Source organism: Ursus arctos, unplaced genomic scaffold (genome assembly GCF_023065955.2).
Source record: "Ursus arctos isolate Adak ecotype North America unplaced genomic scaffold, UrsArc2.0 scaffold_32, whole genome shotgun sequence".
Classification (NCBI taxonomy): domain Eukaryota; kingdom Metazoa; phylum Chordata; class Mammalia; order Carnivora; family Ursidae; genus Ursus; species Ursus arctos.
In genome coordinates this window covers 33,381,322-33,442,570 of record NW_026623008.1, presented here as the reverse complement: position 1 = coordinate 33,442,570, position 61,249 = coordinate 33,381,322, and the positions used below count along the sequence as shown (strand labels likewise).

Genomic DNA, 61,249 nt, shown 5'->3' with positions numbered 1-61,249 from the left:
CTTTCATCCTTAAAGTGGAAATACCTAATGGGTCCTAAGTAAATGTCCTTTCTAGTGCTAACGAATGAACACACAAAATCAAGGGCACATGGTCCAAACCGAGAGAGATCTGAAATGCTGATTGGAAACCAAGTCTAGAATCCTCACTGGGCTTTGATCTGAGATGGGAGAAGGATCGGAACTTAGGCGGATCCCCAGCTCTGCCTGCAGGTCCTGCCTGGCCCAGACACTAACCCAGAGCAGGGTTGAGTTCAAGGTGTCCTGACAGGGCAGAATTCTCCACCTTCTAGATCAGGGCTCTCTGATAAAAACCTAATGCAAGACACAGACATGGTTTCATGTTTTCTAATAAGCACACTGGAAACAAGAGAAATGAAAATGGTGAAGTAAATGTAAATGATGTTTTGGGTTTGGTTTTGTTTTTTAAGGAGGCTCCTGCCCAGTGTGGAGCCCAAGGCAGAGATTGAACACACAACCATCAAGACCTGAGCTGAGATCAAGAGATGGCATTTTAACCAACTGAGCCACACAGGCACACTAAACAATGTATTTTTAATTCACTATCCCCCAAATGTTCACATTTCCACATGTGACACAAGAAAGGTGGCCACATTTCAAGGGCTCAAGAGCCACTCCGAGCTGGTGCTACCATATTGGACAGGGCAGACAGAGATCGTTTACATCATGGAATCCTATCGGCCAGTGCTGTTCAGGCTCCCTCAGGCTATACTGCACTTTGATTTATGAACATCCTGAAATAATCCACTTCTTCAGACTGAGTACTGAGACTCACATCTGTGCCAGGGATTCTCAAACCCAGAGTCAATGTGGGACAAAATTACGTACATGTTGCCAGGCATGGGTGGTAGTGGCTCAGTAACGGTTTAATCAACCTCGTCTAAACTCTCCATCTTGCTCTCTCCTCAGCCACCCTCTGGAGAATGTGAGAAACTCATGAATGGAATGAATGATTATCAATCATTTTAATGAATGAAAATAAATTAATGTAGGGCTCCTCTCTACTCGCCTTGACTCCTGTTCTCCAGGCATTTACACGGTGATGAGGCTTCCATTGGCGTTCTCGCTCTCCCTGTATTTACATTCCGTCAATGTCTCTTCGGTCTGAGATTATTTTTACTCCATTAAGGGGTACATAATAGAATATTATACCCAGAGGGTGTATCTTCCCAGTTCTCTGGACACATTCTATTGGCTTCCAGTGGTCCCCAAGCAGGGAGTGCTTTGGACCCCAGGGAACACTCGGCAATGTCTGGGTACATTGAAGGTTCCCAACTGTGGGGCGGGTGCTACTGGCATTTGGTGGGTAGAGGCCAGGGATGCTGCTCCACACGCTACCAGGCTCCCTGCAGCTCCCACAAGAGTTCCCTTGCCCCAAATGTCAACAGAGCCAAGGTTGAGAAGCCCTGTCTTAAGCCATGTCTGCTAACCCTCTTTAAGAAAAATGGGGGTTCCTAAGGGAGCCCCGCATTGGGCTCTGCATTCAACATGGAATCTGCTTGAGATTCTCCCTCTCCCTCTGCTCCTCCAACTCACGCTGTCTCTCTCTCTCTAAAATATACAAATAAATCATTTTTAAAAAAATAATGAAAAATGGGGATTCCTCCTGATCTCTTTTAACCCAATATTAAATGGTCTATATCTATCTCTATGGAATTAGTCACAGACCCCACTGATGTAAAAAGGAATACACCTATTCTTATATTTCAATTTTTTCAAAGTAGCAAAAGTGTTTTGGGAAGTGTTCTCTCAAAGCTCACTCTCTGGACCCAGTCATTTCTCCCCAACTGTTTTTCTCCATGATTGCAAATATGTATTTTCAAACATTGTTAGACAAACTGGAACGGGCCCCAGACCACCTGAAATTGGACAACAGCCTTTCCTTTTTGAAAATTTTGCAAGAGAGCATAATAGAAACAAGACATCTAAAGTTGCAGTAAATCATATCGTGTCTTTTATCCAAACTAAAATTCATATTCACAGAACAATTATTACTGATCAGCCATTTCACACCATTTTTCACCCCTTGTTAATGCTAATAAAGTGTATGACTTTTGAATCTGTGGTGGCTGACCAAAGTGTGACCCCACAGCATGTATAGCCTGTTAGAAGGCTGTGTGCCTCACAGTCAAATCCAACCACCATTTCTAAATATTGCAACTCATAAGTTTCATATTTGCTTTCTTTTGTTCACCACAAATTTGGATACATTTGAAAATGTCCAAGAATAATGAGAATTGTAGACTTTACTTCTGAGATGGGAAATTACAAATAATTTTCATAACATCTTCATATTTCCCTTTTTTTTAAAGATTTTATTTATTTATTTGACAGAGATAAAGACAGCCAGGGAGAGAGGGAACACAAGCAGGGGGAGTGGGAGAGGAGAAAGCACGCTCATAGCGCAGGAGCCTGATGTGGGGCTCGATCCCAAAACACCCTGAGCCGAAGGCAGACGCTTAACCGCTGTGTCACCCAGGGACCCTCATATTTCCCTTCTTGACATCGTACCACAACTTAGGTAAATGGCCTTTGGTTTATTCTTTGCATAATGTCCAATTAAGTTTTCTCCCTTCAATTATGTTATATTGTTTTACAGTACTCCTAGATAAGCAGGAAAGTGTAGGGAGCATGAAAATCAAGAGATAATATAAGGGAAATCAGATTGATTTCAAGTTATAAAATTAAATTCTACATCAATCCAGTAATAACTATTTGTTGTCTACTTTTTGCTGGATATTCCTTGTAGTTGATATCCAAAATCAAGACCACAGACCCAGCTATTAAATTTGTCTCATTCAAAAAGAATTAAGACCACACCCATCCAAAAAGAAAAGAATAGTAACCAATTCTATTAGAAATGTTTATAAGTTGGGTACCTGGGTGCTTCAGTCAGATGGGCATTGGATTCTTGGTTTCAGCTCAGGTCATGATCTCAGGGTCCTGGATTCCAGCCCTGTGTCAGTTCCACACTCAGGAAGGAGTATGTTCCTCTCTCTCTCTGCTCCTCTCCCTGTTTGTGAGTGCTCTCACTCTAAAATAAATAAATAAAATCTTTTTAAAAAGAGAGAAGGGAGAAAGAAGAAGCAGCAGCATTTATAAGTTGTTCTGGGAGAGCAACATAAAGAAATGACTTGTCTTGGGACAAAAGGAAAGGTTCCTACAGGTAGAAATAATTGAGGGGAGACTGGATTTAGCCGAGTTTTGCCATGTCATTAAGGTTTAATGCGGTGCCTGGATAGCTTAGTCACTTCAATGTCTGACTCTCGATTTTGACTCGGGTCATGATCTCAGGGTGGTGCAGTCATTAAGTGTCTGCCTTCGGCTCAGGGTGTGATCCCAGAGGTCTGGGATCGAGCCCCCTATCAGGATCCTCCCCTGGGAGCCTGCTTCTTCCTCTCCCACTCCCCCTGCTTGTGTTCCCTCTCTCTCTGGCTGTCTCTTTCTCTGTCAAATAAATAAATAAAATCTTTAAAATAAAACAAAATAAAAAAAGATTCTCTCTCTCCCTCTTCCTCTGCCGCTCTCCTCCCTATAGAAAGGATAATGGTTTCCAGAAAGAAGGCAGGCTGAACATTTACCTATGAGTTTAAACTGCTCTAATTTTTAGTAGTCTTGTGAGAAGCAGGTGGTGAAGATACCCCTCATTATCAAGAGACAGAAATGTTTACTAAACTGAGCAGTTGTGGAATCAGATGGGTCCTTGCCCTCTGCTGGGCATTTCAGATAGTAGAATGGAGGAGGGGGTAAGCCTGGGTGGGGACAGGGAAGAGGGAAGAGCTGGCATAGTTTCAGACGCAGCACCACCTAGCGGCCAGCTGTGTTTGTGACCACTGGACTCACCAAAATTTCAGGTGTCACTCAAGCCCGAAAATCCACCAGGGCTTTCTCTATTTGAAGAGAAAAACACAAAATAAGTGAGGCACAACAACAAAAACCCCTCAAATTTCTCTGAGGGTTCGCCAAAAAGGATATTTAAAATATGTATAATTTATGAACTGTTGTTATGACCTTCCCATATTATGAATCTCACATAGATTTGGCTTCATGGTTTTGATACACCTGTATTTTTATATTTCACTGTGCAATAAAACATGGTAGCAATAAGAGATTTCTTTTTTTAGTCACTGTGTGGCAATAAAATCAACGTGAAGAATCCATCTCAGAGGATGGGAATGAAGCAGAGCCAAATGCCATCCCCCTTGCTTGGTTCTCCATGATTCCTTAGCAAATAGGTTGTGTATCCATCAGTCTGGACCTGCATGTTCTAAATAGCTGAGCTAAAGTGAAAGAGAATTTGTACCGATATTAGTGACGGGTGACTATTAATTAGTAAAGCTGAAGGCTTTAATCTTAAGAAAATATGAGTCGAGTTGAAATTGGAATTTTACCTTCCATGGTGTGGATTAATGATGAAGCATGAATTTTTACAACTATATATATGGAGTAATATATATGGAGTAATGTTGATGAAGTTAAATACATGACTGATTTTGTCCCGAAGACAAGAAAAAAATTATACTTATTGGCCACAGGCAATTCTTGAGATTTGTAAATACTCAAATTCAAATTTTCTGAACGTGTAGCTCCCTTTGAAATTTTGGTCAATGCTGAATAAAATCATTTGTGGCACAAGCTTTCTGTCATCAGCAAATCGTTTTTCTCCTAGAATTAAATTAAAATGAATCAGATTCAAGAGGTGAATGCTGGTATGGTAGGTGGGAAGAGAACACATTCACAGAAAGTGCCCCTTGTGGATCATTCTTGTTCCAGAACCGAGTCACCTTTTGAGGGAGTGGGAAACCCGAGAAGAATCTCACAGAGGACACACCCAATCTTGTGCAATTTTGTTTCTAACTTCTCAGGGTTCCACAAAAGGCAAATATGAGAGAGCAAAGTCTGGGGAATGAAGTATTTTACTAATACAGCAAGTGTTTCTGAGCCCAACTCAATCCCAACACAGCATGTGCACCTAGAGACACTGGGGGCACTTGGGCTCTCTGCTCCCGGAGCTGTGGGCAGGACTAGATTTTCAATACCCACGCTGGAGAGATGACCAAGTCTTCCTTTTCCTTAACCAGATCATAGCTTGGACTGTCCCACAAGATGCTGAACTGAGCTCCCCATTGACTGTTTCCACCCCTCAGCTGCTGCTCCGGGTCTGAGTGGCGGCCAGGTGGGACCAGCTCCCCGAGCTGGAGGCTCTCTCAGCCGAGCCTGGCAGCGTCTGGCAGACGTCTAATGTGACCCACCTGCATCAATCATAACTTTTCTAGTAGCCACATTACACACAGTAAAAGGAGAAAAGTCAAAAGAATTGTAATTGGAAAAATGGTATCACACCAACATGCATTTACGTCAATGAGACAGTGTTTAAAAATCTCAATAAAATAATTTAAGTTCTCTTTCTTATTCTGGTTTCGGCATCCAGTGTGCATTTTACACTCAGAGCACATCTCAATTCAGGTGAGCTGAATTCCAGGTGCTTGAAGGCCACGGGTAGTTGGTGGCTACGATATCGGACACCCCAGATCTGGTTCATTTCACCAGCTCAGGTCAAAGCTGAATGACCAATTGCACCATTTACCCTAAATAGCATCTCAGATATCAGAAGTTCCGGGCCAAGAGTCATTTATTTATATTTATATTCATATTCATATTTGTATTATGCTATAGGCCATATTCTTGTAGAGGGATGAGAAATACTAGGTACATGACAGGTTTATGCAAGCAAAGAGGATAAAACCTCAAGCCCTCATGGTCATTTGGGTCATTAAGAAACTCCAGTATACTTATTATTCCCGAGAGTGGGTCTGGCCAAACATTTTAAAGAATGAAGCAAATGTCTCATCTGCCTAGGTTATCCAGAAAAAGCTATGTACCTAAACTGTGCTTATATCCGCGGTCGCTAGTGCATCAATTCATGGCCGAAGGAGCACCATGGGAAAGGTTTGTCGTGTCCCTTCTGCTCTGTGGTCACTCAGAAGAATGAGGTCAAGACACAGGGTCAGTTGGGGGAGCTGGTGTCCAAGATCAGGGATCTGGAGTCCTGGGTTCTGGGACGCACGTCCAGGGACAAGAAGAAGGAATTGGGCCCTGCTAAGTGAGCTGCTGAAACACAGAGTCCAACCCAACTTTCCAGTCCAGAAACTATCCTGTGGGCAAGGAAGCTTCACCACGGTCCCAGGGGAAGGCAGGGAAGCTCCTCTCTATGCAAAGCTCCCACTGGGGAAGTTAACGTACTTAACTCCAGGTGAGAAAGGCCAAGTCCCGCCCTCTGGGTCTGTGAGGAGAGGGAGTCTGATGACAGAGGCTGAGAGTGGGGACCCTGCCCCCACCTCACCTGCAGTACGACCCATCCTGACACCGGCACCTGCACAATGGACAGAGACCTGAAACTGCCCTCTTTTCCTTGCTCACATTCCTTCTTCTTCCTCACTCATCATCAAACCCTGCCTGTGACTTTCAGGTAAAAGCCAATCAGTACACCTCACGTTAGCATCATTACTCTTATGCCTTTATATATTCCCACAAGAAGAAGGGACAGAAGACACTGCTTTTTCAACTATAATACAAGTTGTATTTGTTTTATTTTTTACAAAAGTGGAAAGTGAAATGTATGCAATTTTAATCCTAACTGCTTAACATATTCTGAATTCGCACTGCATGGAATTTCCTTCCCATCTGAGTGCTTCGTTTGGTTCTCATGTACACGAGTCATCTCCAGAGCCTGAGAAACGCTGCCGCGAGGTGACCCAGGCCCTCCACACATCTCCACAGAGGCAAGAAAGGAAACTAACTTGTTCAAATTCCTCTCCTCTGTCAGGGGAGTGACAGGGGCTCTACAGCAGGTGCGGCCCCACCAACACTCGTGCCTGCCAGCGTTTGCCCCCAGAGCCAAGCCCTGGAAGGACTGGGGAGGCCCCGTGCAGGCCTGAGGGGAGGACCCAGGGTGGGCCATGACCACAAGGTGGGAAGCAGGCCCATCGCTGTGTAGCTGGAGCAGCAGGTTTGACAGGAGCAGGGTCTCTGGCTCTGGTGCTCAGAGCCTCTGTCCTGGGCCTGGCCAGTCCCAGGAGCTCAGTGGGACCGTGAGAGCCATTGTGTGCAGCCTACCCAGCAGCCTTCACACAGACCTCTAGAATTCCTGCCAGCCAGGGAGGGTCTCCGGGCCACTGCATCCGGGCCTCTCTCCCATGGAGCCAAGTGCAGGTTTTATTCTAATCCCAGGACCGGGGATGTGGGTGAGGAGAGGAGGAGAGAGATGTGCTCCAGGGCTTGCCACCCACCTCACTTCTGCAGCAGGACCTGGGAGCAGTGTGGGAGCCCCACAGGGAACATTCTCTGTGCCGCCCTCCCTGGCAGCACCCTTTCCCCCAGGGCAGACCTGAGGGTGGCCCCTGCAGGGGCTGGTCCGAGACCGAAAGGTGCAGAGGGAGATGGTCCCCGGGGCCTCCCGCACCTGGCTCGCAGGGAAGCACTCTGTCTCCAGCTCAAGTATGCAGGACAGACTGTATCCCACCAGACCGCCTCTGGCAGGGGTCATACCACACCCAACCCGGTAACTCCCCTGCTCAGTTCCCAACACACGAGATTCAAACATGAACCAGGTTTGCTGCTTGGCAGACTCAGAGCAGGAAAGAGCAGGTCTCAGGGAAAGATCATCTTAAATAGCAGAGCACACCTGAAACCCATCCACATAATATCTCCTACTCTTTTGTCATCGATATATGAAGAAAACAAGACAAACATCACACATATTTACTTCTCTCTGATTTCACAACCCTAGTCTCCCACCTCAGTCTGCAAAGTAGCCGGTAAGCCAGACTGCTCCTGGAAACCTCCTCCCTAGATTCCTACCTGAATGTAGCTCCCTTCGGGAGGAAGGGGCAGCAAGCAGAGAGAAGAGTTGAAATGGGAGAGCACGGCAGGGGAGAGGGAGGGAAGAAGGAGAGATGAAGGGAAGGAAGGTCAACCACCAGTTTTGATTTTGTGGTTCCTAGTGTGGATGACACAGAGGCGGTCTGTCAGGCCTTCTCACTTTCCAGAAAGTGAATGGAGACTGGATTGTTTGCCAGAGCTCGCTGACATTATGGTGACCACATTAACTCCAGGTAGGTGTAATCTGAGCGCTGAGCACGGGCCAGGCTCTTTTCACAAATAAGCTCCTTAACCCCCCACAGGCCCTGTGATCTAAGCTCCCATCCTACCCACAAGGAAACTGGGTCTCAGAGAGATGAAGTGACCTGCCCAGAGCTGCACAGCACATAACTGGACAGGCTGTAATTCAAACCCAAGTTCCCAGATTCCAAATGCCAGAGACTTGACTGCCACACTGTCCCACTCTCCAAGGAAATTGCTATTTATTGAGCTCCTACTATATGCTGGGCACTGTGTGAGGCATGAGGGATACAGGGATGAATAAGACAGAGCCATTCTATGGGCAGCTTGTCATGTGTCGTATGCACTGGGAACCTCGAGGATACAGCCAACTTGTTCCCAGCATCTAATATGGAGCATGGCCCACAGCGGGGTCTCAGTTGATCTTGGCTGAAGAAATGCACCCACATGTGCCCTTGGTTGCTTTCACTGATGGAGTCGCATGACTGCTGCCCATTTTAAAGCCAGCAAAATGGCACGACCAGACTAAAAACCAGAGCTCTGGTGCGCTCACTGGAACCAGACTGAGACCGGGAGCTCCGGAAGAGCGCAGGGGCGGCTGGCGATGTTAGAAACACAAAGGACAGGGACGTGCGGGCCCTGGAAGTGAGGGCTGGGACACCGGGTGTGGGGTACACATCCCAGGACGCTGCAGGGTTGAGCAGCACCAACAAAATCAGAGTTAAAGTGGCCAGAACATCAGTGGAGAACGGCCCGTGATCCCCTCTGTTCTGAGACAGAGGCTGAGACTCAGCCACTGCTGCTCTGACTCTCAGAAAATACACAGCAAACCGTCAGAGAAAGCCGCCAGAGAACAAAAGCCTGGAAATACCGGCTCACAGTGTGCCCATCCCCCTCCCCCCTCGCAGGCGACAGGGAGACGCTACCCAAACAGGGTTGTCTGAGTATCGGTGTGGCAGGCCCCTCCCCCAGAAGGCAGGCTGAAAAATCAAGAAGTCCACATCCCTAAGATCCCTATAAAACAAGGACGCACGGCCTGGGTCCCGGTCAATAATTTGGGCTCTGGACAACGCCGCAACCTCTCCTTATAAGAATGACAAGAAAGAGAAATCCCCCCCAGCAAAAAAAGGACAATGAGTCTGTGGCCTCTGCCGCAGAACTAATGGATATGGATATAACCAAATTATCAGAAATGGAGTTCAGAGTAACAGTGGTCAAGGTGATGTGTAGACTTGAAAAAAGTATTAACGAAAATGTTAATGAGAATATAGAATCTCTAAGGGCGGAAATGAGAGCGAATCTGGCAGAAATTAAAAATTCTATGAGTCAAATGCAGTCAAAACTAGAGGCTCTGAAAGCCAGAGTGAATGAGGCAGAAGAACGTATCAGCGAATTGGAGGATGGGTTAGTAGAAGAGAAAGCTAGAATAGAATCTGGACTCAAAATGTCCATGCTCAGGGAATGTAGGTTACGGGAGATTACTGACTCAATGAAATGTTCCAATGTCAGAATCATTGGCATGCCCAAAGGGGTGGAGAAAAACAGAGGTTTAGAAGAGATATTTGAACAAATTGTAGCTGAAAACTTCCCTAATATAGCAAGGGAAACAAACATTCATTTCCAAGAGGCAGAGAGGACCCCTCCCAAGCTCAACCATGAAAAATCTACACCACGTCACATCATAGTGCATTTCGCAAATCTTAGATCCAAGGATATAGTATTGAAAGTGGCCAGGGCAAAGAAATTTTTCACGTATCAAGGCAAAGGTATCAGAATTATGTCAGACCTGTCTACACAGACCTGGAATGAGAGAAAGGGTTGCGGGGGGGGGGCATTTTTAAAGCTCTTTCAGAGAAAAACATGCATCGAAGGATCCTTTATCCAGCAAGGCTGTCATTCAGAATTGATGGAGAGATAAAGACCTTCCAGAATTGCCAGTCATTGACTAATTTCATAACCACGAAACCAGTCCTACAGGAGATATTAAAGGGGATTCTATAAAAGTAAAAAGGCCCCAAGAGTGATACAGAACAGAAAGTCACAATCTATAGAAACAAAGACTTTACTGGCAACATGGCATCATTAAAATCATATCTCTCAATAATCAGTCTCAATGTAAATGGCCTAAATGCTCCCATAAAACACCACAGGGTTGCAGATTGGATAAAAAGACATGAACCATCCATTTGCTGTCTACAAGAGGCTCATTTTGAACCTAAAGAAAAATTCAGACTGAAAGTAAAGGGATGGAATACCATCTTTCACACCAATGGACCTCAAAAGAAAGCTGGGGTAGCAATTCTCATATCAGACAGAATGGATTTTAAACTAAAGACTATAGTTAGAGACACAGAAGGGCACTATATTATTCTTAAAGGATGTATCCAACAAGTGGATATGACAATTATAAATATATATGCCCCCAATAGGGGGGCAGCAAGATACACAAGCCAACTCTTAACCACAATAAAGAGGCATAGAGATAAAAATATGCTAATAGTAGGGGACTCAACACTCCATTATCAGCAATAGATAGATCACCTAATCAAGAAATCAGCAAAGAAACAAGAGTTTTGAATGCCATACCCGATGAGTTGGACCTCATAGATATATATAGAACACTACACCCCAGAACCAAAGAATACTCATTCTATTCTAATGCCCATGGAACATTCTCAAGAATAGACCATGTTCTTGGTCACAAAACAGGTCTCAACTGATACCAAAAGACTGAAATTATTCCCTGCATATTCTCAGACCACAACGCTCTGAAATTGGAACTCAACCACAAGGAAAAATGTGGAAGAAACTCAAACACTTGGAGACTAAGAACCATCCTGCTCAGGAATGATTTGATAAACCAGGAAATCAAAAATCAATTTAAACAATTTATGAAGACCAATGAGAATGAAAACACAATGGTCCAAAACCTATGGGATACTGCAAAGGCAGTCCTAAGGGGGAAATACATAGCCATCCAAGCCTCACTCAAAAGAATAGAAAATCTAAAATGCAGTTTTTATATTCTCACCTCAAGAAGCTGGAAGAGCAATAGAGGGACAGGCTTAATCCACGCCTGAGGAAGCAGTTGACCAAGATTAGAGCAGAAATCAATGAATTAGAAACCAGGAGTACAGTAGAGCAGATCAACAGAACTAGAAGCTGGTTCTTTGAGAGAATTAATAAAATTGACATACCACTGGTAAGACTTATCCAAATGAATAAAGGACCCAAATTCATAAAATTATGAATGAAAAAGGAGAGGTCACAACCAACACCAATGAAATTGAAGGATTATTAGAAACTTTTATCAACAGCTTTATGCCAATAAATTAAGCAATCTGGATGAGATGGAGGCCTTCCTGGAAACCTATAAACTACCAAGACTGAAACAGGAAGAAATTGATTTTTTAAACAGGCCAATTAATTATGAAGAGATTGAGTCAGTGATAAACAACCTTCCAAAAAACAAAACTCCAGGCCCAGACAGTTTTCCTGGGGAATTCTACCAAACATTCAAAGAAGAAATAATACCTATTCTCCTAAAGCTATTTCAAAAAATAGAAACAGAAGGAAAGCTACCAAACTCATTCTATGAGGCCAATATTACCTTGATCCCCAAACCAGGCAAAAACCCCATCAAAAAGGAGAATTACAGACCGATTTCCCTAATGAATATGGATGCCAAAATCCTCAACAAGATCCTGGCTAATAGAATCCAACAGTACATTAAAAGGATTATCCATCATGACCAAGTGGGATTCATCCCTAGGATGAAAGGGTGGTCCAACATTCACAAATCAACCAGTGTCATAGATTTTATCCAGAAGGAAAAATTCAAAAATCATATGATTCTCTCAATAGATGCAGAAAAAGCATTTGACAAAACACAGCATCCTTTCCTGATTAAAACCCTTCAGAGTGCAGGGAAAGAGGGTACATTCCTCAATCTCATAAAAACCATCTATGAAAAGCCTACAGCAAATATCATTCTCAATGGGGAAGAGCTGGAAGCCTTTCCCTTAAGATCAGGAACACGACAAGGATGCCACTCTCGCCACTATTATTCAACATAGTACTAGAAGTCCTTGCAACAGCAATCAGACCACAAAAAGGGATCAAAGGTATTCAAATCGGCAAAGAAGAAGTCAAAATGTCTCTCTTCGCAGATGACATGATACTCTATATGGAAAACCCAAAAGAATCCACTCCCAAACTATTAGAAGTTATAGAGCAATTCAGTAATGTGGCGGGATACAAAATCAATGCTCAGAAATCAGTTTCATTTCTATACACAAATAATGAGACCGGAGAAAGAGAAATTAGGGGATCCATCCCATTTACAATAGCACCAAAAACCATACGTTAACTTGGAATTTACTTAACCAGAGACGTAAAGGATCTATATTCTAGAATCTATAAATCACTCTTGAAAGACATTGAAGAAGACACAAAAAGATGGAAAAGTATTCCATGCTCATGGATCGGAAGAATTAACATAGTTAAAATGTCCATGCTACCCAGAGCAATCTACAATTTCAATGTTATCCCGATCAAAATACCAATGACATTTTTTGAAGAACTGGAACAAATAGTCCTTAAATTTGTATGGAAGGCCCCGAATCGCCAAGGAACTGTTGAAAAGGAAAAACAAAGCTGGGGGCATCACAATGCCAAATTTCGAGCTCTACTACAAAGTTGTGATCACAAAGACAGCATGGTACTGGCACAAAATCAGACACATAGACCAATGGAATAGAAGAGAGAACCCAGAAATGGACCCTCGGCTCTTTGGGCAACTAATCTTTGATAAAGCAGGAAAAAAACATCCGGTGGAGAAAAAACAGTCTCTTCAATAAATGGTGCTGGGAAAATTGGACAGCTACATGCAAAAGAATGAAACTTGATCACTCTCTCACACCATGCACAAAGATAAACTCCAAATAGATGAAAGACCTCGATGTGAGACAGGAATCCATCAAAATCCTAGAGGAGAACATAGGCAGAAACCTTTACGACATAGGCCAAAGCAACATTTTTCATGACACATCTCCAAAGGCAAGAGAAACAAAAGATAAAATGAACTTGTGGGACTTCATCAAGAGCAAAACCTTCTGCACAGCCAAGGAAACAGTCAAAAAAACTAAGAGGCAGCCCACGGAATGGGAGAATATATTTGCAAATGATGCTACAGATAAAACACTGGTATCCAAGATCTACAAAGAACTTCTCAAACTCAATACGTGAGAAACAAATAAACAAATCATAAAATGGGCAGAAGATATGAACAGACACTTTTCCAATGATGACATACAAATGGCTAACAGACACATGAAAAAATGTTCAAAATCATTAGCCTTCAGGGAAATTCAAATCAAAACCACACTAAGATACCACCTTATGCCAGTTAGAATGGCAAAAATGGACAAGGCAAGAAATAACAATTGCTGGAGAGGACGTGGAGAAAGGGGATCTCTCCTACATTGTTGGTGGGAATGCAAGTTGGTACAGCCACTCTGGAAAACAGTGTGGAGGTCCCTTAAAAAGTTAAAAATTGAGCTACCCTATGACCCAGCCATTGCACTACTGGGTATTTACCCAATGATACAGACGTAGTGAAGAGAAGGGCCATATGCACCCCAATGTTCATAGCAGCATTGTCCACAATACCTAAATCATGGAAGGAACCGAGATGCCCTTCAACAGATGACTGGATTAAGAAGTTGTGGTCCATATATACAATGGAATATTACTCAGCTATCAGAAAGAACGAGTTCTCAACATTTGCTGCAACATGGACGGCACTGGAGGAGATAATGCTAAGTGAAAAAAGTCAAGCAGAGAAAGACAATTATCATATGATTTCTCTCATCTATGGAAGATAAGAACTAGGAAGATTGGTAGGGGAAGAAAGGGATAAAGAAACGGGAGGTAATCAGAAGGGGGAATGAAGCATGAGAGACTATGGACTCTGGGAAACAAACTGAGGGCTTCAGAGGGGAGGGGTTGGGGGAATGCGATAGAATGGTCATGGGTAGTAACGAGGACATGTATTGCATGGTGCACTGGGTGTTATATGCAAGTAATGAATCATTTAACTTTACATCAGAAATCAGGGATGTACTGTATGGTGACTAACATAATATAATAAAAAACATTAAAATAAAAAAATGACAAAGAAAACAAAAGTCACAGGGGGCTCAGAGGGCCATGCTAGTTCTCCCGCCCTCAATGTTCAGCGGTGCCCCGAGGGGCATGGGTGGCTGCGCGGCAGTAGACTGAGTCCGGCGCTGGGGCTCGGGTGTCCCCAGTTCCCAGCACTATGGTGCCAGGCCCCTGGGGAGGGACCCCTTGGCAGCTGACGTAGAGTTAGCGTTGGCCCCAGGAGCCTGGCGGGCCCTGTCCTTCGACTGTGCGGCCAGCAGAGCGGCGGGCCGAGGTGAGCCCGTGGGGGAGGGCGAGCGGGGGACCAAGCGTAGTGGCACGGGGGGCCATCAAAGGTCGCCAGGGGCTTGGGGGGACCTGCCGGTTCTCCCATCCTGAATGCTCGTGGGCGCCCCGACGGGCCCTGGTGGCTGCGTGGCGGCAGGCTGAGTCCAGCGCTGGGGCTTGGGGGCCCCAATCCCCTGCACTGGGAGGCCAGGCCCCAGAAGAGGAGCCCCTTGGCCCCCGACCTAGGGTTAGGGTAAAGCTATAGGAGCCCGGCAGGCCCAATCCGCTGGCTGTGCAGGGAGCAGAGCCGTGGGGCGAGGTGAGGAAGCAGGGGAGGGGGAGCATGGGCCAAATGGTTGAGGCGGGGGGGCCGTCGAAGGTTGCCGGGGGCTCTGGGGCCCTGCCCGTTCTCCTGCCCTGAATGCTCGGCGGCGCCCCCAGGGGCCCGGGTGGGTGTGTGGCATCAGGCTGAGTCCTGCGCTGGTGCTCACGTGTCCCCAAATCGTGGTGCTGAGTTGCCAGGTGCCTAGGAAGGGGCCCCTCAGTGGCCAACCTAGGGTTAGGGATAGGCCCCAGCAGCCCGGCATGCAGGATCCGCCCACTGTGCGGAGAGCAGAGAGGCAGGATGAGGTGAGGGTGCGGGGGAGGGGGAGCATGGGCCCAATGGTCAATGACGCGGGGTGCCATCGAAAGTCGCTGGGGGCTCGGGAGCCCTGCCCATTCTCACGCCCTGAATGCTCAGCAGCACCCCGATGGGCCAGTGTGGATGCGTGGCTGTAGGCTGAGACTGGTGCTGGGCTCGGGGGACCCCAATCCCTGGTGCTGCGGCGCCAGACCCCTGGGGAGTAGCCCCTCCGCAGGGGAACTAGGTTTTCTTCGGGTTAGGCCACAGTAACCTGGCAGGCACAATCGTTGGGCTCTGCAGTGGGGCACGTGAGTGAGCTTTGGCTAATGCAGAGGGCCCTTCCTTCTTCGAAAGGACAGCGAGGAGACTGTGATCTGGGGGCTGCTGGACCCTCATCCCACACATCTGCCATTCCTGTGAGAGGGCCCAGGTCTGAGGCCTTCTTCTGCAGAAGAGGAAAGGGGGCCTGGAGAGCCCTGGGTGGGGTGTGGGCACTGTGGGAGAGCAGAGCGGGCTGGAGGGCAGCCTCAGCCCCTAACAGAGTCATTCCCCATCCCTGCCGCCTCCCAGCCCTGTCTCTACCCCAATCCTGGGACCCAGAACAAAGGGCATGGCTTCCACACATCTGGTGGAACATCGACACTGGGTGCTCAGCAGGTACTCAGGAGATCCAGGGAGGGCTCGGGGACTGGACGTCCCCCACCCAGTGGGAGATTAGTGTCCACAGAAGGACACCCTCTCCTGGCACCTACTGAACGAGGCAGCACGTAGGCACGGGAGGGGAAGTGGGCGGTATCGGGAGGGTCCTGGGAAGGCCAGGGATGGGACAGAGTCCCTTTGTTCCCTCCTTGGTTGGATAGTCACAGAGCACTAGTGTGCACTGAGGGCAATGACCACGCCAGACACGCCACCCCTCCCTGCCCACATGCAGTGGAAGTCACGCAGCAAGTGGGCAGGGAGACTGAGCAGGGCGTCCAGCTTCCACTTGGAGGACAGAAATGACAGAAATGGTCACACCAGGGGTCAAGGACTCCCACTCACAGAGGCTTTGGGCCAGCCCAAAGGTGGACATGGAGTAGGAATGGGCTCTGACAGCCAGGAGCCGGGGACCCAGGGGCCCAGGTTCCCACAGGGGTTCCCTGGGGCATCCGTGTGGGAAGTGCCCTGTCCTCTGACTCCTCTGCCCACCTGTCTGTCCCCAGGGCCATCTCCTCCATCCTGGGCACCTGGCTGGGCCACTACCCTGAAGATTTCTTCCAGCCCCCGGAATTTCCCTGCCTAAAGACACTACTGGCATACGCAGGGCTCCACGTGCCAGGCTCAGACCTGGAGAACGTGCCTGGCTCCTCCTCTCTCGGCTGCGACACCTCGAGCCCGCTGAGCCGGAGGCTGGGGGTGAGGAGGACTGGGGGTGACTGATGGAGGCCTGTGGAGGGGAGAGAGTGGGCCACACAGACCAAGCCTCCACAGACTGCAGTGTGGCTGGGAGCAAGGAGTGGTCTCACATCACTGTCGCCATGGGCTACAGTTGGGGAGACCACCCAGGGACGGGTTCTTAGTCTCAGATAATATTGACTGGTGGGCAAACTTGTCTTCATTTGGAAGGGACATGGAAAGACAATCATGATGACCATACTTTCTCTTCTTGGAACAACAGCAGCATGCCCCAGGACGAGATCTGAAAGCGCCCCGAAAGCTAGTCCCAGCTCCCACTGTGGTGCCTGATGCAGCTTCAGAGCCTGAGCTGGAAATACCCATCACTGGTGCTGGAGCTCAACAACTCAAAAGTCAGGGACATCACCAGCCGTATCGGGCCCAACACAGCTGGTGGTCAGAGCTCTGATCCACCGTGAGGACGAGCAAGAGTCACCTGCACCCTTGGAAAGCCAGGGGCCTCCGCAGGCCCCAGCACCAGCCACGGAGGTCCCTGAAGAGCCCGAGATGACACCTCCCACGTCAGAGCCACGGCAGGATATACTCCCAGCTCTGACTCTCTGTCGGGAGCTAGAAGAGTCACCTGCACCTTTGGAAAGTCTGGAGCCCGAGCAGGCTCCAGCACTAGCTATGGAGGTCCCTGAAGGGCCCCTGATGCCACCTGCTCTGTCGGAGCTGGCGCAGGACATACTCACTGCTCTGACTCCCTGTCAGGAGCTCCAAGAGCCACCTCCACCCTTGGCAGCGCCGGAGCCCGAGCAGACTGCAACACCAGCTACGGAGGTCCCTGAAGAGCCCCTTAGGCCGCGTCCCATGTCACAGCCAACAGAGGATATACTCACAGCTCTGACTCCATGTCAGAAGCTCCAAGAGCCTTTTTCGCCTTTGGCAACCCCGGAGCCCGAGCAGGCTCCAGTCCTATCTACAGAAGTCCCTGAAGAGCCCCTTAGGCCACGTGACATGTCAGAGCAAGCGGAGTATACACTCACAGCTCTGACTCTCTGTCAGGTGCTTGAAAGCTCACCTGCACCTTTGACAGTGCGGGAGCCCGAGCAGGCTCCGGCACCAGCCGTGGAGGTCCCTGAAAGGACCGTGATGACACCTGCCATTTCAGAGCCACAGCAGGATATACTCAAAGCTCTGAGTCCCTGTCAGGAGCTTGAAGACCCACCTGCACCTTTCGTAGCCCCAGCGCCCGAGCACGCTGCAGCACTAGCAATGGAAGTCCCTGAAGGGCCCCTGATGCCACTTGCCATGTCACAGGCAGCAGAGGATACACTCACAACTCTGATGAACGGTCATGACCTGCAAGAGCCACCGGCATCTATGGTAGCCCCAGAGCCCGAGTAGGCTCCCGCTCCAGCTATGGAGGTCCCTGAAGGGCCCCTGATGCTACCTGCTCTGTCGGAGCCTGCACAGGACATACTCACAGCTCTGACTCCATCTCAGAAGCTCCAAGCGCCACCTGCGCCCTTGGAAGCCCGGGAGCACGAGCAGACTACAGTCCTAGCTATGGAGGTCCCGGAAGAGCCCCTTAGGTAACGTGACATGTCACAGCAAGCGGAGGATATACTCACAGCTCTGACTCTCTGTCAGGTGCTAGAAAGGTCACGTGCACCTTTGACAGCGCGGGAGCCTGAGCAGGCTCCGGCACCAGCCATGGAGGTCCCTGAAGAGCCCGTGATGACACCTGCCATTTCAGAGCCACGGCAGGAAATACTCACAGCTCTGACTCTCTGTCGGGACCTAGAAGAGTCACCTGCAACTTCGGAAAGCCTGGAGCCCTAGCAGGCTACAGCACTAGCTATGGAGTTCCCTGAGGGGACCCTGATGCCACCTGCCCTGTCGGAGCCGGCGCAGGACATACTCACTGCTCTGACTCACTCTCAGGAGCTCAAAGTGCCACGTCTGGCATTGTCAGTGCCGGAGCCCAAGCAGGCTGCAGGACCAGCTTCGGAGGTCCCTGAAGAGGCCCTTAGGCCACGTCCCATGTCACAGCCAACAGAGGATATACTCACAGCTCTGACTCCCTGTCAGGAGCTTGAAGACCGACCTGGACTTTTCTCAGCCCCCGCACCCACGCACGCTGCAGCACCAACTATGGAGGTCCCTGAAGGGCCCCTGATGCCACCAGCCCTGTCGGAGATGGCGGAGGACATACTTAGAGCTCTGACTTCCTGTCAGAAGTTCGAAGAGCCACCGGCACCCTTGGCAGCCCCGGAGCCCGAGAAGAGTCCAGTCCTAGCTATGGAGGTCCCTGAAGAGCCCCTTAGGCCACGTGACATGTCAGAGCCAGGGGAGGATATACTCACAACTCTGACTCTCTCTCGGGAGCTAGAAGCGTAACCTGCACCTTTTGCAGCCCCAACGCCCGTACACGCTGCAGCACTAGCAATGGCGGTCCCTGAAGGGCCCTTGATGCCACTTGCCATGTCTGAGCCAGCGGAGGATATACATAGAGCTCTGACTCCTTGTGAGGAACACCAAGAATCACCTCCGCCCTTGGCAGCGCTGGAGCCTGAGCAGCCTGCAGCGCCAGCTATGGAGGTCCCTGAAGAGACCCTTAGGTGGCGTTCCATGTCACAACCAACAGAGGATATACTAACAGCACTGACTCTCTGTCAGGAACTTGAACACCCACCTGCACCTTTCGCAGCTGCAGCACCCGCGCACGCTGCAACACTAGGTCTGGAGGTCCCTGAAGGGCCCCTGATGCCACCTGCCCTGTCAGAGCCGGCGCAGGACATACTCACAGCTCTGACTCCCTGTCAGAAGCTCCAAGAGCCACCTGCGCCCTTGGCATCCCCGGAGCATGAGCAGGCTCGAGTCGTAGCTATGGAAGTCCCTGAAGAGCCCCTTAGGCCACGTAACATGTCAGAGCCAGCGGAGGATATACTCACAGCTCTGACTCTCTGCCAGGTGCTGGACAAGTCACTTGCACCTTTGACAGCACGGGAGCCTGAGCAGGCTCCGCCACCAGCCATGGAGGTCCCTGAAGAGCCCGTGATGACACATGCCATTTCAGAGCCACGGCAGGATATACTCACAGCTCTGACACTCACTCGGGATCTAGAAGAGTCACCTGCACCTTTGGAAAGCCTGTAGCCCGAAGAGGCTCCAGCACTAGCTATGGAGGTCCCTGAGGGGACCCTGATGCCACCTGCCCTGTCGGAGCCAGCGCAGGACATACTCACTGCTCTGACTACCTCTCAGGAGCTCCAAGAGCCACGTCCGGCCTAGTCAGCGCAGGAGCCCAAGCAGGCTACAGCACCAGCTTCGGAGGGCCCTGAAGAGCCCCTTTGGCCACCACCCATTTCACAGCCAACAGAGGACATACTCACAGCTCTGACTCCCTGTCAGGAGCTTGAAGACCGCCCTGCACTTTTCGGAGCGCCAGCGTCCGCGCACGCTCCAGCACTAGCTATGGAGGTCCCTGAAGGCCCCCTGATGCCACTTGCCATGTCACAGGCATCGGAGGATACACTCACAGCTCTGATGAACAGTCATGAGCTGTAAGAGTCACCGGCATCTATGGCAGCCCCAGAGCCCGAGCAGGCTCCAGTTCCAGCTATGGAGGTGCCTGAAGGGTCCCTGATGCTACCTGCTCTGTCGGAGCCGGCACAGGACATACTCACAGCTCTGATTCCATCTCAGAAGCACCAAGAGCCACCTGCGCCCTTGGCAGCCCCGGAGCACGAGCAGGCTACAGTCCTAGCTATGGAGGTCCCTGAAGAGCCCCTTAGGCCACATGACATGTCACAGCAAGCGGAGGATATACTCACAGCTCTGACTCTCTGTCAGGTGCTAGAAAGGTCACGTGCACCTTTGACAGCGCGGGAATCTGCGCAGGCTCCAGCACCAGCCATGGAGGTCCCTGAAGAGCCCGTGATGATACCTGCCATTTCAGAGCCACGGCAGGAAATACTCACAGCTCTGACTCTCTGTCGGGACCTAGAACAGTCACCTACACCTTCGGAAAGCTTGGAGCCCCAGCAGGTTCCAGCACTACCTATGGAGGTCCCTGAGGGGACCCTGATCCCACCTGCCCTGTCGGAGCCGGCGCAGGACACACTCACTGCTCTGACTCCCTCTCAGGAGCTCCAGGAGCCACGTCCGGCCTCGGCAGCGCCGGAGCCCGAGCAGTCTGCAGCACCAGCTTCGGAGGTCCCTGAAGAGCCCCTTAGGCCGCGTCCCATGTCACAGCCAACAGAGGATATACTCACAGCTCTGACTCCCTGTCAGGAGCTTGAGGACCGCCCTGCACTTTTCGCAGCCCCAGCGTCCGCGTGCGCTGCAGCACTAGCTACGGAGGTCCCTGAAGGGCCCCTGATGCCACTTGCCATGTCTGAGCCACCGGAGGATGTACACAGCACTCTGACCCCCTGTCAGCAGCTCCAAGAGCCACCTCCGGCCTTGGCTGCGCCGGAGCCCGAGAAGCCTGCAGCACCAGATTCGGAGGTCCCTGAAGAGCCCCGTAGGCCACGTCTCATGTCACAGCCAACAGATGATATACTCCCAGCTCTGACTCCCTGTGAAGTGCTTGAAGACCGACCTGCACTTTTCGCAGCCCCGGCGCCCACACACGCTGCAGCACCAACTATGGAGGTCCCTGAAGGGCCCCTGATGCCACCTGCCCTGTCGGAGATGGCGCAGGACATACTCAGAGCTCTGACTCCCTGTCAGAAGCCTGAAGACCCACCTGCGCCCTTGGCAGCCCCGGAGCCCGAGCAGGCTCCAGTCCTAGCTATGGAGGTCCCTGAAGAGCCCCTTAGGCCACGTGACATGTCAGAGCCAGCGGAGGATATACTCACAACTCTGACTCTCTGTCGGGAGCTACAAGAGTCACCTGCACCTTTTTCAGCCCCAGCGCCCGCGCACACTGCAGCACTAGCAATGGAGGCCCCTGAAGGGCCCCTGATGCCACTTGCCATGTCTGAGCTACCGGAGGATATACACAGAGCTCTGACTCCCTATCAGGAGCTCCAAGAGCCAACTCCACCCTTGGCAGCGCCGGAGCCCGAGCAGCCTGCAGCACCAGCTTCGGAGGTCCATGAAGAGCCCCTTAGGCTGCGTTCCATGTCACCACCAACAGATGATATACTCACAGCTCTGACTCCCTGTCAGGAGCTTGAAGACCCACCTACACCTTTCGCAGCCCCAAAGACCACACACGCTGCAGCACTAGCTCTGGAGGTCCCTGAAGGGTCCCTTATGCCACTTGCCATGTCAGAGGAAGCGGAGGATACACTCACAGCTCTGACGAACGGTCATGAGCTGCAAGAGCCACCGGCATCTATGGCAGCCCCAGAGCCCGAGCAGGTTCCAGCTCCAGCTATGGAGGTCCCTGAAGGGCCCCTGATGCCACCTGCCCTTTCGGAGCTGGCGCAGGACATACTCACAGCTCTGACTCCCTGTCAGAAGCTCCAAGAGCCACCTGCGCCCTTGGCAGCCCTGGAGCCGGAGCAGGCTGCAGTCCTAGCTACGGAGGTCCCTCAAGAGCCCCTTAGGCCACGTGACATGTCAGAGCAACCGGAGTATACACTCACAGCTCTGACTCTCTGTAAGGTGTTAGAAAGGTCACCTGCACCTTTGACAGTGCGGGAGCCTGAGCAGGCTCCGGCACCAGCCATGGAGGTCCCTGAAGAGCCCGTGATGACAACTTCCATTTCAGAGCCACAGTGGGATATACTCACAGCTCTGAGTCTCTGTCAGGAGCTTGAAGACCCACCTGCACATTTCGCAGCCGCAGCGCCCGCGCACGTTGCAGCACTAGCTCTGGAGGTCCCTGAAGGGCCCCTGATGCCACTTGCCATGTCAGAGGAAGCGGAGGATACACTCACAGCTCTGACAAACGGTCATGAGCTGCAAGAGCCACCAGCGTCTATGGCAGCCCCAGAGCCCGAGCAGGCTCCAGCTCCAGCTGTGGAGGTCCCTGAAGTACCCCTGATACCACCTGCCCTGTCGGAGCCGGCGCAGGACATACTCACAGCTCTGACTCCCTGTCAGAAGCTCCAAGAGCCACCTGCGCCCTTGGCAGCCCTGGAGCCCGAGCAGGCTGCAGTCCTAGCTATGGAGGTCCCTCAAGAGCCCCTTAGGCCACGTGACATGTCAGAGCCAGCGGAGGCTATACTCACAACTCGGACTCTCTGTCGGGAGCTAGAAGAGTCACCTGCACCTTTTGCAGCCCCGGCGCCCGCGCACGCTGCAGCACTAGCTCTGGAGGTCCCTGAAGGGCCCCTGATGCCACCTGCCCTGTCAGAGCCGGCACAGGACATACTCACAACTCTGACTCCCTGTCAGGAGCTCCAAGAGCCACCTCCGCCCTTGGCAGCACCGGAACCCGAGCAGCCAGCAGCACCGGAACCCGAGCAGCCAGCAGCACCAGCTACAGAGGTCCCTGAGGAGCCCCTTAGGCCATGTCCCATATCAGAGCCAACAGAGGATATACTCAGGGCGCTGACCCTCTCTCAGGTGCAAGAAGAGTCACCTGCACCTTTGACAGCGCGGGAGCCTGAGCAGGCTCCGGCACCAGCCATGGAGGTCCCTGAAGAGCCCGTGATGACACCTCCCATTTCAGAGCCACGGCAGGATATACTCAGCGCTCTGACTCCCTGTCAGGAGCTTGAAGACCCACTTGCACCTTTGGCAGCCCCGGCGCCCGCGCACGCTGCAGCACTAACTATGGAGGTCCCTGAAGGACCCCTGATGTCACTTGCCTTGTCAGAGCCAGCGGAGGATATACACAGAGCTCTGACTCCCTGTCAGCAGCTCCAAGAGCCACCTGCACCTTTGGCAGCCCCGGAGTCCAAGCAGGCTACAGCATCAGTTATCGGGCTTGCCGAAGGGCGCCGCCTACCAACTCTCTCAGTGGAGCATACGGCCTCGGCCCCGGCCCCGGAGCAGCAGTTCCTGCTCGCTGAATCCCCAAAGGACGGCTTCCCCTCCCCTGTCATTCCAGTGTTTCTAATTTTTGCGTTGTTCATGCACCTATTTCATAGCTTAATACATCCTGGTCTATAAATAAAGGATAAATTGAGTTTTCATGGAATTTTACTCTGATCCTTTTAAACTGTACCTCCAGGTGTCATTAGGTACACAGTGTTTCACAACCTGTCCTTCTACAATATTTCCCTCCCAGACACTCCCGTGCCACTCGTCAGATACTGCTCATTCCCTCAGCCCAGTCCCTGTAGCCACGGCTCCCCTCTCATCTTCGCCTCTGTGAGTTACTTCTTCTGGGTTTTCATGTGTGTGGGATCAGGCAGTGTGGCCTTTTTGTATCTAGCTACGTAACCTATGAGTGATTCATTTTTTTTTTCAGCTTTTTTTCTCTTAAAAAACAAACAAACACAGAAAAACAAAAACAGAAACAAACAAACAAAAAAAAAACCCTTTTCACTACAAAGGAATATTGCTGATACAATACTGCGCATGTGAAGCCCCAAAATGAAATGTTTTCATGATCTGGGATAGGCTTCCCTTTTGTAAGTGTGACCCAGGAGCCAGAAATCTCTGGGTCCAGGAGGCACCTTCAAAATCTTTCATTTTCCTGGATAGGCCAGGTTTCAATGATTCTAATGTGCATGTTATAAAAATATTAAGACTGCATATTAAATCTTCCTCTTTATTACAAACATATCAGGTAATTTAAAAGTTCTCTAAGGTTTCAGCCAGATTACGTTTTGGTAGCAAAAGAGTGATGTAAATATGAAGAAAGGAAGACACATTCCTTCTACCTTCTACCATGATAGCCCATAACACATGGCGTCCCTCTTCCAGTCCTTTCCCTCGGAGTGTATGGGTGAGTGAGAGCGGGGGAGGGGGTTTGCCTGTGTGGGGGACAGGGTGGGGCAGGGAGGGTTCCACAGCTGGGCTCTTGTTCGGCCTGAGGTCCCCACAGTGGACAGGCACTGCTACTCCTCTCCTGTCCCCTTCTGCATTTTCAGGGGCTACACATCATTTACTCAGCAGCACCACCTGCCCAACAACTGAGACCTCTCCAATTCTTTGAGTCTCCTCCTTAAAGTGAAGAGTACAATGTGCCGTAAATCTCTTCTGCTTTAGGGCTGTCTCCTAAAAGCACAATTTCTGGAACACACGCTAGTCCCATTGTTGGGAGTATTGGCAGCAGGGTCCTCTAGCTATACTCTCTTTCTTTCCGTGGAGGCTTGCTCGGGAAAGGAGGGTCCCCGGAGACTAGAGATGAACCCTGAAATCACGAGGAAGACAAGCCAGCACTGAGGCCACCAGGCTACCTGGGCGGGACCCGTGGAGCAGGGAAGAGCCTGTCCATACCGCCCTCATGGATCCTCCCTCCACAAGCAGCCCTGCCCCCCACCCCCCACCCCCGTCCTGGAACACCCCTCATCCAGACCCCGTCCCGGGACACACCCCAGCCACTCCAGCCCCTCTTGCTCTAGAACTCAGCTTCTAAGTAGAGCAACCGGGTCCTGCTTCCAGGCCAGCAGAGGGGCATCGGCCGGGCCACACTTGTCTGCTTGCTCCGGGTCCATCCTTTTTGGGCCCTCTCCTCGCAGGAAGGAACCAACCTCTCAGGGCCGCTCAGCTCAGGGAGTCACAGACATGACCTGAATGTGTTCATCCATATGTCCACTAGGTGGCAACAGCGAGAACTGCTTGAACCTCTGTGAACAGGAGGGACCTTTACTGAGGAGGCAAGAGAAGGCTAGCTGAGGAGGACAAAGCCGGAACTGACACCCCACACCCACCCCCCACCATGGGGTGGACGTGACATTCCTCAGGCACTCCCGGCTGCCCTAAAGGGCAAAGAAATAGTTCACCTATAGACACCACAATCCTGCAAGACTTAAGGCTCCCTCAGTCTCCCAATGTCTTAGCACTTTCCAAGAACCAAGCCTTTCTATCAATTACTTAGCTTCCTGAAGGGAAAGTAGATACAATGAAATGTCCTTCTAATCTGCAGCCTCCAGGAAGTTCCCAACCGTCTTAATGTTCATGCCTTGCTAGAGGGCAAAACCACCTTCCCTAGACAATGGCAAGGCCTCTGTACCTTGGGAGTCTTCTTTAACATATGCAAGTATTATCTCAACCTCCCTTTTCCCTTCCCTTCCCCCAACCCCATAGTCTTATCATCAGCCACCCCTCACAAGCCGGGGCAGCAGCTCTATCTGCCACTGGTCCTGTCATAAACCACCAGTTTTGCACCAAAGACGTCTCAAGAATTCTCTCCTGGTCGTCGGCTCCGGGTTCCACCCCACTGAACCTCACCTATATTCCACGACCTCCTCATTTCCAAAGCACACTGGGTGCTCATGGAAGCTGCAGGATGGACAGAGCCTCAACCGGCGGCTTTGGCACTGGGCATAGCCCCTCCACACCCCTCAGGCTCCTCCAGCAGTGACCCCCTGCCTCTGCCAGCCCCAATTCCCGATAACCCTCCGGTTCAGTTGTTGTGAGAGCGGTGCCTACGCTTCCTGCTCGAGACCCAAGTGAGGAGAAGGGAGAGATCCCTCTCCTCACACGAAGTCACTTGACGGGGAGTCCACTTGATCAGAATCTCTCCGTCTGGGAGCCCTGCAAAGGACAGGAATGCTGTGACCCTCCGCCTTCCCCCAGGAGCTTTGGTGTGGGGAGCACCGCAGACGTCTACACAACTTGGCGCACAACAGCATCACACCTCCGCGCCTACAGATGCGGGCGGCCGTTTTTATTCTCACCCTCTCAAGAGGCGGGGAAAGCCCTCTGGGAACGCAAGGCACACAGAGCAACCCGCTGACCCTGAGCCCCACCGGGCCCCCTGGCAAGGGGCAGTGCATCCCCGTCCAGGCAAAAACACCTGCGAAACAGGGCACTAGGCCCCTGCCCCCCGAAAACGAGGTGAAACAACAAGTGAACAGCAAGTTTACAGACCAAAGAGGACGGCCAAACTCCAGCGCTAGGGGAAAATAGCACCTAGAGCTCGAGGCTTTTTCTCATCATTCATTTCTCTCTCCATTCAACATTTTCCATTTCGTTGTTTTTTTTTTTTTCTGTCTTTTTTCCCTTTCCAACTACTTTTTCTTTTTCTTTTAGCAACTCTTCATTTTTCAATCTTTTCTTAACTTTCATTTTTTACATTGACATTTGATACACATATTCTTCATTCTTGGATTCCTGTCGCTATATTCAATTTGATTTCTGTGTATATATGAGTTTGGCTTTCTTTACCATTTTGGGATTTAGTGACTTCCAACACACAGACCAACAGACACTCGGGACCAAGTGGCTCACCCTGTTTTGTCCACCCTGTGAGATCCTAATCTCTCTCTCCCCCATCCATTCTTCTCTGGGAAAAGTGACTAGAGGGAGGGATTCACGGCAAAAGAAAGAGCCAGAGGTAACCCTCTCGGCCACTGATCTAATGCATACGGTTTTAAGTAAGATGTCAGAGCTGGAACTCAGGATGACAATTACAGAGTTGCTAGCTGGGCTTGAAAAGTCTAAATGACACGAGAGACTCTCATAGTGCAGAAATGAAATCGAATCAGGCCCAAATTCCAAAGGCTCTAACTGAGATGCAGTCTACATTGGATGTGGATGCTCTAACGGCCAGGGTCAATGAGGCAGAAGACAGAGTCAGTGACACCAAAGACAAGCTGATGGAAAGGAAGGAAGCTGAGGAAAAGAGAGAAAGCCAACGAATGGACCATGGGTGGAAGAATCGAAAAATCAGTGATGCCACAAAAGGAAACAATATTGGAATTACTTCTGGCCCCGAGGGAGAAGACACAGAGGGACAGAAGATCTATCTGTGTAGATCTTAGCTGAGAACTTCCCTAATCTGGGAGGGAAACAGGCATTCAAGTCCAAGAGGTAGAGAGGACTCTTCCCCAAATCCACAAGAATAGAGGAACACCCTAACATATACTAGTGACGTTTGCAATTTCAGACATAAAGAGAAAATCCTGAAAGCAGCTTGAGACAAGAGGGTCTTCACCAAGAGGGGTAAGCACATTAGACTAGCCACATACCTATCCACAGAGATCTGGCACACCAGAAAGGGCTGGTGTGATCGAGTCAGGGTACTAAATGCGAAAAACATGCAGCCAAGAATACTTTACCCAGCAAGGAGTCATTCTGAATAGGAGCAGAGATGAAGAGCTTCCAGGACAAAAAGAAACTCAAAGGATTTGGCCGCTAAACCACCCTGCAAGAAAAAGGAAGGGGATCCTGTAAGTGAAGAGACACTCCAAGAGTACCACAGACCAGAAAGAAACAGAGACCATCTACAGAATTAGGGACGTGACAGGTAACACAATGGACTCATCTCCATCTGCTTTTTAGATTTTTTTCTTTATCATTGGTCTGAAGGAATTTTATTGGGATGTAGGTTGATAAGGAGGGTTTTTTTCATGATCTTTATGTTTGGGGGTTTTGTTGGCTGGACTCCTGAATTCTTGAATCTCTGGGTGTAGAGGGTTCATACAATTCAGATCATAATCAGACATTACTTCTTCAAACAGTTTTTTTCTGTACCTCAGCCAATTTCTTATCTACCAGGCCGCGTGAAATTGCTACAAAGCTCACACATACTCTAGTGTTTGTGTGCAGGGCGTGGTTTGCACCCTTCCTTTTCTCTGCTTTATTCTGGACAACTGCAATCATCATACATTCACGTTCTCTCTCTCTCTCTCTCTTTTTGCTATTTAGTGTTTAACGTGAAAGAAAGGCCATCTACTACATTTTTCATCTTAGACGTGCTACTGTTCAGCTCCAGAAGTTGGGTTTTCCTTGTTTTCATATTTTCTATATCTCTGTTTCACTTCATCCTTTGTGTACATTCTTACGTATATAAAACCTCTTTCTAACAGTGGTTTGAATGTCCATGTGCAATACTTCCATCGTCTTTTTCATTTCTGGGTAGGTTTCTATTGTTTAATCTTTCTCCTCAGTACGAGGTGAACTTTTCTCCTTCTTTGCATCCTGGTAATCTTTTGTTGGAAGGCAGCTATCGTGAATTTAATTGTTAGATATTAACTATGGCTTATATTTCTACACATACCCTTGAGGATTGTTCTGATGGGGAGGTTCCTGGAAAACTATTTTATCCTTCCAGACTAGCTTTCCAAAGGTTTGTTAGGTGGTATCACAGTAGTCTTCAATGTATTTTGCTACTGTTCTGTTGGTATTCTGAGCTCTCTTTGCAATGTCCCACGAATTACGAAGTTTTCCACTCTGCCTGCTGCCGGTAGCACAGACTTTTCCTGATTGTGTGTGAAGGCTAGTGACATTTTCCTCTCTGCTTCCCCTGGACTATTATTTTCCCCACGCCACCTACGTTCCTCACACATGTGCCCTACTGAGGAATTCTGTGAAAACTCAAAAGTGATCCTAGATGGCTTTCTGAGGTCCTCATTCTCTGTGCAGCTCTCCTCAGTATTCTGTACTGTAAACCACAGCCATATTGACTTCTCCAAACTTCCACCTTGCTGTCTCCAACTCATGGAAATGGCTGAGCTTCGCCTGTGTTCTACATTCCTGACCCGTAGACTAGAAATGAAATCTCTTTAGGCAGTAAGTTAGGGAAATGCAGAGTCCCTCATGTTTGTCTTCCCCCTTGCACTAGTCACTTCCCTGCATTGCCTGGAAATATATCGAAAGTGTTCTTTTGCCAGGGCGCCTGGGTGGCTCAGTTGCTTACGCCTCCGACTCGTGATCTGGACTCAGGTCACGAACTCAGGGTCTTGGGATCAAGACCAGCGTTGCGCATCACACTCAGCACAGAGTCGGCTTGAGATTCTGTCTCCCCTCTCCCTCTATCCTCCCCACCCCCCACACTCTGTCTCTCAAACCAACACAGAAAATCTTTCAAATAAAAGAAAATCAGTTACGTAAGAGACAGCCTCTGCAACAAGGGGAAGACCCCAGCAGGGTCCGTGCCTTGCCCAGAATCACAGACTGGTAAGAAGGCAGAACCAGGCCTGAACCCAGCTCTCCGAGTGTCCTTAACGGTGGGGCCGTGGCTGAACCTAGCTACTCACTGGGAGCTCGGGAAGAGGTTGTGCTTTGGAACTGGCTGTAGACCTGCACATGGTATGGGGGTGATGAGAAGAAGCATCGACATCCCAGGCAGGAGGCATCCCAGCACGTACCCGTCTGAGGAGGAGCCCAGGCCAGGGCAACCCACTGACGGCACCCCTGCCCGCAGGACACCCAGAGGAAAGGAGGGATGGCTCGTGACACACGACTGGCAGCGTCTAGGGGTAAGGGTGGGCTCAGCCCCTCTAAGCCAAGGCTCCAATGCCTTCTGCAGGGTTTGCCTTGGAAATTAGAAAGCCTAAGACCTGGGAAAGCTATTTCCCATCCACCCCTAGGTGGGACTCTCATCTTCTGGGCCTGCACAATACGAGTATTGGGGCCCACACATGTGCACAGATACACACACAACACAATAGGGACTGTGGGTGGCATCGGAGGAGCTACAGACTCAGAGAAGGTGAGAAAGGAAGAAAATGTGGTGGCAGGTATTCCCTACGTGGGACACCACTCCCCCAATTTCTTAGATGGTATCCCACCTATGCCTGTGGACTTCCGCAAGAAGTCCGCTGGAAAAATCCCTATCGCACAGGCAAGACACAGACCATCCCTGACGGGCACAACGGCTTCTCCGGGGTCCCCAACAGGGAAGATGGAGACTTGCGTCAGAGCCCGGGGTGTTTCTAAGCTGGGGCCCTGGCTGCACCCAGACCTTCCCTAGGGCCTGCGGAGAGGGTTGTGTTGGTGTCACCGGGTACGCATGTGGCATGGCACGCAGAAAGGGGATGAGCAGTCGGCAGCCCAGAGCACTGTTTGTGTAGGTGCTAGTCCAGGTGTGGACTCGGGGAGGGGATCCCAGGAAGTGAAGTCACTTCCCTGATAACCGACCCCCACAGAACTTGGAACCCCGGTCACCAGGCACCCACATTCTAGTGCGGTCCCGTATCAGGCTCACTTGGCCAGAGACATTCGATAGCGAAAGATGTTCTCTTGCTGCGTGCCCATTTTCCGGGGCTCTGGCTTCCAGAAACCCCGGGCTGAGGGACTTTTCACCTGCTGCAGACACTGGCTCAACCCGCGCCCCCGACGCCGCAGGGCCTTTGCCAGGAGGTGCCGGAAGGTAATACTGAGCGGCCTAGGCCAGGCCAGGCCAGGCCAGGCCACGCCACCTCTCCGAGCCATCCCTGGGCAGCCCCATCCCCCCAGTTTCAGGGAAAGAGGGGTATGTGGGGGAGGTCCCGCCCTGGGCTGGAGGAGGTTGCAGGGCAGTGGATACCCTGGGGATGCCTTCATGCTCACACCGATGCCACGGTGGGCAGGGTGGAAAGAGGATTCCTGAGGTGCCTCTCACCAGGGCCAGAGTGAATCCAAGGCCCTCGAGCTGTGTCACTTTTCTCTCCATGGTGGAGCTGCGTGCATCCTGGGGTGTGGTGGGTCTGCAAGGGAGTCCCCTGGGTCTGAGGACCAGCAAAGGCAGCCAGACAGACCTCCGAGGCCTCCCGCCTGGCTGCCGGGCACTGTCTTTACAGAGCTCCACACAGGAGACAGGGCAGGAGCTGAACGATGGGATCCCCTGCCCCACCTCCTTGAAGGACAGGAAGGAGTCCCCTACTGCCAACAAAGTCCAGCGCTGGCTCAGGGTGAGTGGAGGTGCCGGAGGGACCCAGCACCCAGGGCACCGATGCGGCACAAAGGGACCCAGATCCCAGAAACCAGCCTCTGGGCTCCTCGGGGCTCCCTCCTGGACTCCTGGCTCCCATGTGAACCTGGATCCCCATCTCCTCCCCAAACCTGCCGTCAGGGCCCTGCCAACGGCCTTGGCCCCATGCACAGTCCCTATCCACATATCTGTACGAATATCAGAAAAGCGACCTTAAACCACCTCTCATCCCTTGCTCGAGATCCTGCTGAGCTGGGAGACTTTTCCCCAAAGGGGCCTGGGGCTCATGGTACTATGCCTATTGCTCTGCCCTTTGGTTGTGAAGGAACCCATCCCTGGGGCCCCTCCAGGGTCCGGAGCAGGCGCCTCCTTGTGCTGCACAACATTCCAGAAGGCCCATCCGTTACCGCAGCCACTGAGCCCTTCACAGAGGCAGGACGTTCATGTGATTCCCTTCTGTTGCCAACTCACAGCGCTGCACGGAACATCCTACGTGCCCTAAAATCCCGAGCACCCCCACCCATGAAACAGTCTCTGTGTTCTCAAGCCTGACATACATCGTCAGAAATCACAGGGACGATGCCGTTAGTGCAGGGAGCGGCTGTCAATACTCCGCTGACGATCTGACCTGAGATACCGACGTCCATTCACACACCCCCCACCTCACATCCCCGTATTGTTGCCATTCTCCTTTTTCCCTAAAGAGATTGCACGAGTTATGTTTTTGAGAGACAGACAGAGACAGAGACAGAGACAGAGACAGAGACGGGGGTTGGAGACACAGAGGGAGAGACAGGATCCTCAAGCAGACCCTGCCCTAAGTGCGAAGCCTGACGACGGACTCGATCTCAGGACGCGCGCATCAGGAGCTCAGCCGAAACCAAGAGGCGGACCCTGAACCCACGGAACCAGCCAGGCACCTTGCTCCTTTTGTCTACTGTGGGCCCTCCTGTCCCACCTCTTTGCCTACGTCACCGAGAGCCTGGGGGTTTGCTCTGGGCTCCAACCCCCAACCCTCCTGGTGACCGCAGTGAAGACCGCATGTCTCCCCTGTCCCACCTCAGGCTAGAAAGGCCTCAACCGTGAAGAGCAATGGGAGCTGCGTGGTGCGGCCCCAACGGGCAGAGCTGCTGAAGAAGCGAGTAGAACACCTGCTGCCCGCCTTCCTAGACGGAGACCTCAGCTACGTCTCCATGTTCCTGGCCACATACAGAGCTTATGCTACCACCCAGGAGGTGCTGGACCAGCTGGTGACAAGGTGAGCACCCTGCCCCTCCACAGCCCAGTGGGATTTGCCCACCTCCTGCCTGGGAGTCTGGGGAATGCCACCCAACTTCGCGGAGCCTCAGTGGGCTCCTCGGACTGGGGCAGAGTTATTACAGGGACTCAGTGGGGTCCTGGAGGGTAAGGACACCTGGGCGCCTGGCCCTGTGGAAAGGTCCTCTACGGGGGCTGTGGTCGTGCTCGTGGATCATCGTCCCGCTCCCCATGAAGAAGCCTCTGCCTCAGCCCTCACCGTCACCACGGTCTTGAGCTGGGCTCTTTTCCCCTTGGAAAAGGACATCTGACACTCCATCTGGGGTCTGTGTCCTGGGTGAGACCAGAGCAGGCATGCCCGGGCATGAGCAGGGGGCCCCAGGCCCACTCAGCTCTCTGGGATGGGGCTGGTGGGGGCCCTTTCATTCATCGAGCATAAAGGATGGATGCCCTTCTAGGTGCAGACCTCCAGACGCTTCCCTGGGCGCTGACTGTGATCCCACGCACACAGCAGACAGCACCCGGGAGCACCCCAGGGCTCCATTCTAGTCGGCAGTCAGACAGTGACACTAGATACGATGAGAGGGAGGGTTCACAGGGCATTTCATGCGATCCCCCCACCACCCCTCCGGCCTCCTCTAGCTACGGATGCGTCCTCTCTTCCTGGGACGAGATCGGCGGAGACCAGGAGCAGCGGGGCACGTGAGTGAGCTTTGGCTAATGCACAGGGCCCTTCCTTCTTCGAGAGGGCAGCGAGGGGACTGTGATCTGGGGGCTGCTGGACCCTCATCCCACACATCGGCCATTCCTGTGAGAGGGTCCAGGTCTGAGGGCTGCTTCTGCAGAAGAGGAAAGGGGGCCTGGAGAGCCCTGGGTGGGGTGTGGGCACTGTGGGAGAGCAGAGCGGGCTGGAGGGCAGCCTCAGCCCCTAACAGAGTCATTCCCCATCCCCGCCGCCTCTCAGCCCTGTCTCTACCCTAATCCTGGGACCCAGAACAAAGGGCGTGGCTTCCACACATCTGGTGGAACGTCGACACTGGGTGCTCAGCAGGTACTCAGGAGACCCAGGGAGGGCCCGGGGACTGGACGTCCCCCAGCCAGTGGGAGATTAGTGTCCACGCAAGGACACCCTCTCCTGGCACCTACTGAACGAGGCAGCACGTAGGCACGGGAGGGGAAGTGGGCGGTATCGGGAGGGTCCTGGGAAGGCCAGGGATGGGACAGAGTCCCTTAGTTCCCTCCTTGATTGGATAGTCATAGCAATGACCACGCCAGACACGCCACCCCTCCCTGCCCACATGCAGTGCAAGTCACGCGGCAAGTGGGCAGGGAGACTGAGCAGGGTGTCCAGCTTCCGCTTGGAGGACAGAAATGGTCACACCAGGGGTCAAGGACTCCCACTCACAGAGGCTTTGGGCCAGCCCCTCCTCAGTGACCAGGCCTGCCTCAGGCAGCTCTGCCACATCACAGGTGGACATGGAGTAGGAATGGGCTCTGACAGCCAGGAGCCGGGGACCCAGGGGCCCAGGTTCCGACAGGGGCTCCCTGGGGCATCCGCGTGGGAGGTGCCCTGTCCTCTGACTCCTCTGCCCACCTGTCTCTCCCCAGGGTCATCTCCTCCATCCTGGGCACCTGGCTGGACCACTACCCTGAAGATTTCTTCCAGCCCCCGGAATTTCCCTGCCTAAAGACACTACTGGCATACGTAGGGTTCCTCGTGCCAGGCTCAGACCTGGAGCAACGTGCCTGGCTCCTCCTCTCTCGGCTGCGACACCTCGAGCCCGCTGAGCCGGAGGCTGGGGGTGAGGAGGACTGGGGGTGACTGATGGAGGCCTGTGGAGGGGAGAGAGTGGGCCACACAGAGCAAGCCTCCACAGACTGCAGTGTGGCTGGGAGCAAGGAGTGGTCTCAGATCACTGTCCCCATGGGCTACAGTTTGGGGAGACCACCCAGGGATGGGTTCTTAGACAATACTGAGTGGTGGGCAAAGTTGCCTTCATTTGGAAGGGACATGGAAAGACAATCATGATGACCATACTTTCTCTTCTTGGAGCGACAGCAGCAGCCCCACAGCGAGATCCGCAACCGCGCCGAAAGCTAGTCCCAGCTCCCACTGTGGTGCCTGATGCAGCTTCAGAGCCTGAGCTGGAAAATCCCATCACTGCTGCTGGAGCTCAGCAACTCAAAAGAGCAGGGACGTCATCTGTCCTGTCGGGCCCAGTGCAGCTGGTGGTCAGAGCTCTGATCCACCGTGAGGACGTCCAAGAGTCACCTGCACCCTTGGAAAGCCAGGAGCCTCAGCAGGCCCCAGCACCAGCCACGGAGGTCCCTGAAGAGCCCGAGATGACACCTCCCACGTCAGAGCCACGGCAGGATATACTCCCAGCTCTGACTCTCTGTCGGGAGCTACAAGAGTCACCTGCACCTTTGGAAAGCCTGGAGCCCGAGCAGGCTCCAGCACTACCTATGGAGGTCCCTGAGGGGACCCTGATGCCACCTGCCCTGTCGGAGACGGCGCAGGACATACTCACTGCTCTGACTCCCTCTCAGGAGCTCCAGGAGCCACGTCCGGCCTTGGCAGCGCCGGAGCCCGAGCAGCCTGCAGCACCACCTTCAGAGGTCCCTGAAGAGCCCCTTAGGCCGCGTCCCATGTCACAGCCAACAGAGGATATACTCCCAGCTCTGACTCCCTATCAGGAGCTTGAAGACCCACCTGCACCTTTCGCAGCCCCAGCGCCCACGCACGCTGCAGCACTAGCTCTGGAGGTCCCTGAAGGGTCCCTTATGCCACTTGCCATGTCAGAGGAAGCGGAGGATACACTCACAGCTCTGACGAACGGTCATGAGCTGCAAGAGCCACTGGCATCTATGGCAGCCCCAGAGCCCGAGCAGGCTCCTGCTCCAGCTATGGAGGTCCCTGAAGGGCCCCTGATGCCACCTGCCCTGTCAGAGCCGGCGCAGGACATACTCACAGCTCTGACTCCCTGTCAGAAGCTCCAAGAGCCACCTGCGCCCTTGGCAGCCCCGGAGCCCGAGGAGGCTGCAGTCCTAGCTATGGAGGTCCCTCAAGAGCCCCTCAGGCCACGTGACATGTCAGACCCAGCGGAGGATATACTCACAGCTCTGACTCTCTGTCAGGTGCTAGAAAGGTCACCTGCACCTTTGACAGTGCGGGAATCTGAGCAGGCTCCGGCACCAGCCATGGAGGTCCCTGAAGAGCCCGTGATGACACCTGCCATTTCAGAGCCACGGCAGGATATACTCCCAGCTCTGACTCTCTGTCGGGAGCTACAAGAGTCACCTGCACCTTTGGAAAGCCTGGAGCCCGAGCAGGCTCCAGCACTACCTATGGAGGTCCCTGAGGGGACCCTGATGCCACCTGCCCTGTCGGAGACGGCGCAGGACATACTCACTGCTCTGACTCCCTCTCAGGAGCTCCAGGAGCCACGTCCGGCCTTGGCAGCGCCGGAGCCCGAGCAGCCTGCAGCACCACCTTCGGAGGTCCCTGAAGAGCCCCTTAGGCCGCGTCCCATGTCACAGCCAACAGAGGATATACTCCCAGCTCTGACTCCCTGTCAGGAGCTTGAGGACCGCCCTGTACTTTTCGCAGCCCCAGCATCCGCGCACGCTGCAGCACTAGCTACGGAGGTCCCTGAAGGGCCCCTGATGCCACTTGCCATGTCTGAGCCACCGGAGGATGTACACAGCACTCTGACCCCCTGTCAGCAGCTCCAAGAGCCACCTCCGGCCTTGGCTGCGCCGGAGCCCGAGAAGCCTGCAGCACCAGATTCGGAGGTCCCTGAAGAGCCCCGTAGGCCACGTCTCACGTCACAGCCAACAGATGATACACTCACAGCTCTGACTCCCTGTGAAGAGCTTGAAGACCGGCCTGCACTTTTTGCAGCCCCGGCGCCCACACACGCTGCAGCACCAACTATGGAGGTCCCTGAAGGGCCCCTGATGCCACCTGCCCTGTCGGAGCCGGCGCAGGACATACTCACTGCTCTGAGTCCCTGTCAGGAGCTCCAAGGGCCACCTCCGCCCTTGGCAGCACCGGAACCCGAGCAGCGTGCAGCGCCAGCTACGGAAGTCCCTGAAGAGCCCCTTAGGCCACGTCCCATATCAGAGCCAACAGAGGATATACTCAGGGCTCTGACCCTCTCTCAGGTGCAAGAAGAGTCACCTGCACCTTTGACAGTGCGGGAGCCTGAGCAGGCTCCGGCACCAGCCATGGAGGTCGCTGAAGAGCGCGTGATGACAGCTCCCATTTCAGGGCCACGGCAGGATATACTCAAAGCTCTGACAGCATGTCAGGATCTTGAAGACCCACCTGCTTTCGCAGCCCGAGCACCCGCGCATGCTGCAACACTAACTATGGAGGTCCCTGAAGGGCCCCTGATGCCACCTGCCCTGTCGGAGCCGGCGCAGGACATGCTCACTGCTCTGACTCCCTGTCAGGAGCTCCAAGAGCCACCTCCGCTCTTGGCAGCGCCGGAGCCCGAGCAGCCTGCAGCACCAGCTTCGGAGGTCCCTGAAGAGCCCCTTGGGCCACGTCTCATGTCACAGCCCACAGATGATATACTCCCAGCTCTGACTCCCTGTCAGGAGCTTGAAGACCGACCGGCACTTTTCGCAGCCCCGGCGCCCACGCACGCTGCAGCACCAACTATGGAGGTTCCTGAAGGGCCCCCGATGCCACTTGCCATGTCAGAGGAAGCGGAGGATACACTCACAGCTCTGACGAACGGTCATGAGCTGCAAGAGCCACTGGCATCTATGGCAGCCCCAGAGCCCGAGCAGGCTCCAGCTCCAGCTATGGAGGTCCCTGAAAGGCCCCTGATGCCACCTGCCCTGTCGAAGACGGCGCAGGAGATACAAACAGCTCTGACTCCCTGTCAGAAGCTCCAAGAGCCACCTGCGCCCTTGGCAGCCCCGGAGCCCGAGCTGGCTCCAGTCCTACCTATGCAGGTCCCTGAAGAGCCCCTTTGGCCACGTGACATGTCAGAGCCAGCGGAGGCTATACTCACAACTCGGACTCTCTGTCGGGAGCTAGAAGAGTCACCTGCACCTTTTGCAGCCCCGGCGCCCGCGCACGCTGCAGCACTAGCTCTGGAGGTCCCTGAAGGGCCCCTGATGCCACCTGCCCTGTCGGAGCCGGCGCAGGACATACTCACTGCTCTGACTCCCTGTCAGGAGCTCCAAGAGCCACCTCCGCCCTTGGCAGCACCGGAACCCGAGCAGCCTGCAGCACCAGCTACAGAGGTCCCTGAGGAGCCCCTTAGGCCACGTCCCATATCAGAGCCAACAGAGGATATACTCAGGGCGCTGACCCTCTCTCAGGTGCAAGAAGAGTCACCTGCACCTTTGAAAGCACGGGAGCCTGAGCAGGCTCCGGCACCAGCCATGGAGGTCCCTGAAGAGCCCGTGATGACACCTCCCATTTCAGAGCCACGGCAGGATATACTCAGCGCTCTGACTCCCTGTCAGGAGCTTGAAGACCCACCTGCACCTTTGGCAGCCCCGGCGCCCGCGCACGCTGCGGCACTAACTATGGAGGTCCCTGAAGGGCCCCTGATGTCACTTGCCTTCTCAGAGCCAGCGGAGGATATACACAGAGCTCTGACTCCCTGTCAGCAGCTCCAAGAGCCACCTGCACCTTTGGCAGCCCAGGAGTCCAAGCAGGCTACAGCACCAGTTATCGGGCTTGCCGAAGGGCGCCGCCTACCATCTCTCTCAGTGGAGCATACGGCCTCGGCCCCGGAGCAGCAGTTCCTGCTAGCTGAATCCCCAAAGGATGGCTTACCCTCCCCTGTCATTCCAGTGTTTCTAATTTTTGCGTTGTTCATGCACCTATTTCATAGCTTAATACATTCTGGTCTATAAATAAAGGATAAATTGAGTTTTCATGGAATTTTACTCTGATCCTTTTAAACTGTACCTCCAGGTGTCATTAGGTACACAGTGTTTCACAACCTGTCCTTCTACAATATTTCCCTCCCAGACACTCCCGTGCCACTCGTCAGATACTGCTCATTCCCTCAGCCCAGTCCCTGTAGCCACGGCTCCCCTCTCATCTCCGCCTCTGTGAGTTACTTCTTCTGGGTTTTCATGTGTGTGGGATCAGGCAGTGTGGCCTTTTTGTATCTAGCTACGTAACCTATGAGTGATTCATTTTTTTTTCAGCTTTTTTTCTCTTAAAAAACAAACAAACACAGAAAAACAAAAACAGAAACAAACAAAAAAAAAAACCCTTTTCACTACAAAGGAATATTGCTGATACAATACTGCGCATGTGAAGCCCCAAAATGAAATGTTTTCATGATCTGGGATAGGCTTCCCTTTTGTAAGTGTGACCCAGGAGCCAGAAATCTCTGGGTCCAGGAGACACCTTCAAAATCTTTCATTTTCCTGGATAGGCCAGGTTTCAATGATTCTAATGTGCATGTTATAAAAATATTAAGACTGCATATTAAATCTTCCTCTTTATTACAAACATATCAGGTAATTTAAAAGTTCTCTAAGGTTTCAGCCAGATTACGTTTTGGTAGCAAAAGAGTGATGTAAATATGAAGAAAGGAAGACACATTCCTTCTACCTTCTACCATGATAGCCCATAACACATGGCGTCCCTCTTCCAGTCCTTTCCCTCGGAGTGTATGGGTGAGTGAGAGCGGGGGAGGGGGTTTGCCTGTGTGGGGGACAGGGTGGGGCAGGGAGGGTTCCACAGCTGGGCTCTTGTTCGGCCTGAGGTCCCCACAGTGGACAGGCACTGCTACTCCTCTCCTGTCCCCTTCTGCATTTTCAGGGGCTACACATCATTTACTCAGCAGCACCACCTGCCCAACAACTGAGACCTCTCCAATTCTTTGAGTCTCCTCCTTAAAGTGAAGAGTACAATGTGCCGTAAATCTCTTCTGCTTTAGGGCTGTCTCCTAAAAGCACAATTTCTGGAACACACGCTAGTCCCATTGTTGGGAGTATTGGCTGCAGGGTCCTCTAGCTATACTCTCTTTCTTTCCGTGGAGCCTTGCTCGGGAAAGGAGGGTCCCCGGAGACTAGAGATGAACCCTGAAATCACGAGGAAGACAAGCCAGCACTGAGGCCACCAGGCTACCTGGGCGGGACCCGTGGAGCACGGGAGAGCCTGTCCCTACCGCCCTCATGGATCCTCCCTCCACAAGCAGCCCTGCCCCCCCACCCCACCCCCACCCCCCGTCCTGGAACACCCCTCATCCAGACCCCGTCCCGGGACACACCCCAGCCACTCCAGCCCCTCTTGCTCTAGAACTCAGCTTCTAAGTAGAGCAACCGGGTCCTGCTTCCAGGCCAGCAGAGGGGCGTCGGCCGGGCCACACTTGTCTGCTTGCTCCGGGTCCATCCTTTTTGGGCCCTCTCCTCGCAGGAAGGAACCAACCTCTCAGGGCCGCTCAGCTCAGGGAGTCACAGACATGACCTGAATGTGTTCATCCATATGTCCACTAGGTGGCAACAGCGAGAACTGCTTGAACCTCTGTGAACAGGAGGGACCTTTACTGAGGAGGCAAGAGAAGGCTAGCTGAGGAGGACAAAGCCGGAACTGACACCCCACACCCACCCCCCACCATGGGGTGGACGTGACATTCCTCAGGCACTCCCGGCTGCCCTAAAGGGCAAAGAAATAGTTCACCTATAGACACCACAATCCTGCAAGACTTAAGTCTCCCTCAGTTTCCCAACGTCTTAGCACTTTACAAGAACCAAGCCTTTCTATCAATTACTTAGCTTCCTGAAGGGAAAGTAGATACAATGAAATGTCCTTCTAATCTGCAGCCTCCAGGAAGTTCCCAACCGTCTTAATGTCCATGCCTTGCTAGAGGGCAAAACCACCTTCCCTAGACAATGGCAAGGCCTCTGTACCTTGGGAGTCTTCTTTAACATATGCAAGTATTATCTCAACCTCCCTTTTCCCTTCCCTTCCCCCAACCCCATAGTCTTATCATCAGCCACCCCTCACAAGCCGGGGCAGCAGCTCTATCTGCCACGGGTCCTGTCAGAAACCACCAGTTTTGCACCAAAGACGTCTCAAGAATTCTCTCCTGGTCGTCGGCTCCGGGTTCCACCCCACTGAACCTCACCTATATTCCACGACCTCCTCATTTCCAAAGCACACTGGGTGCTCATGGAAGCTGCAGGATGGACAGAGCCTCAACCGGCGGCTTTGGCACTGGGCATAGCCCCTCCACACCCCTCAGGCTCCTCCAGCAGTGACCCCCTGCCCCTGCCAGCCCCAATTCCCGATAACCCTCCGGTTCAGTTGTTGTGAGAGCAGTGCCTACGCTTCCTGCTCGAGACCCAAGTGAGGAGAAGGGAGAGATCCCTCTCCTCGCACGAAGTCACTTGACGGGGAGTCCACTTGATCAGAAGCTCTCCGTCTGGGAGCCCTGCAAAGGACAGGAATGCTGTGACCCTCCGCCTTCCCCCAGGAGCTTTGGTGTGGGGAGCACCGCAGACGTCTACACAACTTGGCGCACAACAGCATCACACCTCCGCGCCTACAGATGCGGGCGGCCGTTTTTATTCTCACCCTCTCAAGAGGCGGGGAAAGCCCTCTGGGAACGCAAGGCACACAGAGCAACCCGCTGACCCTGAGCCCCACCGGGCCCCCTGGCAAGGGGCAGTGCATCCCCGTCCAGGCAAAAACACCTGCGAAACAGGGCACTAGGCCCCTGCCCCCCGAAAACGAGGTGAAACAAGTGAACAGCAAGTTTACAGACCAAAGAGGACGGCCAAACTCCAGCGCTAGGGGAAAATAGCACCTAGAGCTCGAGGCTTTTTCTCATCATTCATTTCTCTCTCCATTCAACATTTTCCATTTCGGTTTTTTTTTTTTCTGTCTTTTTTCCCTTTCCAACTACTTTTTCTTTTTCTTTTAGCAACTCTTCATTTTTCAATCTTTTCTTAACTTTCATTTTTTACATTGACATTTGATACACATATTCTTCATTCTTGGATTCCTGTCGCTATATTCAATTTGATTTCTGTGTATATATGAGTTTGGCTTTCTTTACCATTTTGGGATTTAGTGACTTCCAACACACAGACCAACAGACACTCGGGACCAAGTGGCTCACCCTGTTTTGTCCACCCTGTGAGATCCTAATCTCTCTCTCCCCCATCCATTCTTCTCTGGGAAAAGTGACTAGAGGGAGGGATTCACGGCAAAAGAAAGAGCCAGAGGTAACCCTCTCGGCCACTGATCTAATGCATACGGTTTTAAGTAAGATGTCAGAGCTGGAACTCAGGATGACAATTACAGAGTTGCTAGCTGGGCTTGAAAAAAGTCTAAATGACACGAGAGACTCTCAGAGTGCAGAAATGAAATCGAATCAGGCCCAAATTCCAAAGGCTCTAACTGAGATGCAGTCTACATTGCATGTGGACACTCTAACGGCCAGGGTCAATGAGGCAGAAGACAGAGTCAGGGACACCAAAGACAAGCTGACGGAAAGGAAGGAAGCCGAGGAAAAGAGAGAAAGCCAACGAATGGACCATGGGTGGGGGAATCGAAAAATCAGTGATGCCACAAAAGGAAACAATATTGGAATTACTTCTGGCCCCGAGGGAGAAGACACAGAGGGACAGAAGATCTGTCTGTGTAGATCGTAGCTGAGAACTTCCCCAATCTGGGAGGGAAACGGGCATTCAAGTCCAAGAGGTAGAGAGGACTCTTCCCCAAATCCACAGGAATAGAGGAACACCCTAACATATACAGTGACGTTTGCAATTTCAGACACAAAGAGAAAATCCTGAAAGCAGCTTGAGACAAGAGGGTCTTCTAGCCACATACCTATCCACAGAGACCTGGCACACCAGAAAGGGCTGGCGTGATCGAGTCAGGGTACTAAATGAGAAAAACATGCAGCCAAGAATACTTTACCCAGCAAGGAGGCATTCCGAATAGGAGCAGAGATAAAGAGCTTCCAGGACAGAAAGGGACTCAAAGGATTTGGCCGCGAAACCACCCTGCAAGAAATAGGAAGGGGGATCCTGTAAGTGAAGAGACACTCCAAGAGTACCACAGACCAGAAAGAAACAGAGACCATCTACAGAATTAGGGACGTGACAGGTAACGCAATGGACTCATCTCCATCTGCTTTTTAGATTTTTTCTTTATCACTGGTCTGAAGCAATTTTATTGGGATGTAGGTTGATAAGGAGGGTTTTTTTCATGATCTTTATGTTTGGGGGTTTTGTTGGCTGGATTCCTGCATTCTTGAATCTCTGGGTGGAGAGGGTTCATACAATTCAGATAATAATCAGACATTACTTCTTCAAACAGTTTTTTTCTGTACCTCAGCCAATTTCTTATCTACCAGGCCACGTGAAATTGCTACAAAGCTCACACATACTCTAGTGTTTGTGTGCAGGGCGTGGTTTGCACCCTTCCTTTTCTCTGCTTTATTCTGGACAACTGCAATGATCATACATTCACGTTCTCTCTCTCTCTGTCTCTGTCTCTCTCTCTCTCTTTTTGCTATTTAGTGTCTAACGTGAAAGAAAGGCCATCTACTACATTTTTCATCTTAGACGTGCTACTGTTCAGCTCCAGAAGTTGGGTTTTCCTTGTTTTCATATTTTCTATATCTCTGTTTCACTTCATCCTTTGTGTACATTCTTACGTATATAAAACCTCTTTCTAACAGTGGTTTGAATGTCCATGTGCAATACTTCCATCGTCTTTTTCATTTCTGGGTAGGTTTCTATTGTTTAATCTTTCTCCTCAGTACGAGGTGAACTTTTCTCCTTCTTTGCATCCTGGTAATCTTTTGTTGGAAGGCAGCTATCGTGAATTTTAATTGTTAGATATTAACTATGGCTTATATTTCTACACATACCCTTGAGGATTGTTCTGATGGGGAGGTTCCTGGAAAACTATTTTATCCTTCCAGACTAGCTTTCCAAAGGTTTGTTAGGTGGTATCACAGTAGTCTTCAATGTATTTTGCTACTGTTCTGTTGGTATTCTGAGCTCTCTTTGCAATGTCCCACGAATTACGAGGTTTTCCACTCTGCCTGCTGCCGGTAGCACAGACTTTTCCTGATTGTGTGTGAAGGCTAGTGACATTTTCCTCTCTGCTTCCCCTGCGCTATTATTTTCCCCACACCACCTACGTTCCTCACACATGTGCCCTACTGCGGAATTCTATGACAACTCAAAAGTGATCCTAGATGGCTTTCTGAGGTCCTCTTTCTCTGTGCAGCTCTCCTCAGTATTCTGTACTGTAAACCACAGCCATATTGACTTCTCCAAACTTCCACCTTGCTGTCTCCAACTCATGGAAATGGCTGAGCTTCGCCTGTGTTCTACATTCCTGACCCATAGACTAGAAATGAAATCTCTTTAGGCAGTAAGTTAGGGAAATGCAGAGTCCCTCATGTTTGTCTTCCCCCTTGCACTAGTCACTTCCCTGCATTGCCTGGAAATATATCGAAAGTGTTCTTTTGCCAGGGCGCCTGGGTGGCTCAGTTGCTTACGCCTCCGACTCGTGATCTGGACTCAGGTCACGAACTCAGGGTCTTGGGATCAAGACCAGCGTTGCGCATCACACTCAGCACAGAGTCGGCTTGAGATTCTGTCTCCCCTCTCCCTCTATCCTCCCCACCCCCCACACTCTGTCTCTCAAACCAACACAGAAAATCTTTCAAATAAAAGAAAATCAGTTACGTAAGAGACAGCCTCTGCAACAAGGGGAAGACCCCAGCAGGGTCCGTGCCTTGCCCAGAATCACAGACTGGTAAGAAGGCAGAACCAGGCCTGAACCCAGCTCTCCGAGTGTCCTTAACGGTGGGGCCGTGGCTGAACCTAGCTACTCACTGGGAGCTCGGGAAGAGGTTGTGCTTTGGAACTGGCTGTAGACCTGCACATGGTATGGGGGTGATGAGAAGAAGCATCGACATCCCAGGCAGGAGGCATCCCAGCACGTACCCGTCTGAGGAGGAGCCCAGGCCAGGGCAACCCACTGACGGCACCCCTGCCCGCAGGACACCCAGAGGAAAGGAGGGATGGCTCGTGACACACGACTGGCAGCGTCTAGGGGTAAGGGTGGGCTCAGCCCCTCTAAGCCAAGGCTCCAATGCCTTCTGCAGGGTTTGCCTTGGAAATTAGAAAGCCTAAGACCTGGGAAAGCTATTTCCCATCCACCCCTAGGTGGGACTCTCATCTTCTGGGCCTGCACAATACGAGTATTGGGGCCCACACATGTGCACAGATACACACACAACACAATAGGGACTGTGGGTGGCATCGGAGGAGCTACAGACTCAGAGAAGGTGAGAAAGGAAGAAAATGTGGTGGCAGGTATTCCCTACGTGGGACACCACTCCCCCAATTTCTTAGATGGTATCCCACCTATGCCTGTGGACTTCCGCAAGAAGTCCGCTGGAAAAATCCCTATCGCACAGGCAAGACACAGACCATCCCTGACGGGCACAACGGCTTCTCCGGGGTCCCAAACAGGGAAGATGGAGACTTGCGTCAGAGCCCGGGGTGTTTCTAAGCTGGGGCCCTGGCTGCACCCAGACCTTCCCTAGGGCCTGCGGAGAGGGTTGTGTTGGTGTCACCGGGTACGCATGTGGCATGGCACGCAGAAAGGGGATGAGCAGTCGGCAGCCCAGAGCACTGTTTGTGTAGGTGCTAGTCCAGGTGTGGACTCGGGGAGGGGATCCCAGGAAGTGAAGTCACTTCCCTGATAACCGACCCCCACAGAACTTGGAACCCTGGTCACCAGGCACCCACATTCTAGTGCGGTCCCGTATCAGGCTCACTTGGCCAGAGACATTCGATAGTGAAAGATGTTCTCTTGCTGCGTGCCCATTTTCCGGGGCTCTGGCTTCCAGAAACCCCGGGCTGAGGGACTTTTCACCTGCTGCAGACACTGGCTCAACCCGCGCCCCCGACGCCGCAGGGCCTTTGCCAGGAGGTGCCGGAAGGTAATACTGAGCGGCCTAGGCCAGGCCAGGCCAGGCCAGGCCAGGCCACCTCTCCGAGCCATCCCTGGGCAGCCCCATCCCCCCAGTTTCAGGGAAAGAGGGGTATGTGGGGGAGGTCCCGCCCTGGGCTGGAGGAGGTTGCAGGGCAGTGGATACCCTGGGGATGCCTCATGGTCACACCGATGCCACGGTGGGCAGGGTGGAAAGAGGATTCCTGAGGTGCCTCTCACCAGGGCCAGAGTGAATCCAAGGCCCTCGAGCTGTGTCACTTTTCTCTCCATGGTGGAGCTGCGTGCATCCTGGGGTGTGGTGGGTCTGCAAGGGAGTCCCCTGGGTCTGAGGACCAGCAAAGGCAGCCAGACAGACCTCCGAGGCCTCCCGCCTGGCTGCCGGGCACTATCTTTACAGAGCTCCACACAGGAGACAGGGCAGGAGCTGAACGATGGGATCCCCTGCCCCACCTCCTTGAAGGACAGGAAGGAGTCCCCTACTGCCAACAAAGTCCAGCGCTGGCTCAGGGTGAGTGGAGGTGCCGGAGGGACCCAGCACCCAGGGCACCGATGCGGCACAAAGGGACCCAGATCCCAGAAACCAGCCTCTGGGCTCCTCGGGGCTCCCTCCTGGACTCCTGCTCCCATGTGAACCTGGATCCCCATCTCCTCCCCAAACCTGCCGTCAGGGCCCTGCCAACGGCCTTGGCCCCATGCACAGTCCCTATCCACATATCTGTACGAATATCAGAAAAGCGACCTTAAACCACCTCTCATCCCTTGCTCGAGATCCTGCTGAGCTGGGAGACTTTTCCCCAAAGGGGCCTGGGGCTCATGGTACTATGCCTATTGCTCTGCCCTTTGGTTGTGAAGGAACCCATCCCTGGGGCCCCTCCAGGGTCCGGAGCAGGCGCCTCCTTGTGCTGCACAACATTCCAGAAGGCCCATCCGTTACCGCAGCCACTGAGCCCTTCACAGAGGCAGGACGTTCATGTGATTCCCTTCTGTTGCCAACTCACAGCGCTGCACGGAACATCCTACGTGCCCTAAAATCCCGAGCACCCCCACCCATGAAACAGTCTCTGTGTTCTCAAGCCTGACATACATCGTCAGAAATCACAGGGACGATGCCGTTAGTGCAGGGAGCGGCTGTCAATACTCCGCTGACGATCTGACCTGAGATACCGACGTCCATTCACACACCCCCCACCTCACATCCCCGTATTGTTGCCATTCTCCTTTTTCCCTAAAGAGATTGCACGAGTTATGTTTTTGAGAGACAGACAGAGACAGAGACAGAGACAGAGACAGAGACGGGGGTTGGAGACACAGAGGGAGAGACAGGATCCTCAAGCAGACCCTGCCCTAAGTGCGAAGCCTGACGACGGACTCGATCTCAGGACGCGCGCATCAGGAGCTCAGCCGAAACCAAGAGGCGGACCCTGAACCCACGGAACCAGCCAGGCACCTTGCTCCTTTTGTCTACTGTGGGCCCTCCTGTCCCACCTCTTTGCCTACGTCACCGAGAGCCTGGGGGTTTGCTCTGGGCTCCAACCCCCAACCCTCCTGGTGACCGCAGTGAAGACCGCATGTCTCCCCTGTCCCACCTCAGGCTAGAAAGGCCTCAACCGTGAAGAGCAATGGGAGCTGCGTGGTGCGGCCCCAACGGGCAGAGCTGCTGAAGAAGCGAGTAGAACACCTGCTGCCCGCCTTCCTAGACGGAGACCTCAGCTACGTCTCCATGTTCCTGGCCACATACAGAGCTTATGCTACCACCCAGGAGGTGCTGGACCAGCTGGTGACAAGGTGAGCACCCTGCCCCTCCACAGCCCAGTGGGATTTGCCCACCTCCTGCCTGGGAGTCTGGGGAATGCCACCCAACTTCGCGGAGCCTCAGTGGGCTCCTCGGACTGGGGCAGAGTTATTACAGGGACTCAGTGGGGTCCTGGAGGGTAAGGACACCTGGGCGCCTGGCCCTGTGGAAAGGTCCTCTACGGGGGCTGTGGTCGTGCTCGTGGATCATCGTCCCGCTCCCCATGAAGAAGCCTCTGCCTCAGCCCTCACCGTCACCACGGTCTTGAGCTGGGCTCTTTTCCCCTTGGAAAAGGACATCTGACACTCCATCTGGGGTCTGTGTCCTGGGTGAGACCAGAGCAGGCATGCCCGGGCATGAGCAGGGGGCCCCAGGCCCACTCAGCTCTCTGGGATGGGGCTGGTGGGGGCCCTTTCATTCATCGAGCATAAAGGATGGATGCCCTTCTAGGTGCAGACCTCCAGACGCTTCCCTGGGCGCTGACTGTGATCCCACGCACACAGCAGACAGCACCCGGGAGCACCCCAGGGCTCCATTCTAGTCGGCAGTCAGACAGTGACACTAGATACGATGAGAGGGAGGGTTCACAGGGCATTTCATGCGATCCCCCCACCACCCCTCCGGCCTCCTCTAGCTACGGATGCGTCCTCTCTTCCTGGGACGAGATCGGCGGAGACCAGGAGCAGCGGGGCACGTGAGTGAGCTTTGGCTAATGCACAGGGCCCTTCCTTCTTCGAGAGGGCAGCGAGGGGACTGTGATCTGGGGGCTGCTGGACCCTCATCCCACACATCGGCCATTCCTGTGAGAGGGTCCAGGTCTGAGGGCTGCTTCTGCAGAAGAGGAAAGGGGGCCTGGAGAGCCCTGGGTGGGGTGTGGGCACTGTGGGAGAGCAGAGCGGGCTGGAGGGCAGCCTCAGCCCCTAACAGAGTCATTCCCCATCCCCGCCGCCTCTCAGCCCTGTCTCTACCCTAATCCTGGGACCCAGAACAAAGGGCGTGGCTTCCACACATCTGGTGGAACGTCGACACTGGGTGCTCAGCAGGTACTCAGGAGACCCAGGGAGGGCTCGGGGACTGGACGTCCCCCAGCCAGTGGGAGATTAGTGTCCACGCAAGGACACCCTCTCCTGGCACCTACTGAACGAGGCAGCACGTAGGCACGGGAGGGGAAGTGGGCGGTATCGGGAGGGTCCTGGGAAGGCCAGGGATGGGACAGAGTCCCTTAGTTCCCTCCTTGATTGGATAGTCATAGCAATGACCACGCCAGACACGCCACCCCTCCCTGCCCACATGCAGTGCAAGTCACGCGGCAAGTGGGCAGGGAGACTGAGCAGGGTGTCCAGCTTCCGCTTGGAGGACAGAAATGGTCACACCAGGGGTCAAGGACTCCCACTCACAGAGGCTTTGGGCCAGCCCCTCCTCAGTGACCAGGCCTGCCTCAGGCAGCTCTGCCACATCACAGGTGGACATGGAGTAGGAATGGGCTCTGACAGCCAGGAGCCGGGGACCCAGGGGCCCAGGTTCCGACAGGGGCTCCCTGGGGCATCCGCGTGGGAGGTGCCCTGTCCTCTGACTCCTCTGCCCACCTGTCTGTCCCCAGGGTCATCTCCTCCATCCTGGGCACCTGGCTGGACCACTACCCTGAAGATTTCTTCCAGCCCCCGGAATTTCCCTGCCTAAAGACACTACTGGCATACGTAGGGTTCCTCGTGCCAGGCTCAGACCTGGAGCAACGTGCCTGGCTCCTCCTCTCTCGGCTGCGACACCTCGAGCCCGCTGAGCCGGAGGCTGGGGGTGAGGAGGACTGGGGGTGACTGATGGAGGCCTGTGGAGGGGAGAGAGTGGGCCACACAGAGCAAGCCTCCACAGACTGCAGTGTGGCTGGGAGCAAGGAGTGGTCTCAGATCACTGTCCCCATGGGCTACAGTTTGGGGAGACCACCCAGGGATGGGTTCTTAGACAATACTGAGTGGTGGGCAAAGTTGCCTTCATTTGGAAGGGACATGGAAAGACAATCATGATGACCATACTTTCTCTTCTTGGAGCGACAGCAGCAGCCCCACAGCGAGATCCGCAACCGCGCCGAAAGCTAGTCCCAGCTCCCACTGTGGTGCCTGATGCAGCTTCAGAGCCTGAGCTGGAAAATCCCATCACTGCTGCTGGAGCTCAGCAACTCAAAAGAGCAGGGACGTCATCTGTCCTGTCGGGCCCAGTGCAGCTGGTGGTCAGAGCTCTGATCCACCGTGAGGACGTCCAAGAGTCACCTGCACCCTTGGAAAGCCAGGAGCCTCAGCAGGCCCCAGCACCAGCCACGGAGGTCCCTGAAGAGCCCGAGATGACACCTCCCACGTCAGAGCCACGGCAGGATATACTCCCAGCTCTGACTCTCTGTCGGGAGCTACAAGAGTCACCTGCACCTTTGGAAAGCCTGGAGCCCGAGCAGGCTCCAGCACTACCTATGGAGGTCCCTGAGGGGACCCTGATGCCACCTGCCCTGTCGGAGACGGCGCAGGACATACTCACTGCTCTGACTCCCTCTCAGGAGCTCCAGGAGCCACGTCCGGCCTTGGCAGCGCCGGAGCCCGAGCAGCCTGCAGCACCACCTTCAGAGGTCCCTGAAGAGCCCCTTAGGCCGCGTCCCATGTCACAGCCAACAGAGGATATACTCCCAGCTCTGACTCCCTATCAGGAGCTTGAAGACCCACCTGCACCTTTCGCAGCCCCAGCGCCCACGCACGCTGCAGCACTAGCTCTGGAGGTCCCTGAAGGGTCCCTTATGCCACTTGCCATGTCAGAGGAAGCGGAGGATACACTCACAGCTCTGACGAACGGTCATGAGCTGCAAGAGCCACTGGCATCTATGGCAGCCCCAGAGCCCGAGCAGGCTCCTGCTCCAGCTATGGAGGTCCCTGAAGGGCCCCTGATGCCACCTGCCCTGTCAGAGCCGGCGCAGGACATACTCACAGCTCTGACTCCCTGTCAGAAGCTCCAAGAGCCACCTGCGCCCTTGGCAGCCCCGGAGCCCGAGGAGGCTGCAGTCCTAGCTATGGAGGTCCCTCAAGAGCCCCTCAGGCCACGTGACATGTCAGACCCAGCGGAGGATATACTCACAGCTCTGACTCTCTGTCAGGTGCTAGAAAGGTCACCTGCACCTTTGACAGTGCGGGAATCTGAGCAGGCTCCGGCACCAGCCATGGAGGTCCCTGAAGAGCCCGTGATGACACCTGCCATTTCAGAGCCACGGCAGGATATACTCCCAGCTCTGACTCTCTGTCGGGAGCTACAAGAGTCACCTGCACCTTTGGAAAGCCTGGAGCCCGAGCAGGCTCCAGCACTACCTATGGAGGTCCCTGAGGGGACCCTGATGCCACCTGCCCTGTCGGAGACGGCGCAGGACATACTCACTGCTCTGGCTCCCTCTCAGGAGCTCCAGGAGCCACGTCCGGCCTTGGCAGCGCCGGAGCCCGAGCAGCCTGCAGCACCACCTTCGGAGGTCCCTGAAGAGCCCCTTAGGCCGCGTCCCATGTCACAGCCAACGGAGGATATACTCCCAGCTCTGACTCCCTGTCAGGAGCTTGAGGACCGCCCTGTACTTTTCGCAGCCCCAGCATCCGCGCACGCTGCAGCACTAGCTACGGAGGTCCCTGAAGGGCCCCTGATGCCACTTGCCATGTCTGAGCCACCGGAGGATGTACACAGCACTCTGACCCCCTGTCAGCAGCTCCAAGAGCCACCTCCGGCCTTGGCTGCGCCGGAGCCCGAGAAGCCTGCAGCACCAGATTCGGAGGTCCCTGAAGAGCCCCGTAGGCCACGTCTCACGTCACAGCCAACAGATGATACACTCACAGCTCTGACTCCCTGTGAAGAGCTTGAAGACCGGCCTGCACTTTTTGCAGCCCCGGCGCCCACACACGCTGCAGCACCAACTATGGAGGTCCCTGAAGGGCCCCTGATGCCACCTGCCCTGTCGGAGCCGGCGCAGGACATACTCACTGCTCTGAGTCCCTGTCAGGAGCTCCAAGGGCCACCTCCGCCCTTGGCAGCACCGGAACCCGAGCAGCGTGCAGCGCCAGCTACGGAAGTCCCTGAAGAGCCCCTTAGGCCACGTCCCATATCAGAGCCAACAGAGGATATACTCAGGGCTCTGACCCTCTCTCAGGTGCAAGAAGAGTCACCTGCACCTTTGACAGTGCGGGAGCCTGAGCAGGCTCCGGCACCAGCCATGGAGGTCGCTGAAGAGCGCGTGATGACAGCTCCCATTTCAGGGCCACGGCAGGATATACTCAAAGCTCTGACAGCATGTCAGGATCTTGAAGACCCACCTGCACCTTTCGCAGCCCGAGCACCCGCGCATGCTGCAACACTAACTATGGAGGTCCCTGAAGGGCCCCTGATGCCACCTGCCCTGTCGGAGCCGGCGCAGGACATGCTCACTGCTCTGACTCCCTGTCAGGAGCTCCAAGAGCCACCTCCGCCCTTGGCACCGCCGGAGCCCGAGCAGCCTGCAGCACCAGCTTCGGAGGTCCCTGAAGAGCCCCTTGGGCCACGTCTCATGTCACAGCCCACAGATGATATACTCCCAGCTCTGACTCCCTGTCAGGAGCTTGAAGACCGACCGGCACTTTTCGCAGCCCCGGAGCCCACGCACGCTGCAGCACCAACTATGGAGGTTCCTGAAGGGCCCCCGATGCCACTTGCCATGTCAGAGGAAGCGGAGGATACACTCACAGCTCTGACGAACGGTCATGAGCTGCAAGAGCCACTGGCATCTATGGCAGCCCCAGAGCCCGAGCAGGCTCCAGCTCCAGCTATGGAGGTCCCTGAAAGGCCCCTGATGCCACCTGCCCTGTCGAAGACGGCGCAGGAGATACAAACAGCTCTGACTCCCTGTCAGAAGCTCCAAGAGCCACCTGCGCCCTTGGCAGCCCCGGAGCCCGAGCTGGCTCCAGTCCTACCTATGCAGGTCCCTGAAGAGCCCCTTTGGCCACGTGACATGTCAGAGCCAGCGGAGGCTATACTCACAACTCGGACTCTCTGTCGGGAGCTAGAAGAGTCACCTGCACCTTTTGCAGCCCCGGCGCCCGCGCACGCTGCAGCACTAGCTCTGGAGGTCCCTGAAGGGCCCCTGATGCCACCTGCCCTGTCGGAGCCGGCGCAGGACATACTCACTGCTCTGACTCCCTGTCAGGAGCTCCAAGAGCCACCTCCGCCCTTGGCAGCACCGGAACCCGAGCAGCCTGCAGCACCAGCTACGGAGGTCCCTGAGGAGCCCCTTAGGCCACGTCCCATATCAGAGCCAACAGAGGATATACTCAGGGCGCTGACCCTCTCTCAGGTGCAAGAAGAGTCACCTGCACCTTTGACAGCGCGGGAGCCTGAGCAGGCTCCGGCACCAGCCATGGAGGTCCCTGAAGAGCGCGTGATGACAGCTCCCATTTCAGAGCCACGGCAGGATATACTCAGCGCTCTGACTCCCTGTCAGGAGCTTGAAGACCCACCTGCACCTTTGGCAGCCCCGGCGCCCGCGCACGCTGCGGCACTAACTATGGAGGTCCCTGAAGGGCCCCTGATGTCACTTGCCTTCTCAGAGCCAGCGGAGGATATACACAGAGCTCTGACTCCCTGTCAGCAGCTACAAGAGCCACCTGCACCTTTGGCAGCCCCGGAGTCCAAGCAGGCTACAGCATCAGTTATCGGGCTTGCCGAAGGGCGCCGCCTACCAACTCTCTCAGTGGAGCATACGGCCTCGGCCCCGGCCCCGGAGCAGCAGTTCCTGCTCGCTGAATCCCCAAAGGACGGCTTCCCCTCCCCTGTCATTCCAGTGTTTCTAATTTTTGCGTTGTTCATGCACCTATTTCATAGCTTAATACATTCTGGTCTATAAATAAAGGATAAATTGAGTTTTCATGGAATTTTACTCTGATCCTTTTAAACTGTACCTCCAGGTGTCATTAGGTACACAGTGTTTCACAACCTGTCCTTCTACAATATTTCCCTCCCAGACACTCCCGTGCCACTCGTCAGATACTGCTCATTCCCTCAGCCCAGTCCCTGTAGCCACGGCTCCCCTCTCATCTCCGCCTCTGTGAGTTACTTCTTCTGGGTTTTCATGTGTGTGGGATCAGGCAGTGTGGCCTTTTTGTATCTAGCTACGTAACCTATGAGTGATTCATTTTTTTTTCAGCTTTTTTTCTCTTAAAAAACAAACAAACACAGAAAAACAAAAACAGAAACAAACAAAAAAAAAACCCTTTTCACTACAAAGGAATATTGCTGATACAATACTGCGCATGTGAAGCCCCAAAATGAAATGTTTTCATGATCTGGGATAGGCTTCCCTTTTGTAAGTGTGACCCAGGAGCCAGAAATCTCTGGGTCCAGGAGACACCTTCAAAATCTTTCATTTTCCTGGATAGGCCAGGTTTCAATGATTCTAATGTGCATGTTATAAAAATATTAAGACTGCATATTAAATCTTCCTCTTTATTACAAACATATCAGGTAATTTAAAAGTTCTCTAAGGTTTCAGCCAGATTACGTTTTGGTAGCAAAAGAGTGATGTAAATATGAAGAAAGGAAGACACATTCCTTCTACCTTCTACCATGATAGCCCATAACACATGGCGTCCCTCTTCCAGTCCTTTCCCTCGGAGTGTATGGGTGAGTGAGAGCGGGGGAGGGGGTTTGCCTGTGTGGGGGACAGGGTGGGGCAGGGAGGGTTCCACAGCTGGGCTCTTGTTCGGCCTGAGGTCCCCACAGTGGACAGGCACTGCTACTCCTCTCCTGTCCCCTTCTGCATTTTCAGGGGCTACACATCATTTACTCAGCAGCACCACCTGCCCAACAACTGAGACCTCTCCAATTCTTTGAGTCTCCTCCTTAAAGTGAAGAGTACAATGTGCCGTAAATCTCTTCTGCTTTAGGGCTGTCTCCTAAAAGCACAATTTCTGGAACACACGCTAGTCCCATTGTTGGGAGTATTGGCTGCAGGGTCCTCTAGCTATACTCTCTTTCTTTCCGTGGAGCCTTGCTCGGGAAAGGAGGGTCCCCGGAGACTAGAGATGAACCCTGAAATCACGAGGAAGACAAGCCAGCACTGAGGCCACCAGGCTACCTGGGCGGGACCCGTGGAGCACGGGAGAGCCTGTCCCTACCGCCCTCATGGATCCTCCCTCCACAAGCAGCCCTGCCCCCCCACCCCACCCCCACCCCCCATCCTGGAACACCCCTCATCCAGACCCCGTCCCGGGACACACCCCAGCCACTCCAGCCCCTCTTGCTCTAGAACTCAGCTTCTAAGTAGAGCAACCGGGTCCTGCTTCCAGGCCAGCAGAGGGGCGTCGGCCGGGCCACACTTGTCTGCTTGCTCCGGGTCCATCCTTTTTGGGCCCTCTCCTCGCAGGAAGGAACCAACCTCTCAGGGCCGCTCAGCTCAGGGAGTCACAGACATGACCTGAATGTGTTCATCCATATGTCCACTAGGTGGCAACAGCGAGAACTGCTTGAACCTCTGTGAACAGGAGGGACCTTTACTGAGGAGGCAAGAGGCTAGCTGAGGAGGACAAAGCCGGAACTGACACCCCACACCCACCCCCCACCATGGGGTGGACGTGACATTCCTCAGGCACTCCCGGCTGCCCTAAAGGGCAAAGAAATAGTTCACCTATAGACACCACAATCCTGCAAGACTTAAGTCTCCCTCAGTTTCCCAACGTCTTAGCACTTTACAAGAACCAAGCCTTTCTATCAATTACTTAGCTTCCTGAAGGGAAAGTAGATACAATGAAATGTCCTTCTAATCTGCAGCCTCCAGGAAGTTCCCAACCGTCTTAATGTCCATGCCTTGCTAGAGGGCAAAACCACCTTCCCTAGACAATGGCAAGGCCTCTGTACCTTGGGAGTCTTCTTTAACATATGCAAGTATTATCTCAACCTCCCTTTTCCCTTCCCTTCCCCCAACCCCATAGTCTTATCATCAGCCACCCCTCACAAGCCGGGGCAGCAGCTCTATCTGCCACGGGTCCTGTCAGAAACCACCAGTTTTGCACCAAAGACGTCTCAAGAATTCTCTCCTGGTCGTCGGCTCCGGGTTCCACCCCACTGAACCTCACCTATATTCCACGACCTCCTCATTTCCAAAGCACACTGGGTGCTCATGGAAGCTGCAGGATGGACAGAGCCTCAACCGGCGGCTTTGGCACTGGGCATAGCCCCTCCACACCCCTCAGGCTCCTCCAGCAGTGACCCCCTGCCCCTGCCAGCCCCAATTCCCGATAACCCTCCGGTTCAGTTGTTGTGAGAGCAGTGCCTACGCTTCCTGCTCGAGACCCAAGTGAGGAGAAGGGAGAGATCCCTCTCCTCGCACGAAGTCACTTGACGGGGAGTCCACTTGATCAGAAGCTCTCCGTCTGGGAGCCCTGCAAAGGACAGGAATGCTGTGACCCTCCGCCTTCCCCCAGGAGCTTTGGTGTGGGGAGCACCGCAGACGTCTACACAACTTGGCGCACAACAGCATCACACCTCCGCGCCTACAGATGCGGGCGGCCGTTTTTATTCTCACCCTCTCAAGAGGCGGGGAAAGCCCTCTGGGAACGCAAGGCACACAGAGCAACCCGCTGACCCTGAGCCCCACCGGGCCCCCTGGCAAGGGGCAGTGCATCCCCGTCCAGGCAAAAACACCTGCGAAACAGGGCACTAGGCCCCTGCCCCCCGAAAACGAGGTGAAACAACAAGTGAACAGCAAGTTTACAGACCAAAGAGGACGGCCAAACTCCAGCGCTAGGGGAAAATAGCACCTAGAGCTCGAGGCTTTTTCTCATCATTCATTTCTCTCTCCATTCAACATTTTCCATTTCGTTTTTTTTTTTTTCTGTCTTTTTTCCCTTTCCAACTACTTTTTCTTTTTCTTTTAGCAACTCTTCATTTTTCAATCTTTTCTTAACTTTCATTTTTTACATTGACATTTGATACACATATTCTTCATTCTTGGATTCCTGTCGCTATATTCAATTTGATTTCTGTGTATATATGAGTTTGGCTTTCTTTACCATTTTGGGATTTAGTGACTTCCAACACACAGACCAACAGACACTCGGGACCAAGTGGCTCACCCTGTTTTGTCCACCCTGTGAGATCCTAATCTCTCTCTCCCCCATCCATTCTTCTCTGGGAAAAGTGACTAGAGGGAGGGATTCACGGCAAAAGAAAGAGCCAGAGGTAACCCTCTCGGCCACTGATCTAATGCATACGGTTTTAAGTAAGATGTCAGAGCTGGAACTCAGGATGACAATTACAGAGTTGCTAGCTGGGCTTGAAAAAAGTCTAAATGACACGAGAGACTCTCAGAGTGCAGAAATGAAATCGAATCAGGCCCAAATTCCACAGGCTCTAACTGAGATGCAGTCTACATTGCATGTGGACACTCTAACGGCCAGGGTCAATGAGGCAGAAGACAGAGTCAGGGACACCAAAGACAAGCTGACGGAAAGGAAGGAAGCCGAGGAAAAGAGAGAAAGCCAACGAATGGACCATGGGTGGGGGAATCGAAAAATCAGTGATGCCACAAAAGGAAACAATATTGGAATTACTTCTGGCCCCGAGGGAGAAGACACAGAGGGACAGAAGATCTGTCTGTGTAGATCGTAGCTGAGAACTTCCCCAATCTGGGAGGGAAACGGGCATTCAAGTCCAAGAGGTAGAGAGGACTCTTCCCCAAATCCACAGGAATAGAGGAACACCCTAACATATACAGTGACGTTTGCAATTTCAGACACAAAGAGAAAATCCTGAAAGCAGCTTGAGACAAGAGGGTCTTCTAGCCACATACCTATCCACAGAGACCTGGCACACCAGAAAGGGCTGGCGTGATCGAGTCAGGGTACTAAATGAGAAAAACATGCAGCCAAGAATACTTTACCCAGCAAGGAGGCATTCCGAATAGGAGCAGAGATAAAGAGCTTCCAGGACAGAAAGGGACTCAAAGGATTTGGCCGCGAAACCACCCTGCAAGAAATAGGAAGGGGGATCCTGTAAGTGAAGAGACACTCCAAGAGTACCACAGACCAGAAAGAAACAGAGACCATCTACAGAATTAGGGACGTGACAGGTAACGCAATGGACTCATCTCCATCTGCTTTTTAGATTTTTTCTTTATCATTGGTCTGAAGCAATTTTATTGGGATGTAGGTTGATAAGGAGGGTTTTTTTCATGATCTTTATGTTTGGGGGTTTTGTTGGCTGGATTCCTGCATTCTTGAATCTCTGGGTGGAGAGGGTTCATACAATTCAGATAATAATCAGACATTACTTCTTCAAACAGTTTTTTTCTGTACCTCAGCCAATTTCTTATCTACCAGGCCACGTGAAATTGCTACAAAGCTCACACATACTCTAGTGTTTGTGTGCAGGGCGTGGTTTGCACCCTTCCTTTTCTCTGCTTTATTCTGGACAACTGCAATGATCATACATTCACGTTCTCTCTCTCTCTGTCTCTGTCTCTCTCTCTCTCTTTTTGCTATTTAGTGTCTAACGTGAAAGAAAGGCCATCTACTACATTTTTCATCTTAGACGTGCTACTGTTCAGCTCCAGAAGTTGGGTTTTCCTTGTTTTCATATTTTCTATATCTCTGTTTCACTTCATCCTTTGTGTACATTCTTACGTATATAAAACCTCTTTCTAACAGTGGTTTGAATGTCCATGTGCAATACTTCCATCGTCTTTTTCATTTCTGGGTAGGTTTCTATTGTTTAATCTTTCTCCTCAGTATGAGGTGAACTTTTCTCCTTCTTTGCATCCTGGTAATCTTTTGTTGGAAGGCAGCTATCGTGAATTTTAATTGTTAGATATTAACTATGGCTTATATTTCTACACATACCCTTGAGGATTGTTCTGATGGGGAGGTTCCTGGAAAACTATTTTATCCTTCCAGACTAGCTTTCCAAAGGTTTGTTAGGTGGTATCACAGTAGTCTTCAATGTATTTTGCTACTGTTCTGTTGGTATTCTGAGCTCTCTTTGCAATGTCCCACGAATTACGAGGTTTTCCACTCTGCCTGCTGCCGGTAGCACAGACTTTTCCTGATTGTGTGTGAAGGCTAGTGACATTTTCCTCTCTGCTTCCCCTGCGCTATTATTTTCCCCACACCACCTACGTTCCTCACACATGTGCCCTACTGCGGAATTCTATGACAACTCAAAAGTGATCCTAGATGGCTTTCTGAGGTCCTCTTTCTCTGTGCAGCTCTCCTCAGTATTCTGTACTGTAAACCACAGCCATATTGACTTCTCCAAACTTCCACCTTGCTGTCTCCAACTCATGGAAATGGCTGAGCTTCGCCTGTGTTCTACATTCCTGACCCGTAGACTAGAAATGAAATCTCTTTAGGCAGTAAGTTAGGGAAATGCAGAGTCCCTCATGTTTGTCTTCCCCCTTGCACTAGTCACTTCCCTGCATTGCCTGGAAATATATCGAAAGTGTTCTTTTGCCAGGGCGCCTGGGTGGCTCAGTTGCTTACGCCTCCGACTCGTGATCTGGACTCAGGTCACGAACTCAGGGTCTTGGGATCAAGACCAGCGTTGCGCATCACACTCAGCACAGAGTCGGCTTGAGATTCTGTCTCCCCTCTCCCTCTATCCTCCCCACCCCCCACACTCTGTCTCTCAAACCAACACAGAAAATCTTTCAAATAAAAGAAAATCAGTTACGTAAGAGACAGCCTCTGCAACAAGGGGAAGACCCCAGCAGGGTCCGTGCCTTGCCCAGAATCACAGACTGGTAAGAAGGCAGAACCAGGCCTGAACCCAGCTCTCCGAGTGTCCTTAACGGTGGGGCCGTGGCTGAACCTAGCTACTCACTGGGAGCTCGGGAAGAGGTTGTGCTTTGGAACTGGCTGTAGACCTGCACATGGTATGGGGGTGATGAGAAGAAGCATCGACATCCCAGGCAGGAGGCATCCCAGCATGTACCCGTCTGAGGAGGAGCCCAGGCCAGGGCAACCCACTGACGGCACCCCTGCCCGCAGGACACCCAGAGGAAAGGAGGGATGGCTCGTGACACACGACTGGCAGCGTCTAGGGGTAAGGGTGGGCTCAGCCCCTCTAAGCCAAGGCTCCAATGCCTTCTGCAGGGTTTGCCTTGGAAATTAGAAAGCCTAAGACCTGGGAAAGCTATTTCCCATCCACCCCTAGGTGGGACTCTCATCTTCTGGGCCTGCACAATACGAGTATTGGGGCCCACACATGTGCACAGATACACACACAACACAATAGGGACTGTGGGTGGCATCGGAGGAGCTACAGACTCAGAGAAGGTGAGAAAGGAAGAAAATGTGGTGGCAGGTATTCCCTACGTGGGACACCACTCCCCCAATTTCTTAGATGGTATCCCACCTATGCCTGTGGACTTCCGCAAGAAGTCCGCTGGAAAAATCCCTATCGCACAGGCAAGACACAGACCATCCCTGACGGGCACAACGGCTTCTCCGGGGTCCCAAACAGGGAAGATGGAGACTTGCGTCAGAGCCCGGGGTGTTTCTAAGCTGGGGCCCTGGCTGCACCCAGACCTTCCCTAGGGCCTGCGGAGAGGGTTGTGTTGGTGTCACCGGGTACGCATGTGGCATGGCACGCAGAAAGGGGATGAGCAGTCGGCAGCCCAGAGCACTGTTTGTGTAGGTGCTAGTCCAGGTGTGGACTCGGGGAGGGGATCCCAGGAAGTGAAGTCACTTCCCTGATAACCGACCCCCACAGAACTTGGAACCCTGGTCACCAGGCACCCACATTCTAGTGCGGTCCCGTATCAGGCTCACTTGGCCAGAGACATTCGATAGTGAAAGATGTTCTCTTGCTGCGTGCCCATTTTCCGGGGCTCTGGCTTCCAGAAACCCCGGGCTGAGGGACTTTTCACCTGCTGCAGACACTGGCTCAACCCGCGCCCCCGACGCCGCAGGGCCTTTGCCAGGAGGTGCCGGAAGGTAATACTGAGCGGCCTAGGCCAGGCCAGGCCAGGCCAGGCCACGCCACCTCTCCGAGCCATCCCTGGGCAGCCCCATCCCCCCAGTTTCAGGGAAAGAGGGGTATGTGGGGGAGGTCCCGCCCTGGGCTGGAGGAGGTTGCAGGGCAGTGGATACCCTGGGGATGCCTCATGGTCACACCGATGCCACGGTGGGCAGGGTGGAAAGAGGATTCCTGAGGTGCCTCTCACCAGGGCCAGAGTGAATCCAAGGCCCTCGAGCTGTGTCACTTTTCTCTCCATGGTGGAGCTGCGTGCATCCTGGGGTGTGGTGGGTCTGCAAGGGAGTCCCCTGGGTCTGAGGACCAGCAAAGGCAGCCAGACAGACCTCCGAGGCCTCCCGCCTGGCTGCCGGGCACTATCTTTACAGAGCTCCACACAGGAGACAGGGCAGGAGCTGAACGATGGGATCCCCTGCCCCACCTCCTTGAAGGACAGGAAGGAGTCCCCTACTGCCAACAAAGTCCAGCGCTGGCTCAGGGTGAGTGGAGGTGCCGGAGGGACCCAGCACCCAGGGCACCGATGCGGCACAAAGGGACCCAGATCCCAGAAACCAGCCTCTGGGCTCCTCGGGGCTCCCTCCTGGACTCCTGCTCCCATGTGAACCTGGATCCCCATCTCCTCCCCAAACCTGCCGTCAGGGCCCTGCCAACGGCCTTGGCCCCATGCACAGTCCCTATCCACATATCTGTACGAATATCAGAAAAGCGACCTTAAACCACCTCTCATCCCTTGCTCGAGATCCTGCTGAGCTGGGAGACTTTTCCCCAAAGGGGCCTGGGGCTCATGGTACTATGCCTATTGCTCTGCCCTTTGGTTGTGAAGGAACCCATCCCTGGGGCCCCTCCAGGGTCCGGAGCAGGCGCCTCCTTGTGCTGCACAACATTCCAGAAGGCCCATCCGTTACCGCAGCCACTGAGCCCTTCACA

The 61,249-nt window shown here is 53.1% G+C and overlaps 1 long non-coding RNA gene across 2 annotated transcripts; it reads right to left on the bottom strand.

Annotated features, from left to right (window-relative positions):
- Positions 1-2,504: 2,504 nt before the first annotated feature.
- LOC130542301 (uncharacterized) lies at positions 2,505-42,767 on the bottom strand. Of its 2 annotated transcripts, XR_008956763.1 has the most exons (4): positions 42,460-42,767; positions 27,712-27,797; positions 3,862-3,908; positions 2,505-3,052 (listed from the first exon to the last, which is right to left on the bottom strand). It is a non-coding gene; the product is annotated as an uncharacterized LOC130542301 (long non-coding RNA). The 2 variants fall into 2 exon arrangements; XR_008956764.1 differs by lacking the exon at positions 27,712-27,797 and having other exon boundaries at positions 42,460-42,764.
- Between the last annotated feature and the right edge of the window lie 18,482 nt (positions 42,768-61,249).